Consider the following 67,714-nt stretch of genomic DNA (forward strand, 5'->3'; position numbering starts at 1 on the left):
GCGAAATGTATATGGCGGATGTTTTACAGCGAAAGCTGTTATGAGATCATTTCACCGGCCGTTTTTGGCGCCGTAGTTGTCCGCCGCCGCCGCCGCCGCCGCCGGTGTCCGTAAACAGTATTGCTCGAAATAAGAAAAAAAAACGAAATAAGGAAAAAATTCCAGGTTGTAACGAGGTTCGAACCTGGGCCCTCTGCGTGGGAGCCCAGTATTCAACCTCTGAGCCATTCTGGTGCTTGAAACTGCGTTGCAAAAGTTCCTATACAGGCTTCATGTCGGGAAGGAACCACATTAGCATATGCAATATAGCGTGGTAGAAGAGTAAAATAAGCCCCAAGCGTCGCACAAAGCGAATTCTGTAACCAGGCGTCACACAATGCGAATTGCGCAACGAGTAGGTTTTTGAATGCTTCCAACCCATTACAAAGGGTTCTGCCATAATTCTTCATCGTCATCAGGCACAGCATCAACAAAGTGCGCATAATGCCTTACATGCGTTTAGCAGGTACCAACGCTTTCCGTAGAATGACGAAAAATGGCACAGTGCCATTACAATGATTTATAGCGTAGTGGGCTCCTCGCAAGTGCACTTGTATTGGTTGCCAAGGAAGCCCATAAGCGCATGATCCACTTCCTCGGGGTCTCAGTAAAATTACAATGATTTATAGCGTAGTGGGTTCCTCGCAAGTGCACTTGTATTGGTTTCCAAGGAAACCCATAAGCGCATGATCCATTTCCTCGGGGTGTCAGTAAAATTACAATGATTTATAGCTTAGTGGGTTCCTCGCAAGTGCCAAGATGCCCATAAGCGTATGATCCATTTCCTCGGGGTCTCAGTAAAGTTCTTCGCCCCCCCCCCCCCGTCTCTCTCCCATGCCAACGTATGTTATACAGCATGACGGGAGAGAGATGCAAATTACATAACTGGTGGGCCGTTCAAAGATTGCAACCCATTACAAAGGGCTGAGCCAATATTCTTCATCGTCATCAGTCGTCGCGTCAACAAAGTGCACATAATGCCTTACAGACGTGTAGCTGGTGCCTCGTTTCTCAGCAGAAGGACGAATATTGGCTTAGTAGGTGCTTCCCTACTTCACAAAAACTGTGATTTATGGCGTAGTGGGTACGTTTCTAGTGTACTTGTATTGTAGCCCCAAGAGAGCTTAACGGGCTCTAGAAACGCCGCTGTTCCAGCTTTCGCTGTGACTGTGCTGCGGTTTCAGCGCAGGCCTGGCGTTTTTTTTTCAGGGTCGTGTAAAGTTAGTGAAGAGGTAGTGTCGTTCTTAAGTAAGTGATGTATCTCAAGAGCCAACCGCAAGGTTTTCAAGTTGTGTATGTTTAGTATACCCAGTTCTCTCCAGTGTTCGTTTGTACTGTCTCGATAATTCATATTACAGATGTCACGAATGGCTTTTTTTGTAAAAAAAATAGTGATTGCAATTAAATTAAATTGCGTAGTGCTTCCCCAGACCAATAGGCAGTAATGAAGTGGAGAGGTAATCAACACTGGTACCCAATATGCAGTTCTTGAAAAGGTCGTCAATTAAGGAAAGAAACGGCATGGTGTGCACTTCCCAGTAATGGGTAACCGACGCATGTGCTCATGCATAAACTACCACACTGCGTTTGAGCAACACAAGAGGCAGAGGTTCGTAGCTTGAGCCGCAAAAGCATGCGTTCCGCTGGCCTCTGTCTCGCTCCACCAAGGCACGACATTCGCCCGTCGAAATCGTTTCCTTTCTGCAACGCCTATTGTAGCAGTTTGTTTAGTCGGTGCTCTCGCAATTGAAGCAGTCGGCGGCGGAGAAATCCCGTTGGTTCATGTGGAAGCTGCGCTACTCCGATGAGCCGGCGCACGCTAACACGAAGCGAAAGGCAAAGAACGTAACTGCGTCTAGGGTGCCTCGGCGATGTTCCTCGCTGTTATCGAGACTCTTTAACCATGACCTCTGATATCGCGCGTAACCTCGGAGTAAGCGCTAGTAAGTGTCGACCGTGGCAGATGAGTTCTTTGCACCTCTCACAGACGGCGGCACCGCCCCACTACGACCCGCCTACCTACACCGCCAACAGAGAGCACCATGCGAGAGAGAATGTGTGAAAGATATAAGGCGCGTTCTTGAAATGTCCAGAATCTGCCAAGGTAGCTTACTCGGTTGAACGTCGCGCACTTGCTGTCGCGGCCGCAACGTCGCGGATTCAGTTCCCAGGGGCGGATCTTACACAAAGATAAAAAACCTTGGTTTTTATCTTTCTCACCCGTTCCCATCCATTTTATCAACGTCAAATCCGTAACGGATGTACTTGGTGGACCCCGGCATATAACACTTTCGTGTTAAAAACTGCGCTGCGCTTTTGTGAGACGGCCGTAAACATTCTGACGTATTTGTGTCTTGCCTTGTTTTTATTTATTTACTTTTTGAAGCTGCTGTGGATGCGTTGCTGAATTTGTATTACCATTTAGCATCGTATATCTATTTCTTGTCAATGATTTTCTTTTTGTTGACTTGCGTAATAGCGTACCATTGAAAATAAGTCGCCAGACATCCATTTTTTTTATTGGCATGACATAAGGATGGTGGCGCACAAATAAAGCGCCCTGCTACTCCTTAGCTCTTTGAGGTGTCTAACATTGAACGTAATGGGTCCAACATTTCCGAGCATAACAAATAGCTGTCTTGCGCAGGCCACACCAGAATGTTCCCAGACATTCTGGTGCGGCCTGCGCAAGACAGCGATCACACGTGCAACGGACCGGTTACGCAAACATAGCAAAGAAGCGCGCGTGGCATTTTAAAACATACACCTTCAAGAACACCATGACACTATAACGTCTCAAAATTACAAAGAATGATGTCCCTTTCTATGAAGTTCTGAAGTCATACATCATGTATATGAATTGTCACGCAATGGGATAAGATAGCGGCCAAGAAAACATAGTCGATTATCACACACACACACACACACACACACACACACACACACACACACACACACACACACACACACACACACACACACATATATATATATATATATATATACGATGACGTCAAAATAAAACGTAACATAGACAACATAACATTCACGACATAGTCAACAAGGAAAGATTACTTTTTTTATGGGCTTGTTTTTCTTTGTTAGACACAATATGAATGAGAACTAAAAGACAATAATGCCAAGGAAAGTATGGGGGATGTTATTTGTAGTAATTAGGATATAAATGTGAAGAAAGTGAAGTGGACGAAAAGATAACAGTCACATAAATATGCACTGTGACGTTAAAACCAAACAGAGCTCAAGTGCATTGGTAATGGCCAAGAATGCCAATATATCTTCAAGCCAGGCATCCTTATGCTATCCGTCCCTTTATCAGGCCCCTTTATCCTTTCTTTCGTTCACACCAGGAGACGAGCATTGCTACATGCTCATTTGAAGAGCCTCATGATGACATAGAACACCGTCGTCTACAGTGTAAATATTACGATGCTCCCCACAAGAAACTTTAAGAATAATATATATTTATTGGACAGACGATTACTATCATTATCAAGAATTTTGGGCCCGTGGCCAGCAGAAAGTTTTCAAAACATCGCTGCGCGCGCATCGGCACAGTTTCTGGAGGAATATCGCAAAAGATATCGCAAAAATACTGAATCAGATAAAAAATTATCTGCAAAAGTAATTGCGGCAGAGTGCGGCAATTAATAGACAATTTGCCAGAGCCCAATGTCTCCTGTGTGGAGATTTGGATGTACTCTTCTGTTACATGTGCGTTAACATTTACATCGCAGTTCTGAGATTACGAATGCGAATGTCCATTTATGTGCTTATTTGTCTAGCTTTGTGATTGCTGATAACATTACCGCGGTAACTACTTCATGTAAGACAAGACGAGTAGCCGGAGTCACACATAGGCAGCAATCTCTCGTTTAACAAATTTGTTAAAGTAAAAGTTGGATGTAATGACGTAGGCTAATCATTTCTCAATTGCTCGTGTCTAGCAGAAATACTCAGAACTCACTTGACATTCTGAAACGAAAAGATAATTAAGCGTTACTCGTCAATTTTTAAGTGTATTCCACTTTTCACGGCGTTCACCGTCAAAGGGTTTGACATGTAGCAAATGTTATGCGGGTCGTTGCACCAAGATCCGCATCAAGAAAGCACTGCGTCACGTGCATCACGGGATGTAAAAAAATACGTCAGTTGTGTTGCGTGCAGGGAAGAGTGGTGTAGGGTTCCAAGTTATAACACTGTGACGTCAGAGGGACGTCGTGTGGAGAATATTTCACAACCACCCAGCGTTTCTCCGTGCGAGAAAGCACCATGTGTTACACAAACTGGGTGGATGTCACCAAGTGCTACGCTACAGCTATGCAGGGCACTTTTCTTCGACTTCCTGTGGTACAGCTTGCCCGCATTAACCAACACAAGCAAACAGTCCTACGAATATTACGAGGTGTTCAGGCCCAAGCGCTCCAGATTTGTCTAGGCTTGCCTTTTAGTGCATCGATGGTGGCTTCCCAGCGATCGCCAGAAACCACCCCGTCAAGACACACATTGACGTTGAAACACTTAGGACACATACCCTAGCCTCATTACCAGCGGACAAACCACGCACCTCTTTTCGCCAAAGGATGGCCGCGTATCGCGAGTCTTTACCAACATGCTTCACGCCCGCCGCAAGACCTTCGATTCCTCCGTGGTGCCTGACTCAGCCTAACATCATCCTAACAATACTTGGCATCCGGAAAAAAGCAGATATGTCGTCGCCTGCTCTTCAACGGCTCGCTTTGCTCCTGCTACATGAGAAGTACCAAGGCTTTATGCACGCATACATCGGCGGCTTCGTTGTGCCGAACAGCTCAACCGCAGCTGTCGTGATAGCCATGAAAGCCACAACAATAACATTTAAGGCCTCTCACCTTACGACATCGAGAGCAGCCGAGCTCGCAGCGCTTCGTGTGGCACTATATATTTCATTACAGATGAACGGGCACAAAAATGGACGATATTCAGCGACTCAAAGGCGGCACTGCAATTCTTTCTGTCACCCTTACGCGCGGCCCGCACGAGCGACTGGTTGCAGAAGAGACGCACCATTTATTTGAGAAAGGCATGAAATAACTTTTCAATGGCTTCCAAGTCATTGTGGGATTATCGGCAATGAACGGGCCGGTCAAGCTGCCCGTTCAGCCCACATAGAAAACAGTCAAATATTATTACTGCTCTCTAGGACTGACGCTGCATGAAAGCTCCGCGTGCTTGCTCGCACCCCGTCGCAGTGGAACGAGCCACACTTCAAGCACGCACGACTATATTCCATAGACCGAACTCTCAGCCTTCGCATTCCTCCAGGACTTCGCCGAGGTGACGCTATCCCTTTGGTTATGGTTGGGTGTCGCATTTACGCACGCGTATGCCTTCCGCATAAGAATGGCCGACACCGCATCCTGTTACTACTCTGGCAGTGATGAAACGATTCAACATATTCTGTGGGACTGCCCACAGTGCTGTTCACAGAGGCAGTCGCTCTGCAAGGCGATCGATAAGTTCGGCGATCGAACTCTTTCGGAAGAAAGAATCCTGCGCCATCGACAGGACCTAACGTCACAGAAGAAGGCTGTGCAAGCGCTGCTGCGCTTTCTGCGTTCAACTGGTCTCTCAGAACGGTTCTGATTGGAATGTCCTGCGTGTGTGTGCATGTGTGTGCCTGTTCTTTTTTTATCTGTCTCTTTCTCTGTCCTCTTTCCGACCCCTATTTCCCTACCCCTGCGCACGGTAGTAAACAGGTTACTCGTACCAGGTTAACCTCCCTGCGTTTCCTTTTCATCTATTTCTCTTTCTCTCTTAAATATAGTCTGGTTCATACAAAACGAGGCGTATTTCTCACTGCCACCACGACGTGTCGTGGGCATTCCACGAGTTTCGCTTTTGCTCACTCGACGCACTTGCCATGCGCTCATCTTCGTCTGATTTCAATATCCGCGGTAATCGCTGATGAGGGAATATAGATACCTTGGATTTTAAGTGCGCGACCATTGACGATTACCTCTTTTCGAAAGGTTGTGTATCTGGACGCGACGAGACCCATCGAGCTCTGCTGACCTTTATGGACCGAACGGATGTGGCAGCCGTTTATAGACGTTTTTTTCGTGTTTTTACTTATTTTTGTCCACGTTCTCTTCATTACTTCTTCAGTTTGCTAACTTTCTTTCTTCTGTCTCTTTCTTCCTCCTGAAAGAGCAGGCAGGCGTTGTGCCACTCTAGGTGGCAATTGTCAGCCTGCTCTCTTCCTCTCTCGTCTGCGTCGTTGTGTATGTGTGTATGCATATAGAATAATAATAACTACAACAACTATAATAATAGTAAGAATAATCAATCAATCAAACGTTTATTTAACGTGCCCAGGAACAACCATAAGGTCTTTGTACTGGCGCACGAAAAAAAAACAAACAAACAAAGGCCAACATTCATAATAAAATATCAGGGATAAAAAACGTTATAAAATTGCACATATACAGCTACGCGCAGAAAAAAAAGGTCAACAGTGTACGAGGCTATGTAAGTACAGCGCAAAGCTCGGAGCAGAACAATGACTGGGAGCTGTGAAAAACATCTAGCTCCAAAAAGTAAGCTTTGTAAAGACGTTGTATCCTGCCAATGGTCGAATGTTCACAGAGGCAGGCGTTTACATGAAAAGGTCTATTTTCTCTGGTCAGCTTACGTGGAATTCGGAAATTAAGACAGTTGAGCAGTACAGGGCAGGATATGATACCATGCACAAGCTTGTAAGGAAATAACAGATCAGCGCGATTTCGTCGGCAGCAAAGTGATGGCAATGATAATAATCCAGCAGCGTTAGAACGAGATCCAGAGTCATTTCTAGCGAAACGATGGTTGCAAATGCTTAGGAATTTCTTCTGGATTCGCTCAATGGCGTTGCTGCTGGAATTAGGAATGCCATGCCAGGTCACAGATGCATACTCAAGTTGAGGAAGACATAGCGCGGTGTACAATTTTCGGAAGGGCATAGGAGAACGAAATTCTCTAGACATTGTGCAAACACAGCCTAGGGTGCGAAGACCCCGCAAAGCAACACGCTTAGCGTGAGTAGAAAAGTGTAAGGTGCTATCAAAAAGAACACCTAGATCATTGATTTCACATACCTTACACAACGACACAGAATTGACAGAATATAAAAATGGCACACTAGATGTTTTTCGAGTGAAACTCATTACCTTGGTTTTTGAAATATTTAGGGAGAGGTTATTGCTCCTGCACCATTCAGAAAAAGAAGACAAATCAGATTGCAGCAAGCGACAATCGAGAACTGAATGAATTTCCTTAAATATCTTTATGTCATCGGCATACAAAAGGAAAGAAGAATTCCGAATGACAGAAGGAACATCATTAACATAAATTAAAAAGAGGAGTGGGCCCAGTACCGACCCTTGAGGAACCCCACTAGTAGCTTTGTACAAAGAGGACGTTTGGCCATTAACGGCAACATAACATGATCTATCAAGGAGATAGCTATGGAGGAGATTCACAATTGAAGAACCAACATCAAAGTGTGCAAGTTTATCCACAAGCAGCGAATGGCTGACAACGTCAAAAGCTTTGCTGAGGTCACAGTAAATAGCGTCAACCTGTCCTCTCTGCGAAATAGGCGTGGAGACTTGCATCATGAAACTGGCAAGATTAGTGACAGTTGAACGGCCAGCGAGAAACCCATGCTGATTCACAATCAATGAATTTTTTACATCAAAATACAATATTTTGTGAAGAGCAAGCTCAAAGATTTTGGATGCGGCACAAAGAAGCGAAATAGGGCGGTAGTTCGAGACTTCACTTTTACAGCCAGACTTAAATACTGGGAAAACACGAGCAGTTTTCCACATGCTAGGAAAAGTTGAAGTATGCAGACACTTATTAAATATGGTAGTCAATACTGGTACAAGTATTCTGCCATAGGCTTTTAGTATGGCAGAGGGGATGCCATCTGGGCCAGCTGAAAAGGATGGTTTCAGGCGCTTAATGCGTTCTGAAATGGAATCTTCATCTAGCGACACAGCATCAGCTGTGCCAACTACCTTAACCTGTCGACCGTTACTAGCTACAGAGGCTGGAGACTTATAAACAGATGAGAAATGCATGGCAAAACAGTCAGCAACGGCTTGAACTTCTACTCCATTTGGGTCCAGTATGCTGAAGGACTCGCCACTTGTGCTCGACCGTTTGCGCACATACTTCCAAAACTCAGCCGGCCTGTCAGACGCGCTTTTTTCTAAAAATGAAATATATAGACTGTGATGATGATGATGATGATGATGATGATGATGATGATAATAATAATAATAATAATAATAATAATAATAATAATAATAATAATAATAATAATAATAATAATAATAATAATAATAATAATAATAAATGTATACAAGGGCTGCCGCGTCTGTTTCAGCTTTCTTGATTCTTGTGTTTTTTATAGATATGTTTATAAGGGACAAAAGTAAGCACGAACGTGAAGACGTCATCAACAACAGTCGATCAACAGCTGTCTCTGAGTGAGCCAGTGTTTTGCAAGAAAACGAAGTTGGGGTGAAAATACGTCGATAGTACTGTCCATAACCATCGATAGACGGAAGTCATCATCTGTGTGTACAACAAGAGATGTCAATTGTACTATAGAGTGTACATTCGATAGTACAATGGCTAGTGCATTAGCACTGTAGATGTTGTATAAAAAGAATAAAGTGCCTCAGACGGCCTGGTCGATGTTTGGATAGCTGGGCTTATCTTTGTCAAAGGCGCATCGTGATGTTGGCCGGGTTAACTTTAAAAGGGTTAATCGTTGACGTCAGGTGTGGTGGTGTCGTGACGGATATTAATTTTCGATCACTTCGGAAAATGCCGACCGAATTTAAAGAGTTCTGTAATTTTATATTTTAGTTTTATCGTCGCCTTTAAAACAACAAAAACTTTGGCCTACCCGAAGAACTTTAGGGAAATTTCCTAATGAAAATATTATGTTTATAATATGCTATAGATCAAGTGCTGCGATATCAATTGCATACTTCATTAACCAATGGGTTCTTCAGCTATTTTGATTCGAGTGCCAAACGAAGGCAACATCCTGGTCACAGAGCTGAAAAGCCACTGTGCTGGCGCATAAGACTGTCATGCAAGTGATGGCCATTTTGAAGACACTTACTTCCTCGGCCTCTTCCTCTCAATTTCTGAAACATGCTGTGATATCCACAATAATTATTTCCGAGTGAACCTAACTAACTTTTCTTTCTTAGCATACCTCCAGCACTTGCTAATGTCTTTATGTCGTTCTTTGGTCATGTTCCTAGGGATTGGAGCGATCGAGATATGCCTTCGGACTGGTTCTTGTATTTCTACCAGCCCCTCGTCCATGTTTTGCGAGTGCGGTGGAATGCGCGCCCTTATCAGGATCTCCCTTCCCGACTTCGTCTGGCTGAGACGGTTCCTCTGAGAGATTAATGTAGCTGCAAAAGAAAGGAGAGAGGGGCGCATAAAATGGATCAGAAAATTAGTCAGAGGCAATGAGAACGTGCTATACGTGGACGTTTCCAGATATAATTGGAAGCGCTCAGTAGTCACAATAGTGAGCAGCGACACGAGAAGCCTGGTATCCAGCGCATCCCTGTACACGTCTTCAATCGCCAAGGCCGAGTGTTTCGCCATCGCATTGGCGATTAAAAATCGAGAGCGAAGTGCCGGGCAGGCGTACATCACCATAATCTCGGATTCGCAAGAGGCGTGCCGACTGTTTACGAAAGGCCGTCTCCCATTAAAGATTTGCAACCTCTTGGGAAACGAATTGAAAAACCCTTATAGGTTGGTCTGGTGCCCAGGACATGCAGGCCTAGAGGGTAACGAGAGGGCGGACGCTCTAGCTCGAGCGCTCACGAACCGAGCGGAGCACCAGCCTCCCTCCCAATTACCACCACCCCACACTACACACGATGGCCTTCGCGAGGAGGAAGACAGTGACCCTGCTCGGATGGCTCCGCGAGAGCTTCTTGCTCATCAGCGATGCGCACGGCAGAAATATGGCGTCCCCCACAAATCTCTTCAAGGGGAAGACGCAGTGGACCTCCGTAGAGTTCAAACGGGGGTATAGTCCTCGTGCGCTCAGTTGATGGCGCCACCGCTCTCCCGAATGCGCAGCGCCAATGCGGCCACTTCGCGCATTTTGTCCCTGTTCTCCTCCCGGCGCGTACCTCGAAGTTGTGTGTGGCGAACGTCGATGCGTGAAAATGTGGACGCAAAACAAGCCATGCTTGCTTTTTTGCGGCTACGGACGGATAGCAAACGTTCAGGAACACTTGAAACGAAGTAGTTCGCTTCGGCGTGGCGACTTGTACGCCGCTAATCACGTTTACTGCGTGAGAGAAGAACTCCAAGTGCCGTCGGTCCGTCGAAAATATTCGGAAAATGCGTCGCACAAATAAAAAGCCTGGAGTACGACGAGCGTTTAGAAGCGAGTAAACTTTTTTCTTGGCGTACGATATTTTTTATCGGCAGCCTCGCGCGTCGCTTGTCCTGTGACCGGCGTGCATTAGCAGAAGCGGGGTAGTTGAAATGACATATTAGCAACGATAAAAAGATAGAGACCGCATGAAGTTCCCGTCTTTTAGTTTTCTAGCGTTGTTGGTACGTCAAACACTTTGCTAAATTATATTTTTGAACATGTGCAACTGTGTTTTTTGTCTAGGTCGTGCGATCATGAAGCCGATCCTGAGGCCCCTCAGTCCTACAGTCGTGCACAGCCGACCAATTTGGCACTGCAGAGGAGTGTCTTGCGCCGCAATCGTTGCCACAAATCTCCGTTCGGGCGGACAGTAAATAAGAGGATCAAGGGAACCAACAATGTGTCAATATTACCTGGGGCAGTAGCGCAGCCAGAACTTTTTTTTTTTCGGTGGGGGTTAAATCATACTTTATGTATCTTCGTCCGTGCGCGTTTCAATGTGTGTGTGTATACATATCATAGGTCGGCAAAAAAAAATGGAGCTCACTCAGACTCACTCAAGCAATATATTTTGCTCTGAGGGCTCACTCGGACTCAGACTCACTCAACTTTTTCTCAACCGGGCTCACTCAGACTCAAACTCACCTATACATTACTCAGCCGGACTCACCCATGGCTTCACCTTAGTCTGAGTGAGCCTGAGTGAGTTGACTCATTAGTCCGTTGCCGTAAAATGAGCTTTTTGGATCATAGTGTCAATCTTTTTTAACGCCAATATCTCACATAATCGGTGCTCTACGATACGCCTTTCGATCTAGCACCTTCAAATACGAGTTATCATATATCATCATTATCGTATATCAATCCAGTAAGGACATTTTTATGAAATATGCAACTCACAAGAGATATTTTTATCAAGAGCTTCCCATTAAAGATTTTGCTGGGGGAGGTCACGGCACCCCTTCCTCTAACTCATACCTCTGATCAATAAATATTAAGGTGGCACGTGAATCCTAGTGTGCTGAGATATGTGTGAATAGACTTGAGTATGAACTTAAGCCGATATAAGGCTGATAGTAATGCTGAAGATGAGTACATAGGACCACAAGTCGGCAGCAAAAGGTGGAGCTCACCCGGGCTCACTCAAGAAATATATATTGCGCTTAGGGCTCACTCGAACTCAGACTCACCAATATTTCCCTCAACTGGACTCAGTCGGACTGACTCGCTAAAATTTTCTTCAAACCGGACTCACTCGAACTCAAACTCACCAAAATATTACTCACCCAGACTCAGACTCACGACCCGATCTGAGTCAGTCGACTCATGAGTGAGTTTGCCGACCTATGATACATACACATGCAAAATTAAAAAAAAAATTCGGGAGTAAGGGCGAGGAAGGGTGTCAATAGCCAGTGACTTGTTTAGAAATCGAAAGAAACTGTGCGAAGACATGACCAGTTTGGTTATCGGGCGCGCCGAACGGCTGCGATCCAACGTTTTCGCCGATCAGCCTCGTACGAATTCCATGGAAAATGATAAAATTGCACATTCGGTAGTTTCCCGGCCGTGTTCTTGTAGCTCTTATGACATGCGAACTCGCAAGAGCAGATAGAAGTCGACTTTTTTCGCCGCGTACACACGCTTGCGCTGCTAGGCGTCATTGCCAACCTGCTGCGGCCAAGCGCGGCGGTACGGAAGGAACAGGGACATTTTGCCAGCAGCCGCCGCAGTGGCGCTGCATATCCGATTTGAAACAGCAGCGCACGAGGCCTATATCCAAATTTGTTGCGATTGCACAAAATTTTTCCGATGTTGCATGGGCGCGATTGTCCGTGGTGTCGCGACTCGCCACCAACCCTATACCATATCTCATGGGGTTGCAGTAAAAAGGCCAAATAACCTCAACTGCCTACAGCATAGGTACAACATAGAAAACTCTTTGGAGTAATGAGAGGCACTCCTCGCTAGCTCAGACCCGGAGGGGCAACTAGCGCTTCTGGACCATGTCCGGCTGGCGGCACAAGCCAGTGGAGCCTTGGACATGGGGCCCCACCCATCTAGCTCCTAGACCCCTTCCCTTTCCCTCAATAAAAGTTATTCTTCTTCTTCTTGCTAATGTCTACCTTTTGCTAATGCTTGTTTGTATTGGGTAACGCCGGCTAACTGACTGTCGTCATTAGTGTCTCCTATCGGTGATTAAAAGCAGCAACGCTGTCTAACTCCTCTCAATTTACCTCGTGCTTTCACGCTTGAAAACTCTAAAGGAAATGGTAGGATACATGCACTCGCGCCTCTGCGGCGTTTCGGCAAACAAACCTGCAGGAGTTCTGGAAACGCTGTCGTCATTACCACCTTTCACGTAACGCTGCGCCATTCCACCCGTGTGACATAAGTTTTCATGATGGCAGTCTAGTAGCGGTCAGTGGCGCACATACATTCTACTTATATATCACTATGACTGTCACGACTAAACTGTCGAAGGGAGCCACGTTTTGTTACATTTATAAACATTATTACTGAAATAAATTCACGTTTAGCCATAGGCATGCGCAGGGTTCCCCATTGGGGGGGGGGGGGGGCAAAACTATCATTGCTGCCCCCCCTTCCCCCCCCCCCCCCCCGTTGGTCGCGTGCAGAACGCAGTATACTTCACAATGTATGAAAAAGAAATGGAAATGGAGTGAGTGCGTGCTTCTCGCAATGGCCTGCCTTTGGTCCCTGGCTCTCCGGGAGTAAAGATGGGAAGCAAACAGTTCTTGGATGCAACATCAGGGGCCTTCGGCCGCCATTATCGTGAAAAAACTGCGTGGCCATGACCCTGCTCTTAAAACAATGACGGGACATGTCTGACTGAGGACCCCTCCCCCCCTCCCCATGCGCACCCCTTTGCGTTCAGCCGTCTGCAGTCATACTTCGGGAAAACATTCGCAGTTGTAAGCATACGATGTCTACACCATAAGTGTACTTACATCTAAATTCCATGTGGCATTGTTCCTCCGTAACGGGTGCCAGTTCAGTAGGAAACATTTTACTTAAAAGAGAGAAAAATTTAGGCCAGTTCCAAGCCATGAAAACCGTCGGACAGCGAAGCTCTAAGCGCACGAGTGTATTTGATTGAATAGAGAGATCACGTGCATGATCAACATCATCATAATCATCACCATCACTTCCAGCACCATTGACATATCGATTATCATTAAAACTTAGTTTTATTTTTTTTTATTCACTCCCTGATCTGGTCAATCACGTGACCTGCGTGACGCCACTACTACGACGACGTCAGAGGGTAGACTAAGACGGCTTCACTGTAAGAATTCACTGCCGACGTCAATGTGTTTAGAAAGAGGAGCGAAGCATGTAGGAAAGGGTGATTTAGCTCCGCTAACGTGAAACCTGGGGATGGGGGAAGCATGTAGTGTGCGCCGGTGTATCCCACAGCAAAATCTTTACTCTTTACTGCTTTACTCGCCACCGGTCCACTAACGCACCATAACTTTGCAGATATGTTTCGAGAAGTGGTGTTTCAGATAGATGACTTTGCCGTAGAGATGCACGTTTGTGTCTCTGGTTTTAGATGAGAAACTTGAGCGCCTTGGTGAGTTTTGTCGGGGATTCTGACACCGCTGCTAAGCCAATCATAATGTTTTAGGCAGTAACGACGAACCTCTAACTCACAAAATGCATAGTAATGGACCAGTGGCGAGTAGCAGGATTTATCCAATTTTTGTGGCACGTACCCGTTTATGATGGACCGTGACGACGACATGACACGCCGACAAGGCGAGACCCTAAGGTGCTCCGCCCCTAAAAGATTGAAAAAAGGTATTTATTTAGAATCATTGTGAAGGAGTGCCTACAAGGCTATCTGTGAGACATGTTTAAAAGAAACGACAGCCATGTTTGTTCAGTTTCTTTTTACTAGCGTAACATTTCCTTTACTTCCCCTGATACCATCTATTCATACGTGTAGGAGGAGGTAGACGCGGTCCGTACTGTGTAGGTGCTGTAGACGCCGTAGGGCTGCAGTCGCAACGGCACTCAGTCGTATGGGCTTCTGTAGGCTTCGTTGTCATCATCGTTGTAGTCGTTGTCATTTGTGGTGTTTGGGTCGCGGGTATTGCAGGCACTCTCGATGGCCGATGGGGTTGTTGTGGAGTGTCAGCCTTAATACGTCCGCACACACCTCGGATGCAAACCTGAATCAATCAAAAAGGTTCCGTCCTTAGATCACCTGTGCCGTGGTCCTGTTCTTTTACCTGTCCAGTCGTTCGCGCGGTTTCAATATAATATTCTGTTATCATTGTACGATGCGCCTTAGCAGTACGCAGAACAATATTCTAGCGAGCGTACGTCGGAATTCATGCATACATAAAACAGCAGCATGGATTGTCAGTTATATTCATGATGTTAAAAGTCGCGATTAAAACAACACAAAGAATAGGACTCATGACGATGCGCTGCTGGCAAATGGCATATTTTGTTCAGGAAAACCTTTATTTACAGGGCAGTTAATCTCGATAATTCGAGAGAGTCGACAAAAAAAAAGATAGTCACACAAACGTGCAGCACAATCACTGCACGTGTCGTCCGAGAAAGGCTAGCTCAGCTTCCTGCACATTAAGCGAAGGATGGCTTATACAACTAGACCCTTCCCCGCCGATATATGGAAAGCCTCGACTATCTCGCTCTGTGTAGAACGACACCTGAAGCGATTTTGCTGAGCGTTGGTGTGGTTTCATCTTTTTCTCTCGGCTCATTTGCTTTATCGAGATTAACTCTGCTATAAAGGATGTTTTCCTGCATAACACGTGTGATTTGCTAGTAAAGTGACGTCCTGTGTCCTTCTATTCTGTGCGTCGTTCTAACCGCCCTTTCCCATCATGAATCAAAATCAACTGGCCCAATTTTTTTTTTTTTTGAGCTGGTCAGTTGTACAGTTTCGATTTCGATGTTGCTCTTTCCGCTTTGTAAAATAATTACCCATCCCGCGTGAACCACGCCCTTTCTGCGTCACAAGATTCAGGTATAAATTTAAACCATGTCTGAAGCGTAGTCGAAAATCGCCTGGGTCTTCAGAGGATTGGGAAGTTTACAAAGTCTTGCACATGCAAACTTTTTAAACCTACTCATGCATGTGTCCCCTATTAATATTTCCAAGCTTCGCGCTTACCTCGCCTTTTCCGCAGGTCGTGTAGTCCAGTGCATGTACGATAGAGCTGTGTATCGTGGTGTACGTGTAGCAGGGTGGGTATCGGCATGTCTGGCGGACCTCTGGGTATTGGCATTTCACCATGCATTTTGACACGTCCGGAGAATCCTAAGCCAACAAAAAAATACGGAGGAATTAAAGTACATTGGAAGTCTAAGATTACATGTGTACTTCAGGCGAAACAGAGCATGCAAATTGCGTGACGTGTGGCCAATTTTCCTACAATCACAGAACCTAACATTCCGCACAAATACCAGTTAGAGCATTACAGAGTGGACATTAGCTGATCACACATTCAATGTTTCTAAGCGGTTAACAATTAACGGCCCTTCCACTTCGCGCATTTATGATATCCCGTTGGGCAGGAACCATTCTGGGAACGTTTTCGTATTCTCCAGATTTACACTTGTAATTGCAGTCTATTGCAAGTGCAACTATTACAAGCGAACTATTACAAGTGGGAAATGTTTGCTCGGTATAATCACTATTTTCTTCATAAACCTGTGTGGATTACACTGCAGTCTAAGTGAACTACCGGGGGCTTTTCTTTCCATAGCGAGTATACGCGAAAAAGCGCAAAATGAGCAAGGACTAAGGAAGAGTGGGCGCAACACGAGCTCTGCCGTGTTGAGTTTGCCGTTTTACCATACATTCACCAACTATCGCATAGGCTAAAAAAAAGGTGGGATCTCGTCATGGATTTGATGTGGTTTTTTCAGCCAAGAATAATGTAGGCAATGTCTGCACAGTGGTGCGAAAACGTGTGGAAAAAGGCCCAACGGTTAAAGATTCATGTCCTGCTAAGCATACTAATGTATTGAGTCGTGTGCCATTAATGTCGTGTACAGCATCCCCCTCACGTGTGGAAGGTTGTACATATGTCAATCGGGGCGATGTGTAAACACGCGCCTCAGGGAGCATCCAAATGCCCTGAGTGGGATTGTTTGCTCGACGCACTTGGCAATGCCGGTGCACCGCGGAATTTTCACGGACAAGGATTCTTTTCCGCCCCCACGACCAATTGACGCGTGAAATTTTTGAGGCCTACAGAATACAGAATGCAGGTCGTAACTGCGCTAGTCAGCAGTCGATCGTCCTCCCGGATAAGGAAATTTTCTTTTTAGACTACTGCAATCGTTTACAGCCCAGCGATAAGATCGCTTTCCTTATCTCTAACCAAGAGTGGTCGTCATGGGTTGTTTTTTTGTGTGCCTTGTAAAAGCATGCGCAGATATTAGAATGTTAAGACGTTCTTTAAATAAAAATTTTCAGTTGAAAGCAGTGCTCACACTGTTGTGTCCCCTCATCCATAGTCCTCGTTTATTTTGCGCTGTTTTGGCTTCTACTCGCCACATATCCTTACCAACTTGCCCGGTTCTCATTCCTGTTCAGTGGCATTTCTTTGCTTGTTTGTGCGTGTGTGTGTGAACAAAAGTGGCCGAAACACGCGTGAATGCTTTGGAATCTGTGATGCCATACATACGTAGGGGCAGTTCAGTTCGGCGGGCACTTGAAAAAAATTAAGGCAGCATCGCACTAGTGGTTCCAAGCCTGAAGGAAGTGCAGAGCTGGGCAGCCTTCTTTGTTTCTATTCGGTTTTTCTCTTTCTCTCCTCCTCTATTTCTTTACTTTCCTCCTTTCCAGTTTCTTGCTATCTGTCTTTCTCTCTTTATTTCTGTTTATTTATATTTTTCTTCCTATGTTCCCTTTCTTTCTGTCTCTTTTTATTTCTCGCTAGCTTCCTCTTTTTTCCCTATTTTTATACTTGGTTTTGCCTGCGTTACCATACTGAAAAAAAAAAATATTTCTTTATGGCGTTACGCCAAGCGACGACAGCATTCGACACCATACGACAGCCCGGGCCCCTAAAGTGATCCGCACTTAATATCATCATAAAGGCGCTCGAAGAACAAGAGGAAAAAGACTGCTGCTTGCCGCGAGCGCGCGCTCAATATGCTGCAGATATGCTATACATGGTTTTGCTTGCTTTAAGCCAAGCGATGACAGCATACGACACCTCGGGTCGCTAAAGTGCTCAGCACTTAAATACATATTTCTCCACGAATCGAGATTCTCCTCGTTGTTTAAAATCAACACAAATTGAGTTTTGGAGAGAGTGCCTAAGCGGCACGGACAAAGGTAGGGCTGCTTTTTATTCTGTCTTCAGTAACGAATTCCAAACAGCCCGTATCTGATAGAACTGTATGCATTCGTACAGGTGACCAGACTGAATATTGGAGAGCTCAGTGCCACTTTCCCAGTCCAGAAAATTTGGTAGGCTTAACGTTAGGTAAAGACAGTATTGCTGTTGTAAAAGCGGATACCCAGAATAAGCCGGCATGAGCCAGTACTGTAGCCAACATCAGCCATACAGACGTACTGGTAGAATCAGAGTAAATGCAGTATTTTGAATTTTGGTCGGAAGTAACTGTTGCCGACATCATCGTGATCGTTTTGAACAAAATTGCACGTCAGTGCAATAAGTTTGCTGAGGAAGCCTTAGAAGGCGTTGTCCTCAAAACTATGTCCACTTGCATAAGCCGCTGGCTGGTGAACAGGTAATTAAGGAAAGTGAAATTGAATTTCAAATTTGTATGGAAGGCTCACCATGTCAGCGGAAACGTTATTTTTATCCGGAAAGACGCTCTTGCAGTACTCGTTCGGCCTTACTTCCATGCCGGGGTACCAGCCATGTTTCGTGTACCCAGTGTTACTTACATTCCAGCACATCCAACCCCGCATTCTGTAACGTATGCACAGAGATGCCTTTTGAACTGAGGCTATAAAACAGGCCTCTGACATTTTTTCATCGCGGATAGCAATATATATATATATATATATATATATATATATATATATATATATATATATATATATATATATATATATATATATATATATATATATATATATATATATATATATATATATATATGCAATGAAGTGGTGACGAGATTACTCTGACGAAGGCTGGTCCACCAGCCGAAAAAGTTAACTTAATCTGCTTCCAAGAAAGTTTCGTCGCCGCTTCCTTGCACTCGGGTCCAGCGTGAATGACGTTCAAAGAATTCGGTATATATATATATATATATATATATATATATATATATATATATATATATATATATATATATATATATATATATATATATATATATATATATATATATATATATATATATATATTGTGGTGAATGAGAGACACAGAGGCAGCACCCGTTCCTGGGCCAGCTGTTCTATATTCTGCTTCTTCTTTCTCCACCTCCCGCATGCTGCCCGCACGCCCGAAGCCCAGCGTCGTTCTTGGTCATCACACTCGGCCATGACTGCTGGTGCGGTGGGCTGACGACAATGTCTCTGGTGGGCAGCACTGACTGTTTCGGAGTGGCCGGACTCGGCCACGCTGGAACTTCGTCTGGAAATTTGTTAAATATAATTCCGCTGGCCGAAACTTGCTATGTCTCCGTGGTCGTTCGCTATGTTGTTCTAGACGCTTGGGCTTGGCTTGAACTTTTGCCGATGACGACTCTGGGGGACGACATTGACTGTGTCGTGGTGGTCTACGACCTCGGCCACGCTGCGACTTGGCAGGGAAAGCTGTCTCATTTTCCTCTGGTGGACGGAGTTGGCAGTTTCGCGGCAGTCCTAGTTTTGTGACATGATGCGGCTTGGCGAAGAGTTCTCTCGGCGACAATTCTGGCGGGCGGCTCTGACTGTACAGGCATGGTCGCAGGTGCGTCGCGCAAGGCTGGTCTTTGCGCCACATTTTCGACAACAGGGTAGGAAATGATGGATCTGGTAACGCAACGTGCAGCACCAAGCGCGACCGTCTGCGCATTTTGCAGCGGGTCGAGGGGCGTCTGAGTGTCCTTCTAGACGTCTGCGTCAACGTGGAGTTAGGTTTCTGCGCTGACCTGCGACGTGGCTTGTGCTTTTGCAGCGTTGTCACTTGATGGCGCCCTGACCTTCTCAAGCCAGTAATTCGTGAAGCCGCACTGCGTGCAGCCGGAACATCCTCGTCACAAGCCGTTCCAAAAGCAACAGACTTGTGCTGCGCGGGCAGGCCATCAATGAGGACGATCTCAGACGTGTCAAATGCCTTGGTGTCTCCTGGAGAGACGTCTTTTAGCGAGTTGGTAGCGCTCTCTCGTTCAGCTAGTGAATGCTTCAAAGCGTGCAGATCCGCCTCCGTCTGGTCGTAGAGGATGTTGGTGAAATCCGCCGGCATGTGCGTTTCATTACGTTCTAAAACGTCCAGCACGATGCGGGCCGGTGCCTCCAAGTGCTCAGGCGATGGCGAGCAAGGGGGCAGCTTTTCCGACAGACAGGGATGCGAAATGCTTTCGGCCATTGGCAGGGATGTTATGTCGTCGGATACCGAGGCAGCATCACAGCGTGGCGTCAGTCCAGCGTTTGTACCAGGCCAGGCTGCGTAGCTGTCTGCCGGTGAGATGCAGTTCGCAGTTGCAGCCTCGAGGTGGTACCCCTCCTGAGCTCCGTCCTCGGTGGAAGTCGAGTTGGGCTCACTGGAGCCGCAGGGAACCCGACCGAAAGCGGCAATCAGAGCTGCACACCATCCTGCCCAGGAATGCTGCCTCACGCCTTCGTAACTGTGCCACGCCGCGGCACCGTCCCGAAGGCGCTCTACCGCCACGGCCCATTTCTGCGGTTCCGTCCAGGCCTCGTGAGCCCCGATATCGTTGACGGTCGCCACCCACTTGTCGGCATCGTCCTGCAAGCCATTGAACTCTGGCAGTTGGCAAACTGCCGCTGCCGGTGGTGGCGGGACGGGAGGCGCAAATCCCGAGCGAGCCGATGCCAAGGGGCCCAGTTGGTGTGAGAGCTGTGCGAGGACACAACTGAGCTCTCTGCGGTTCTCGGCTGAGCTAGATTCAATGTCTTGCGACGCGGCCGCAGCCAACAGAGCATTCATGGCGCAGAATGGTGGTACAGCGGCAGGACATAGCTCGGAGCTCCGCGCTATCAAGACGTTGATCTCGAGGCGGAGTCGCGCGATGGTACGCCGCAGATGCGCGGCGCTATCCGATGATCCGCATGCGGTGCCAATGGCAATGTTTGACAAGTCGGAGGTGGTGGTTGTGCTCACTGTGGCGGGATCCGGATCAGAGGGAGCTTGGACAGCATCCCTAAGCAGCTCAGGTGCCGATGGAGTCCTGAGCGAGAGGTCGTCGCCCCGGGAAGCGTGAACAGCGTTCCCGGGCGACAGGAAGCCGCGTTCTGTCTTCGCGGCGCCGGGGTAAGCCTGCCCTTTGGCCACCGAGGAGGCCTGGACGCCGTCCTCGAATGGTGGCACAGGTGCTTCCGGCAGTAGTATGGACACGGGCTCCATGATCGTGGGCGGTGCTTGGATGATAGGTCTGCAGCGCCGATGAGCCACGAGGACGCACTCACGGTTCGTTGTTCGTAGGCTGCGCCATTGTGGTGAATGAGAGACACAGAGGCAGCACCCGTTCCTGGGCCAGCTGTTCTATATTCTGCTTCTTCTTTCTCCACCTCCCGCATGCTGCCCGCACGCCCGAAGCCCAGCGTCGTTCTTGGTCATCACAATATATATATATATATATATATATATATATATATATATATATATATATATATATATTCTTTTTGTACGTGGGTTGCTTGCGCAAGCAAACCAAACGTTAGAAGTTAGCGCTGTGTTTGTGCTCTTCATTGCCTTGCATTCTCTAGTGCACGAAGGCAGAAAGAAGTTCAGAGGATGATGGAAGCTTGAAGAGACGAAAAACTCGTGAACACGGCGTGTTGCTGCTATACAGCCGATGTTTCGACGAGCGGACTTCTCTTCTTCAAGGCTGCAACTATTGCAGTTGCAGCCTTGACGAAAAGTCAGCTTGTCGAAATGTGGGCTTCAGCGACATCCCGAGTTCATGAATTCTTTGTCTCTTAGTGCATGAAAGAAGTTGCAGTAAATACGAATTACTAAAGCCGTCGTCCAATATACAGTGTTATTGTTATTACGCAATACGTATTGTTGAAGTCACAGAGGACGATGTACCATTTGTAAATGAATGAAAACAAGGATCAGCCTACAGGTCTCACTCACATTACGAGATGTCGAATTTGTCTCAGGCTGCATACTGAGAAACGATGGTGGTTTATCCCGCCGTCGACGTAGCTCATGATGTTTCCTCGACTCCAGGGGCAACTCAGCGACCCCGGGTCGCCTGGTATCCACTGATTTGGCTGGCTCTGATCGTGAGCCGCGCCGAGCCTGGAATAAGTTGTTGAAAGATTTGTTATCAGAATCAGAATCAGAATCCACTTTATTTCCAACACACTTGTTGGGGGGTTCCCCCAGGCAAAAAGCTGTGCAAAACAGCTTGACAGGACCTGGGGGCCTACAGAGGGCAGCACATGCAGTGGATTTCACACAGATGTACACTTGTAAGCAAAACAAACAGCGTAATACAAAGAAAATATAAAATTCACTGTATTTACATTGAACATCAGAACACTCTTTCTGTATGACGCACAGAACATGAGTGTTATTTAGTTTTGAGCAAAGAAAAATATTTATGGCTTCATCAAATAATCACGCACATTTGATTTGAACACACGGAATGGGGCACTAAAATTAATATTGGTTTTTAAGGAGTTGTAAAGTGCTGGTATGCAATATTCAAGTCTGGCTCTACCGTAGTTTGTGCGAGTAGGTGGTACTGGTATTTTCCTTTTACGTAAGGTGTAGTCATGACGGGTGTGTTCTTCATCTTTTGGAAGCTTGTTTTTATACATATAAAGAGACATTTTATAGTACTGCAGCTTGGAAGCTTTTAGCATATTATGTTTTATGAAGAGGGGAGCAGTGGGTAGTAGGCTTGGGTGTCCACTGAAATTCTCAAATATTCTTAACACCTTCTTTCGCAGCTGTTCTAGTTTATTACAGTTAGTAGTAGTTGTTCAAACCCAGACTAAGATACAATATGAAAGACGTGAATAAAAATTTGCACAATATATAGCACTTTTTAAACTTAGAGGGAATAATTCTCTAAGTTTGTAGAGTTGTCAACCGTTAGCTTGTTGACATGCGTGTTCAAAGACATTGTATCTTCGAACCAAACACCTAGAAACTTTTCTGGTGAAACACGCTGAAGGACCGTTCCTTGAAAATTAAGGGTGAGTTCAGAGTCACTTTTAGATGCGAAGCAGCTCTTTGACTAGCCTGTGTAACGCTGTCCCTCCGTGCGTCCGTACGAACGCGCCGCAACGTGCTCCCGTCGCCGCAGGTGTTGGAGCGGTGCCAAGTAGGTCACGCCGCAGCGGCGCGTTGACGTCACGCTACCCTCGCAGTGCGCGCTGACGTCACTCTCTCCCTCGCCTGCCGCGCGCTCGCCGCAGCGACCGCAGCTGCCGCCTCGTCCGTTCACCCGCAACACCTGCCGCTACCGCCGCTCGCTCCGCTACCGCGACCGCCGCTCGCTACACAGCCGACTCGTCGGTTCACGCGCAATAAACCTGACGAGCGCCTAACGTACGCGTTGAAACATGTCTGTACGTATCACCTCTCTCTCGCTTCACCCTCTCCACCGCGTTAGCGCCGTTCAACCCGTGACGTCACCCGTGCGCAACGCTGCTGCTTCGCATCCCATCAGGGTTCCCTTTGGGAAGATGGTGTTAATTTTTTGTTGAGTGGTTTAAATAAAATATATTTTGTCTTCTTAACATTTAGAGTTAATCTGTTAGAGTCCAGCCAATGTTCAAGTTTAATTAAGTAATTGTTTATTGTATGCTTCAGTGTGTAACCAATCAGGCACTGCAAAAGAATGTAATAAAACAAAAAAGACAACTGGGGTATGTGCTTGGGGAGGGCACGTTCCCTTTAACACTTTACCTCACTGTGCTCTTTTTACACGCTGTTATTTGCTGATCATGAATAAGGAACTAGCCAGAATCGTCAACCTTGTGTGAGAAGATATTAACATAAGCCCGCGTTGATGCCTCTTACACGTGTGCCCCTTCGTGTGTCAGCGTGTGCATTCCGTCGTAGAGACCACTGTCTTCGCCAAGGGCTACAAACTGCCTGGTGCATAGACCGCCCACGTAGCCGATACCTGTTCAAGACAAGTAAATGAGATTTAGAATCTTGATATTTCAGTTCTTGCGGCACGCACAAAGACGAGGAGAATACGAAAAAAAGGAACAGGGCATGCAATGACTCATAGTGATACGACTAAGCTGTACATGAACGAGCGGCTGCCATATGGTGATTAGTGTAATTCACAAATGGTAGGGAGTGCCTAAACTCGCCATGGCTCAAGATTACACTCTTATGCAGGTCCCGCTTAAAGTGCTAGATATAGCCAGGAAACCAGACATTTTTCGTCTGGTTTCCTGGATATAACCAGCATTTAACCGGGGCCTGATTAAGAGTGTACGGAAAACATGCTAACACATCCATTACCTTCGCGCACGGAGAAAGTGCCTTCCCATATGATATGGAAAACCTAGTTTATTTCAGTTTCTCTCTGTGTTGTAAAAAGGCCATTGCATCCTAACACGTGTGTTGTTTAAACTACAATACACACAAAGAACACAGTGAACGGAGGATACATTTCTGTAAGTTTATTTGTGTTTCATGTTTGTAATATTTCTTAGGTCTACATATGCGAATATTTACAATTAGCCCTATTTTGAACATGCGCCGTTCAATCTTACATGGTTAACTTTGTACTTTTCGCTCCCTCAATAACTGACGTGGTAGTGAGCGTTCTGCCATTCATGCGCTTCCTCCCTACTTACTCAGTTTTACTTACTTACTTACTCAGCCATAGGAGAAAATATTTTACCAAGAGCCTACATGGACATCTGTACACTAGCTACTGGAAATCACATATTCCCACCACTTGGTTCTCAGAGGGACGTGGCAGAAAATCTAGCCGTGAGCTGTAGCCGCCCGAAAAGACAACGAATAAGAAGAAGACATTCATAGACATTCTACATATGTTTCGGGCTTTCATTTACACAACAACGACGCTTATCTAAATATTTGTATAATAATGGACGTTCTTAACAGTATTGTAGTGATGCTTTCAATATTTAGCAAAAGGAAATTGAGAACCACCCATTTGTAGCACGAAGCCACAATAAATCCATAAGGATTTCTCACAAAGGAAGCTTTTTAGTTGTCGAAATACCCTGCGAGATTCTGCAGAACCAATTTGCAATATTCCCTGTCCACGCGCTTCGAGTTGTTGATTAATTCGCCCTCACGTTGCCAATTACTAGCTTCCTGGTTAGGTCAATTAGTAAAGCGATCGCCCCTAAAAGGCGTTTGTCCCTGATTCGATCCCCGGACCAGCACGAATTTTTCGGCAACTAAGAAAGCTTTATTTCTGTGAAATCCGTATGGATTTCCTTGTGGCTTCGTGCTACAAACGGGTGGTTGTCAATTTACCTTTCTTAACCCTTCCGTCAACTTGCGGGATTCCGCAGAACCGGCTTCCAACTTTCAATATTTACTTCACTTGAAGGAGTTAGAGAAGCGCCGATTTTTGTGCGACTGTCAAACGAACATACCCAGAACACTGGTACTCATTTTGTTGTTAGCGTCCCTTGAGAATACGTCAAACCTGCGGGCAAAAACATTTCTCTAAGTACGCGTAGCTTTCATCATCTTCAAACAAGAAGCAGAAAGGCTGACGTACCCGGTCATTAGATACGTCACATCTGGGTTACCGTATTCCTGTCTTTTGCCATAAGCGTACACCTGAAACGCCTGAAGAGTGGAGGAACTTTCCATGTAGATGCTATATCCTTTCCTATAGGTGCTAAACTGAAAACAAAATGGAGAGGGGCCCGTGTAGATATTGAATTCCTTGTTTCTTCTAGCGTTGAGCAATAAATTATCAGCTCTCAGTTATGAGTCATATATTCCTTGGTAATTGTCTGGCCCTTTGAACAACTGTCTATCCACACACACACACATTTATATATATATATATATATATATATATATATATATATATATATATATATATATATATATATATATATATATATATATATATATATATATATATATATATATATATATATATATATATATATATATATATATATATATATATATATTTATTTATTTATTTATTTATTTATATAGCAAAATAAGGTAATTTACCGAGTCCCGTTCAACTCCGACGAGCATGAACCGCACTCTTGGATTGCTGGTGTCCGCATACCTCATGTTGACCTGCAGAATTGCGATCGTGAATCTTCACCGTGGTATTATATAGTTGCTACTTGAATGAAAATCTGGGACGTTAAACCTCAGATATTATTATTATTATTATTATTGAAAATCAATCGATTCAGTCACAAGTCAAGGATCACACAGTAATCGTAAGTGCCCCCGATAGACTAGGCCAGAACATACAATAGGATTAATAGAATCGACTGAGAAGAAAAAAAAAAGATGAACATCGCTTTCGTCTTTGAGCCACAGCAGGACACACCAACGCCGAAGTTCGAGTACCACTACCCGACGCCCGAGTCAAGGACACGCTGTTCAAGAATTAGAGTGGCCTCGAGTTTTCATTTTCTTTTTTTGGATTCCCCATGTTATCGTGTATTGAAACGTAAAATTTATTAATTTTGCACCACCTCATATACCTGATGGTCCCCGAGTGGGCCTGCCAGGTGACGTCGAGTTTACTCGCGTCTATTGTGGACCGAATAAAGTTATTTCAATCACTCACTCACCACCTCATATAACGCTATAAAAGACATATCTTTATGAACATTTGTTGAGGACACGGTCCTAAATTAACCAAAGAAAGCAATTCCGGAAAAAGTAATGCGATGCTCATATCGATACTCACAGAGTTTGTATGTACGCAGAGGTATTCTATTAACATGTGTGTAGTTGTGAAATGCTTATGATGCAGCCGGTCGGAGACTATGAAGAGTTCTATAATAACTAGGGATGGAAGGTCTTGAGCTTCATGCCTCCTTTCCTCAGGAGTCAGAACATCTGCCGAAAAAAAAATGGCAAAGAAATACACCCCAAGTATAGACGAGCTCAGTGAACCCAGAATCGAGAAAATTAGGTGCCTATTCAGCATTTGCAACTTTATCAGACGCACGACCGCCTGTATTGTTCGTAGAAAAGATTAGAGATGGTGCTTCATTGTTTACTTACCCTTGGTATTCAGTGCCATCTCAATGTCAAGCATTTCTTTTCTTTCGATTTGGTATATCACGTGAGGAATCAGGCCATCGTCCGACCTCTCCGTTGTGGGCACTGGCTGAATCCTTTGATCCAGCCCCACAACACCTTCCTATGGGATAAATTATATGTTTAAGGACGTTGCATTATACATCATTATTGTATGCTTGCATTAACTGATTAATATGATTTATTAAATTGCAGAAAGCTGCACTCTGGTGTCAATAATTTCTTACTGAAATCCCACAATGTAGCGCAAGGCAACATGTGATGTTTGGTAAAAAGTTCAGAGTCCTCCAACTAAGCTGGCGGCTGCGACTGTAGGATCTGCGGCAGCGGCTTCACGTCGTGTTCGCGCCCGTTAGCGCTTCTGTGCACATTGCCGTTGCTTCAATTCCTGCTGTTTCTCCTCCGAGCGAACGTCCGTTCCATAGCGAGTGCAAAGGGCAACTGCTAATAACAGCGCTATAGCGTGATCACTACGTCACGAGACAAAAGGACACAGTTTTCGGTGGGAAGTGCCGCCGCAGAGTATCTTGACACTTGTGAAAGAGGCGTCGGCGGTGGCAAGGGGCACCTCTATCAAGAGCGTGAGGGTAGAGGGGGCGAGAAGGAGCGAGGGGAACCTGTGGCGAGGGGAGCCGAAATTTGTTGTTCTACGCGTCTTTTGTATACGGACGAGATCAGCCAGAACATGGCCATTGCAGCCTCGCTGTTAGAAGGCACTTCTGTATTTCTCATAAAATGCTCGCTTCACTTTCAACATTTCTATACCTTCACTACACAGTGCAAGTGGCAAAGCTCTTCGTGATCACAAAACCCATTGAATGTGCCTTATTTCATAAGAACGTCAAATAAACACAATGATGACAGGAACGCGTCAGGTGTAGGAGTTAATCCGTTTTCGCTTCTGATAATCGAAGTCTTTTTTATGATATCGCATGATATTTCCGCATAATTTTGCCGGCTTGAAACATAGCATTTTTTCCAGGAACTTTTTTTCTCAAAGGCAGTCTTATTGACATGTTAAGCATGGTTGTAATTTGGGTTTGTTTGTACGTACTGTCGACGAAAAACAGCGCATGATGAACAGGGACTCGAGAAGAAGATACACAACACAGTGTCTGTGTTGTTTGCCTTCTTGTCGTGTCCCTGTTCGTCGAGGCCCATTTTCCATCGACATATTAAGCGTTGCTAAATCTCAAAGGACGGTGGGTATGTGTGCGCTTGCGCAGTTTACGAAACAACTTTACGCCGAGCAACACGGCCCTGTTCCTCATTCCTTTGAGAGAAGTGTCGTTTTTTTCTTGCCCTACTTGAGTGCCTCAACATTTCGAAGAGAATTAGCTCAACGCTCTCCTATATATATATATATATATATATATATATATATATATATATATTATATATATATATATATATATATATATATATATATATATATATGCCACTATTGCAGTAATATTAAGTCAAAATACATATAACAATGCAACGTGCCCTACTGAACGTGCAATTTTTGACTCTCAGAACTTAATTTATGTCACTGAATTTATATGAAACCAGAGCGCCTTAGCAGTATTGTCATAGCTCCGTTTTGGTTCAGGCAATAGCGTAGATGGGCTGATGAATTGCCATTTTTCGTCACTGAGTAAATTATGGCCTCCAAGGAAATACTACGTAAGAATGTAGTCCTTCACACACAAGCATAAACACACACAAATATATATATATATATATATATATATATATATATATATATATATATAATATATATATATATATATATATATATATATATATGTATATATATATATATATATATATATATATATATATATATATATATATTTGTGTTGTGTGTATGTGAAGAAAAAATAGCTTCACTTACAACTTCTATGCCAGATTCTTTTCTTCTAACGTGAACAGTCGCAAACTGCTTTTCATCTTCATGAAGATTTCTTTCTATGTCTTCTCCGTTGAACTGAAAAATGGGAGCAAGGAGAGCATAGGATAAACTGCGTTTTTTTGTAGACACGGCGCGCTGTCATTTATCTAATATATACGCTCATTTTTTTATTTTATTTTCTTGTGGGCACTACTTTATTTATGTTCTATACAAATATCACTCTGTTACTTTGTCTCGTTAAGTGAAGCGGTGTTTACTGTACAGCAGTACTTCCTGTTTGTCTGGTTATTCATCTTGAATAGTATTAATTAACTTCGCGTCAAGGACACGCACACAGGACGGGCCTCACTTTCAATCTGTGTAATTCTTGCAAACAGTAAGTGTATAAATGCATTTCTCATACCACATGCGTAATATGCATGTGCTTACAGCTCGCTTAACACTACAATAAACAGACCAGATAACGCATATCAGAAGCAAATGAACTCAGTATTGGCGTATCGTTCAGAGCGAGTTCTGCGATGTATTCGATGTATGACAGCCGCGCGTTTTACAACAAACCAACTCCCTACCTCCCTCCCTCTATCTCCAATGTATATATATATATATATATATGAATATATATATATATATATATATATATGTATATATATATATATATATATATATATATATATATATATATGGTTCATTCCGTGCAAAGTGTCCCATACGTGGCGCTCGCACATCGCAGATTTTGCTCATAAAATTTGTGCCAGTTTCCTGCGCCACATGAAGTATTGCGGCAAAACATCTTTGTTCGAAAAAGCTTTTGACGATCCTGGCACCCCCCCCCCCTCGAAATTCGCTTGTATTTGTTAAACTGTGCCGAATAGCAAAATATGTATAAAATCTATTTTTTATGCGTTGAGCTTTGAAAACACGCTTGCGCTATTACAGAGGTTGGGATTAGTTGTCCTATTTATTAATTCTGAAATTTTTGTGTTTCACTACCAGCTACGTACTTTAAAACTACAAAAATCTTCAAAGTTCGTGATTTTTTTCTTGAGCTATCTCAAAGTCCCCCTAACCAATCTTAATAATAATATGATTTTCAGAAAAGTGTATTTTACCACAAAAATGTTTAGCGGTGAAATAGACTTCAAATCTTCCCGAAAAAAATTGTGCAATTAGAGAAAATATGCGATTTGTCGCGTGTTTGACCGTATTTTTCATGCTGATGCGGTCCAAGTAAAAATGCTCGTCATGCGCGTTTGATTGAAGACTTCAACGCTAAGTAATGAAGAAAGTCTAATTAAATCATTTTTTGTTTTAAGGAAGAAAATAATTTTTGAATACGGCCCTCCGAACGCGCCCTGCATTTCTTTTTGTTGCCACTTCGCCGCAAAGCACGTGGTCGCCCTTGCAGTTGACACTCGTCACAGGCGGCGGCAAGGGGCGAAATGTATGCCAGTGGCTCGTGAGTGTTCGAAAGTCTTGTCGCGTTGATGTCAGGGCTACGAGTAATGAATTCGCGTTACAATGTGAGCTTGCTTGGCGGGCCCAATGGAAAGTATGGACGCCCGAGAGCAGCTTATGTTATTGTTGATACATTGTGCTACAGGGCCGTTTAGACAACACGTATACCCAGAAAAATAAAGTGCACACAATGTGCATAATTTCTTTCAGTATGTGTATACTAGTTGTGCCGACGGCGCTGCAGCACAATGTGCTGCAGGGCCGTCTGCAGCACATTGCAGCACATTGTGCAGCAGACGTCTGCAGCACATTGTGCTGCAGCGCCGACTGCTTCGATATCACTCGAAGCAGTCGGCGGCGAAACACCGTTCGTGCACGTTGAAGCAGCACTACTCAGACAGCGAGCCGTCACGCTAACACGAAGCGAAAGGCAAAGAACTGTGTCTAGGGCGACTACCCGATGCTAGCGCGGCCAGTGTCTTTCGCTTGCATCTAGTCACTTTAACCATGGCCTTCGAGATTGCGCTTTTGGAGCCCGATCTCCGAGGCCATGCTTTAACTGCGTCGTCGCTGAATCGTTCTCTATCGGCGCTAGTGTCACGCCGCATTACTTCACTTCTCCGCTCACACACGGCGGCACCACCACGCCCGCCTAGCCCCGCCAACAGATAGCACAATGCGACAATGTGTGAGAGATATAAGGCGCATTTCGAAGTGACGCACTCTTAGAAAAAAAGGTCGGCATATTCACTAACTAAATACTAACCGTTTAATGTCACAAAAACACTAGCCTCTTAGTAAGTGAAGGTAGTAAAATGCAGGTTAGTGAAATTTGATACCTAGTTAGTGAATGAATGGCGCTGACTCGAATGGCTATCCATTACTAAGTTGTAAGTGACTGCGCCAGCAACTTCCGTATTTACTCTAGTGGACTACATTTAGCGAATTAGAGGTTTATGCCTATTTTGTTTATATGTGCACGTGCATTGCCATATCAAGATGATTCTATTACAAAAGTATCTGTATGATAAAAAGACGAAGTGGCATTGTCCTCGTGCATTAACTAATGGTCGCTAATTACTTCATGTAATTACCATGGTAAGTACACATCACAGCAACATACATAGATGCATCAATGGATCACAAAGAAGAACACAGACGCAAACGCATGCATAGAATATCAAGACTACTACGCAGCCGATATCTACTCTAGCAGCAGCTTGAAGACTATTTATGCCCCTACTTTGGAATAGCTCACCGTTTACTGGTTAGCAGTCATAGAATTTAGAATAATAATTTATGTTTTCTACATATTATTGTGCGCCCTTATATTTGCTTATATGTGTGCCAACACGTAGCACGAAACTTTTATTCCAATGTACTCAATAAAATAAAGGTTGTTTAAATTTTTCTAAATACAGTCACGATTACGCAATGTATACTTCGGCATCTACAAAAGATGTGGCAGCGTAGGTGGCTTAGTAGTTACTTAGTTAAAAGCACCAAGAAAACTTCCTTGGTTAGTAACGGCAAAAGTTGCGATCTTTACTAGCTGCTGGCTAGTAAAGGGATGCCGCGAAGGTAGTAAAATACGCTCGAAACTAGTAAATGCATGCGTTTACTATCTGTTTACTAACTTTTTTTAGGGGTGTGCGAATATCACATTTTTCGAATACGAATCGAATACGAATATCCAACTTCGAATATGGAATCGAATATCGAATATCAAACGAAAAATGCCTCCAGAGTAACAATATTTTATTTAACGTGTAGCTATTTGGAAAAAAAAAAACATTAACAGCCTGACTGGCAGCACAACATACACTGCTATCTCCAGAACACAATGTCCAGGCTAGCACAATGCACATCACAACACAAGCAAATATCACGGCACAATGAAAGTAATGAATACATTTGATCATGAAGAAATATGAGTTGCTTCACATGATCAGACAGCAGGCGCTCCCTTGTAACAGAGACAACCCCCCCCCCCTGCCACTGAAAAGGAACGCTCGCTTGGAACATAAGTGGCTGGTATAGGGAGTTACATGGGGCAAAGCTTTGCCAGACTGGGGTATCTGAAGGTGCCTACAGTCCGCCACCTGTCACGTGGGTCACTGTCTTTCTTCAGAAGTGGTCCCGCATAGTGAACGAGTGGTAGTGCGGCACGTTACTGCCGCATAATATTGAAAATGTATGGTTACATGATCGCCAACAGCACTGCACGTCGGAGATGCACCAGCAATAAATCATACGTATTGGGGCGCTCGTCGCAGGCAGATATCGTGCCTCCGTGTGCTTACGATGTTTATCGCTCCTCTCGGCAACGTTTTTAGCGATACGAACGCAGCAGAAATGTGGAAGACGAGTTATTTTATGCATGATAATCGAATCGCATATTCGAATTTTTCGAATATTCGAAGTTATCGAATATTCGAAACGTTTCGAATACACGATTTTCGAATCGAATACGAATATTTCGAATGTAATATTCGACGAATATTCGAAACTTTCGAATATTCGCACACCCCTACTTTTTTTCTAAAAGTGCGTCCATCTGCCTCGGTAGCTCTCTCGGTAGAGCGCCGGGCATGTATAGCGGTGGCCAAGAAGTCGTAGGTTCGGTTCCCGGTGGTGGAATTTTTTCTTACAGTTTTTCTTTCTCACCCGTTAGGGTCCATTTTATCAACGTCATATCCGTGACGGAAATACGTCACTTAAGTCTTGGTGGACCCCGGAAAAAACACCTTCGTGTTAAAAGAGATTATACACTACATAGATAATATCCGCATTGTGTACACACAGGTATGACCGCAAAAAAAAAAAAACAGAATTTACAAGTTAACGTACGTTGCACTAGGCTTGTCTATTTTCCCTTTCCTTGCTTATTTAGTACGCTACTTTTCAAAAACAGATCCACATTCGGTGAGCTGCACTCAACGTGATACAGCGCACTTTAGACCTTCTATCGAGTGTCTAGACTAATTTTAAGGCCAAAACCTTAGATGCCTCTTCAAACGCTCAAATTGGCCTTCGGAATCGGCGTCCCACGTCGGCGGCGTCAATGCGATCGATGCAAAAAAGTATCATCACCTGAGGACGTCATCATGACGTCACAGAATGCCAACATTTGTGGCGCTATTGTGACGTCACTGCGACGTCATCACATGGTATCGTGAAAGGTGGGCAGATCACGGATGCAATGTAAATCCAGGTGAGGTGCAGAAAGCTTCCACTGCCTCCGATCCTGGAGGCAGTGCAAAATTACGCAAGGTGCACAAATCTTTCGGAAGGGAGAACGTTTGGGCGTGTTGGTTGTTCATCGTTCTTCAGAAACCATAGCGCAATAAAGAACACGGGACAAGAAAGACACAAAAACAAGCGCTCCTCCAAGGACAAGGACAAGGGAGCACTTGTCCTTGTCTCTTTCTTGTACCGTGTACTTTATTGCGCTATGGTTTGGGAAGGGCACGAAGGAGGATCAGTACGTGGACTAAAAGAAAAAGAAGAAGAAGCTAGCTTTCGTCTTCGAATCGTCTTAGGCGAATGCATAAGGGATCCCGGGAGTTTTTTGTAACTACTGTAATTTGATTTACGGTAATAAACTATTTTTTGTAAATTCACCATCATTGCCGTTTTCTTGTTCTCGTTTTTATTTACATTTTTAGTGCCCTCAGCTCATGTAATGTTCTGTTGGGATCTTTTAGGTACAAATAAATAAATAAATAAATTTATTGTAATTGTATGAGCGGAAAACAGCAGGAATGGAAGGAAAGAACTTGACAGGACAGACGCTCAACTTACAACTGCAATCTCACTTACAAAATGAGTTACTTCGTGTCCGTCTTCGTGTTCCAGGACTCGGAAGTTTCGAGCCGCCACCGACGCCTTTCTCAAATTAAGCGTCAGATTATCGTACAAATGCATCACCATTCTTCCATCGGATGAACGCTCTTCCAAGAGACGCGGATAGACCAGCCTAGGCTGCTGTGTTCCTGTAAAGATGCATTGCGAACAGTACTGTAGGGAGCGCCCGGTTTTTCACGGCTTTTAGCGACAGAATGGTTACCAAGGGATGGGAAACTTAACCGATGTAGGCAGTGAGTTAGATGGAGTGACGAAGCTAAGAAGTTCGCTCGGATACAATTAAATCAGAGCGCACAGTGTAGGGTAAAGTTGAGACTATTGAGAGAGGCGTTCGTTGTGCTGTGGACTTTAATAGGTTGAAAATGATAACAGGCTTTCTAACAGCACAGCTGTTTAGGCTCGGAGAAGCCCCGTCAGTCGCGAACAAAAACTATCATCATGAACCGACGCGCGCACTCTTTGTCCTCTTCTTCATGTTCTGCTTCGCTCTCAGAACACGTGCGCCGATTTGTCCTGCGTGGGATGCAATATTTCTTTCGGGCTAGAGAACGAATACAGAAAGAGAGAGAGAGAAAGAAATAGATAGCAAGAAAGAGAAATAGATATTCTTGGCGAAGCGGGATTCGAACCCTCCTACCCTCGATCGGAAGGCGAGCTTCGTAACCGCTTGGCTATCCAGGCACGCGAGCAGAGCTAGCATAGCCTTGTATAGTATAGTACAGCAAGGTGGTGGGAAAGAGAAGTGGGTGTGAGGAGGAGAGATGTGAGGGTGAGGAAGAGGGAAAGGAGGACGGGAGAAAAGTAAAGCATAGCACAGAAAAAAGATAAAGAGAGAAGTTGAGAGAAAGAAAGAGAAGGAAGACAGAGAAAGAAGGAGAGAGAATCAAAGAAAGATAGACCAAGAAATAGACAGAAAGCAATTAAGAACGGGAAGAAAGAGAAACAAATATAGAAAGAGAAGAAAAAGAAAGAGATAGAGAGAGAAAGAAATAGAATAAGCAGGGAGACAAGAAAAACAGAGAAAATAACAGAGAGAGAGAGAAAGAAAGAAAGAGACGAAGAAAGAGAGAGAAAAACAAATAGAAACAAAGAAGCCGCCCAGCTCCGGCACTTCCCTCAGCTTTGACATGAATAGTTCGAAGATGCCTTAATTTTTGCTATCAATTCCTGTGCAGGAGCTTACATATTAATATGAAGTTCTCAGATTTCACATGCAAAACTACGATATGATATCAGGCGCGCCATGGTAGAGGACAATGAATCAATTTTAAGCACCAGAGCTTCACTGACGTGTACACAAATGTAAGTATATGGATGTTCTTTCATTCCTTCCTCAATGAAAGTGCGGACACCATGGTCAGAGATCGAACCCGCGAGCCTCGTGCTTAGCAGAGGAGAACTAGCCTAGCTGCAGTTTACGCATTCCAATGAGGTACTTTGCACGAGACATCCTCCTGTTAGCCCTTACGAATGAATTTCGTAGGTTTGTGCTTTGAAGGCAGGGTTTGCCAGAGGAATGGTCACCAGAATATGTATTATATTCGTACTTTGCATAAATTTTGCATGTCATGAGACAGACAGGGAAAGAGCAAAAAGAGGAAATGTACGGTGGCCAAATACACGACCGTCCTAGCTACTTCCTTACGCGGGGGGGGGGGGGGGGGGGGTAAGATAATGGGGACTAAAAAGAGGAAGAAGTGGAAACCTGAGCACAGAACGCACCAAGGCAGTAATAACAAAGTCTGAATCATCATCATCACCATTCACAGGCCTAGCTTTATGTGCACTGCAGAACGAAGGCCTCTCTCGATGATGTCCAAATTACCCTATAGTGCGCGAGCCAATTCCAGTTTATCTCTGCGAGCTTCCTAATTCCTAACGGTGGGGAAACAGTCGCTGAAGTGATAATGAGACTTAACCAACAATTCCTACCTTTGGTTGAAATAACGGAGGCAGCGATTGTCACGATAAGGCGAATCATACCGATGGTTTAGCACCGCAGCTGGAGGCTGCTTCTGGTTGTGCATGCCACACTTGGGAAGTATCAAGTGGCAAGTGAGTAGTATTTCCCAGCATACTGAACTCTCTTGTTTGCTTGTTTGTTTGTTGTACGAATGGAGCACATCGAGGCTATGGACAAACAGCTTTTGATATGTCCCTGACATACTGGTCGATGACGTTCTATGACTTTCAATGACATTCACTAGGGCACTCTTGCAGATAACCAAGAAATGAACTGCGTAAAATTCTTTATTATTCTTGCCGACCTATTGTGTTTTTTAATGTTCGATTCTGAAATTTTCTCGCTGTCCTTTGTCCTTTTTCCAAGGAACAAAAGTGACACGATCATACTGAGACATTTGTGTGTTCATGTCGCGGATGGAAGTACAAGGTACCAACAAAATGCTGCCGTAATGTCTACATCATTTAGCAATGTGCATGTTAGGACCTCAGTTATTTAGTTTTGTTAGAACCTTCAAGCAAGCCTGCGAAATATACAAGTGCAGATAACTTTTTGTGGCTACCTTCTTTTCCGCCATGGTGCACCTTTTTGCCGAAGTTGAATTCATAGCGCAAATGCTCGTTCAGGGACGAAGAACACAGGACGCGAACAAGCGCACACTCGCAACCATATTTTATTCTTCCGATAGCTCTGCTTCGCAACCCTCAAGCATGCGCACAAGACAAAAGAAAGTAAAATAACATAATCTCAAGAAACACCAATCAAATCCTATCAACCAGAAAGTTATACTCATTCTGATAAAGAGTCACGGAAGGTACACCGATACAATGATCACCAAATTTATGTGTGTACTACATAGCCTCAGCCACTTCCCGAGCCACCTTGTCTTTACTCTTCCGCAAAATGCATGCGTCGCCCAGCAATGGTTCACACGTGCATTCCTTACAGTGATACGGCAAATGAGATCCTGTCCCATTTCTGATAGACAAGGCGTGCTCTGCCAAGCGGTCATTAATACACCGGTCAGTTTGGCCGATGTATGCCTTGCCGCAGCTAAGCGGAATTTTGTACACAACACCAGCTGAACATTTCATGGAACGCGTTTCCTTCGCGTGTTCTTTTTCGCAATCAGGCCTTTGGCAGACGACAGTTGAGGTAGAGTAAAGACAAGGTGGATCGGCAACTGGCTGATACTATGTACAGACGGGTCCACTGTTAAAGGGAACACTTGCGTCCAGGGTACGTCCGGATTTCGCCTTCTGGGAAAAGCACAGTGGTTTTGATTTGCATAAAACTACTGGTCGTTGATAGTTCTGACTCCTTTTAACAGACTAGTGCCGTGCGCGAACAATGTTTCCGCAACCACTTGCTGTTAAGAGGTATGAAATATGAGGGGTGATCATTCGAGTGTTCCATTTAACAGTGGACCGTACTGTACATACAGAAATTTGGTGATCATTGTGTCACTGCTCCTTCCGTGACTATTCTTCAGAATGAGTATAGCTTTCTGGTTGATAGGATTTGATTAAGTGGGGTTTCTAGAGATTATGTTATTTTACTGTCTTTGGTCTTGTGCGCATGCTTGAGGGGTGTGAAGCAGAGATCTTGGAAGAATAAAACTCCATCAATTCAACTTCAGCCACGCACCAACTAGCCCGACAGCAAACGCTACTAAGTACACCTTTTTAGTTGTTAGTCGGAGTTTGTGTGTTCCTGACGTGTCCGTGCTTGCACGCCTACCGTGTTCTATCATGTTATCGCATTTTCGTCCGATGTACTGCACTGAAAAAGGGGAAAGGAGACTGAGAGATTGTTATGGTGGTGACGGGAATTATGATGACTATGATGGCCGTGAGGTGGGTAAGAGTTCACACACTGCGTGTTTCACCTTTTCTCCTCTTCATGCATTTACCTTAACACGCATAAAAGTGCGAATGCTGACGTCAGGGAGGCCAGACCCGTCGCACAGCGCTTTGTTGTGGATCCGGTTTCCTGACGATGTCGGACACATGTCCTGGGTCACCGGAAAGCTGAAGTTCATTTGCGACACCGTCGTGTATGTCGCTGAATTCTCCAAACTTCTTTGCTTGTCACATCTGCAGCTCTGTATAAAAGGTTACTTACAGCTACCGCCTTTAGCGTTACAGCAATATTTATTGAGGACGGCAAGCTGTAGACTGCTAAAGTGCCGTTTTAAGGTGAAAGCATTAAAAGTCTCATCGAGTGAAGAAATGTCGAGACATCGCGAGACGGTTACATCCACACGAATGACGTGAAAACAAAAACCAGGTAATAAAAGCTAGTCAGAAGTCATGTGATCCTCAAATGCATGTATGTGGGCCGACGGCGTACCTGAAGCCCCATGACTTCAAGTAACACGCCGTCATCAATTGCGTCACTCTGCGATGGCATCATGACTTCAGAGGTCCCCAAATCGTGTGACGTCATCATCACGTCGTCATAACATGACGTGACTTGATGACGTCATGACACGAAATAGCCGCTTAGTCAAAGGTGGGCCAATCACGGAGGCAGTGGAAAATTATGTGAGGGGCAGAAAGCTACCTTAGTGAAGATTGCGTACATTTGTAAAATGACGCGGTTCTTTGAAGTGCGTCCTATGAGCAGTCTTGCCTCTCATTTTCTACATCTACATCTAGATCAACCAAGCGGCTGGCAGAGTGCACGGCCATTTCTATAAAATGTACTGGTATGAAAGATATTATGATGTGGAAAGTTACATTTACTACGGTGGAGATGCACTGGACTACATTCCTTGAGGAGACGACCACGTAAATTAAAGCACTAAGCACAAAACATTCAGCACAAAACGACAGACTGGTGGTCTACTTTGTATACCATTCCAGTGTAGCACGTATGAAGTACTCAATGGGACTGGAAGAATTCTTCACGGCTTCGTGCTGTCTTTTTGTTCACAGGGTGTTTCCAGAGATGTGTCCTAAATTTGTCGAATTAATTAAGGGAACTGTGATATTTGCTCGCTACCTTCGGCCTTACTTTTTCTGGGGCGGCAGACATCTTAAGATGATTACAGAAATTAATTACGGCAGTTGTTACAGAAATTAAGTTCACTAAATTTTGAATTACCAGGAGACAGACGATTATACCAAGTCCCGCGCTTTGCGCTGTTTTGACAGTCAAGGCCGATGACCCAGCGTCCGTATCAGTCAAGGAGCTCAGGTCAGGGTTTTGTATGTTGTCTTGGTATTAGGTGCAGATCACTTTAGTTACCCGGGTTGTCGCCTCATGTGGTCTCTTGGCGTCACGCTGAAAGTTCCAAAATAGGTTAAAAGAGGCTGCTACATTTCAAGTAATCGAGCCTGGTGGCACACTTGTCACCGCCCCGTTATAAGAGGACGCTCATAGCGTCCATTCATCCATTCATACCAAAATAGGTTAAGAGAGGGCGCCACAGCATCACAAAATAATAATTTCTTTTCCCGCCTGTGGAATGCCGAGCGGGCTGCCCGTTTGGAACGCCGGCGTCACCGAAGGGCTCATTCGTCTTTACGAGCCAGCGAAGCGACAGCAAAGCGCCACCGTCCGGCATCAGAAACAGATCTGCGGAAGACAGGAGCGGTGGTGAAACGCCAGGAAATGCGAGGTAACCCTCAGCTCCTGAAGACTCAGACGCAAGCCAAAAGCCGGCCTGTATATATGTATTTATAATCTTCTTGTTTCTTAATTTTTTATCCTGACAATCAAGTGGGAAGGGGTAGCCGTCGATAAGAAATGGCGACAACGAGTACTTCATTTATTTTTTATTTAATAAAAAAATGACTTGCGAGCCCGCAGCTTCAACTCAGAGAAACATGCCAAGCGTCAGCAGAGGCAGGCGAACCCTGAGCTCTGCTTCTGAATTTCTCTAGTCTTCATGGTAAAAATATAAAACAGCGCTTTTTTTTCAAACACAACACGAATGAAAGAAGAGACACACACGGGCCAACATGCCGATGCATTAATGTGAGGCTTCTTGAGCACAACAATTCATTACAAAAGAAGTCAACTAACTTGTCCAAGCACTGTTTTGAGTGTCAGTGTGTGCCGTTTTTTGTTGACAGAAAAACATTGTTTGTACATAATGACAGCTACACAGGAGAAGTGGCTGAGGCATTCCACATATCAAGGAAAGCAAGTGATTGCGTTAGTCAACCTTCCCTGGCGTTGTCATCGAAGGAAATGGGCATGTTAAACAGGGGAGACTAGTGAGCTCACACGAGGCGTTACCTTACGGTTTGACAAGTGAATCATCTTTGACAAGGAGCAAGCGCGCTCACCTTGAAAAGTACGTGTCGTTTCTTCATTAAACCAGTTGCAAGATCACCGCCGTGTGTGTCTGTCCTTTACTTCGTCTTGTGTTTGAAAAAAGCAATGTTTTATATTTTACTATGGAACCTCACCAACTCGCCCAATTTGCGTGTCTTTTCTAGTCTTCACGCTGTGGAAATGGTGCTATTTTGTTGTAGCTCGCGTGATGTTGGAACGCAATTTGCCGGGAAGATGGCCAAATGAATCGAGGTTTCGCTGTTCCACATTTTGAACAGAAGAGAACAGCAACTTCATTTCAAAAAAGTCCTGCGAGTTATTCGGGAATTTGGGCTAATATCTCCGCCTAAGCGTCGGCCACAAGCCCTTGAGCTCTGGCGGCTTCCTTGGCCTGCTGCACCGCCCAGAGTTGGTCCTCGAGGGCGAAGCTGAGCAGTGCAGTCTCCCAGTGCGTTCGGTTCGAGGCTGCGTCCCCGTCTGGCACTCAACCTCTGTCACACTCTTATAACATCTGTTCCAGGGTTGCCCTGGCCTCGCAAAATTTGCAACTTGACGAATAAAGCTCTGGGTAACAGAGATTCAAGATCACTGGGTTCGGAAATATTCTTGTCTGCAGATATCGCCACGTGACTTAATCAGTTTTTGGTGCGGTGGCGCAAATGAACACCAGGTCAGTCTGTAAAGCTGTGTGCTTTTTCTGAAACTCGTGAGGCGATCCTCCCACTCCCACTCCTCGGCCGACGCCGTGGCCGAGGCGGCGGCGATATTGACGGTGGCGGCTCGGTCCGTAAGCCCATTAAAGAAAACTTCCATCCCCTCTTCCCCTCGAATCGCCCGAAGGAAACTGCCGTAATTTTAATAAAGTTTATTCATTCATTTCGCCTTTCCTAACGTCATTCTGCAACAGCACGAAGTCGGACTCCCGACAGAAATTATGGGCCGATGTAGAAGCCAGTGTAGTCTGACACAGCATATCACCGAGTAACGTCGTCATCACTAGAGGCCGGATTTTTAGGCACTAAAAATATCGTTTTAGGCGCCAGAAATAGGCAGGCAAAACAATATTTTAGGCTCACAACATCGTAAATATAGGCACAATCAATTTTCACATAAATGCAAATGATTTTAAACGAAGATGTGCGCGACCACTATCTCCGACAGGAAAACAAATATTATTGCTTAAGATGGCACAAAGGCGCCAACATTTCAACATAGCGTGCTTTGTCCCGCACGGTTCGCACTCCCGTGTTCTGCAGAGTGAGTCAAGTGTCCACTGTCGAATCAACACACTCCTGAGTGTCTTTCCGGCACGACTGAGAAGTGCAGAGCAGGAGCAGAGAGCCAGATTGCCAAAAGACCAGAAGGGAGGGATTCCTCCTATTGGCCGGGTCGAATTGCGTAGAGCGAATTTCTCGCCTGGCAGTGAACCACTTGCGTAGCCAGCGGGGGGGAGGGGGGGTTCAACCTTCTCCCTCCCCCGAAGCTTTTCAGTTTAGCGAGTGTGTATATACACGCATACATACGAATGCATGCACGAACATATATAAAAAATGGTTGTCCCCCGTCCCATCCCCAACCTGAAAAAGATTTCTGGCTACGCTACTAGAGTGAACACCTTAAAAAGTAAATTACAAACAAAACATAAGCTGCGTGCACATTACATTTTTCTTTCTCTTTTTGCTCTTCACTCTACTTTCCGCTGACGGCTCTCCGCGGTTTCGCATTCGCCAACCGCTCGGACCATGTCAGCGCGGAGGCGAAAGCTCGCCAGCCTGTCCCGCTTCACTGCTGCTAGCGGTTGTTTGTTGGTTGAACTAGAGGACTAGGTTGAACCCCATAGTGCCCAACAGTCAATCTTACGCAGTAACATGAATAACGGTCTCAAACAGCACTCGGGAGGGAAACTTGAAGCTAAATAGCTTTCATATAAGCGCCACATTTGAAAATATGCATTTATAGGCATTTGTAAGCATTTAGGCACGAATGCCAAAAATAGGCATTTATAGGCACTATAAAAACACTATAAAAGGCCTTCTTAACCTCTAATCTGTGCTCATATATTAAAATGGCGCGATAGGAGCGCCAGAAACAAAATAGGCATTTGCCTAAGATCCGGTCTCTAGTCATCACCGTCAGCCCGCCTGCGTCAGCCCGACTGCGTCAGCCCGACAGCAAAGGCCTCTCCCATGTTTCGCCTATCACCCTAGTCCTGTGATTGCTACGGCCACGTCATCACCGCAGACTTCATCTTATCTGACCACCTAATTTTCTGCCTTCCCCTCACGCGTTTGTCTTCTCTTAGAATGCAGTCAGTTACTCTTAATGACCAGCGGTTATGTTGCCTTTCCGCTACACGTCTTGCCCATTTCTTCTTCTTGATTTCGACTAAGATGTCCTTGACAACCGTTTCTTCCTTGACTCACCCTGTTCTCCTGTCCCTTAAGGTTACACATATCATTTTCCTTTCCATGGCTCGCTGCCTCGTCCTCAATTTAAGTAGGAGCCTCTTCGTAAGCCTCGAGGTTTCTGCTCCGTAGGTGAGTACCGGTAAGACGCAGCTGTCATATACCTTCCCCTTGGGCGATAGTGGTAAACTACTATTCATGGTTTGAGAATGCTTGCCCAATGTGCTCCATCCCATCCTTATTCTTTTAGTTACTTCACTGTCATGGTTCGGCTCCGTGGTGACTACCGGTCCTATGTAGACGTATTCCTTTACCACTTCCAGTGCCTCGCTACCTATCACCAAGTCATGTAACTGCAACTGCCGTATTTGCATACAACCAGCGCTAGTTAGAGCTAGCTGGTGTTGGCTATCGTTGGATAACGTTGGATAGTGCTAGCCAATCTTGTCTAAGGATGGCTATCTGCTATTATAACACCATCATTGTTTTACTAAATTGTTTGCGACACTGCAACCGCTTTTCGAGATTTTTTCCAACCACTTCAGTTAACGCATAAATCGCCTGAACTTGGCTTCCTCGACCTGAAGCTTTCTCTGTCACAAGGGCATGTTGGTTTGATGCACCAACCAAGCAAGCCCCTTTTTACGTGCATCTCCATCCATTCAAAATTAGTAAAAGGAGCATCTCTAACCTATGCCTCGTCGACCCCCCGGGGGAACCCGGCCCTCATGAAATGCGACGTTGTTTCAAGCAACAGGCCCGTCGCTTTGTGAACTCTAGTTAACCATTCCTACTACTTTCAGTGGTGACGGAGAGCTCGCTAAAAACATGAAATCATGAGACAGACCTGAGAAGCGTGAGAGCTTTAAAGATAGTCGTGGAATTGTTTTGCACCATGTGTGTCACCTTTGCACTACTAAAAAAGATCGGCCAGCGCGCTAAAGTGCGAGCGGTTTTGACAGCCCCGAACAAGCTTCAGAAGTTGTGCAAGTATGTTCCCCCCAAATTCACTCTTTGATTGGAGATGTGAACATGTGTATGGGCCGAGTTGCAGGAACCGAGCGAAAGAGGATGCGAAGGAAAATGGATGGAAGAACTTTATTGTTTGTCCGGCAGATTAACGGCCCGGGCTCAGGTCTCCCATGTCGGGACGTCAAGGCCTTGCCTCTCCGCCGCTTCACGGGCCTGCTGGACTGCCCAGAGTTGGTCGGCGAGCTTGGAGCTGCGCAGAGCGGCTTCCCACCTCGCCGAGAGAGTATCGGGATTAATACGTTGGGTAACAATAATAATGAAATGACCCCACCTCGGAGCATTCGGAGTGCGGGCTGGCCAGCTCGTAGCTCGAGACTCAGGAACGCCTATCTCCCGGGCTAGCGCAGCAGCGTTCGCTGGCAGCTTTCTGAACTAAAAAAAGGCCACTCACGCTTATTTTTTTTATCGGCTCAAATGCATGTTTCAACGACAACACGTCCGGCGATAGTCCACTAGGGTATTTGACAATCACTAAGTCATTAAAAGTGCTTAGGTGTCCTAGTAAGTTTTAAGTGCTGCAATAAAGGTCGTAAGGAGTGCAAGGTGCAAAAAGAAGCCTTATTGTGGTTTTATTCATCGAAATTTGGCAAATAAATGTCATGGGCTAAATGGGAGTTTCGCCATTTAGTTTTGAAAACCTGAAGTGTAAGTGACGGCTGCTTCAACGATTACTTCTAAAAAAAGAAAAAAAAAAGTGGGATGGAACAATTGCCTCCTACCTAACCATGTATGGAATTCATGTATTCTTATTTCATTGTTCAGTGTGTATTTTATTTATTTGCCACATTTACTGTATCCCCCCCCCCCCCCCTATGTAATGCCTTCTGGGCCTTTAAGGTATCTGACTGAACAAATGCGTTGCGCTTCACAAACATGAGCTGCCCGAAAGAGATGCTTGAAAGTTGATTTCGTTTCATTGTCATTATCGGAGATGCGGTAGAAAACACGCGTTCCACGTCAGCTGACGTCGCATTCACAGAGAAAACTGTGGTAAAAAAAAGTGTGCGAAAAATAAAACCATATGGAAAAGGTGGCTATAGGTAATGTTCATAATGGATATGATGTCAGAGCATAAGTTTAGTTGAAAATAGTTTCAAATATAGCCTATTAGGTGTCAAGAATAATTAGAAAAAATCAGGTTATACGTAGATCTATCGAGGAATGTTAAGGCGAAAGCTTATTTTTACCGCCTGTTGATCTAGTGCTTAAGTTTATGCTGAAGTGCTGAACTTTATCATGAACGCTCTGCTGATGTGATGTTAAAGTTTGTGTTCAAGCTAGTGCTGGTGTCCTGTCGAACTTTGTAGCGGTATTTCTGTCACACTTTATATCGAAAGTTGGTTAAACTTTGTTAGACTTTCGAAGCATTTTCCCTTAAGATCAGATACATTCGGCTGACTTTTTTGGGGATGCATTGACGTTTGTAGGACATTCAAGTATAGTGTACTTTATGTTCTACCAGAGTCGTGTGGAACAGATGGTGAATTACGACCACGTACATTACAGTGTGTATGTAAGCTCTCAAACCACTTTCTCTTTAATAAGCCGCAATGAGGTCAGAGCACGCCAGCTATACTATTTACTTGCATCTGCCAAAGCACTTTATCTTAATGAAGTTGCAATGAACTGAGACAACGCCAACTGCACCGTTTAATTGCATCGTTTATTCGCACTCTACGACATCCAGTTCTCCCAGACCACACTCCAATCGCAACGGCACATATCGTCAACATCCAGTTCCAACGACATACCATTGTCAACTTGATTTATAGCCCCAGTGCACACACCACGCCTAGTAACTCTAAGCGGGCGCTCGGTATCCACACAGCATTGCCTTACTATCTTCCAAGTAGCATGAAGCATACTGCGTCGCTTTTACACGTTCCCGGTTCTGCAATGCCAAATCGATACACGTACTTGTATTAGTGGTTGCCGTTAACCATACAATTCTGCACATCAGCGGAACGTTCACCAGCTCATCAACAGAAGGTCCGAGTAGGCTTTCGCCCTCACATTCTTATAAATGCCCCCACAGCGCTCGTATTGTGTCCTTCCTCCCTTGTGTTCCGTCTTGTTTGCGCTGAATTTTTTACAATATGCATGAAATATAAAAGTGTACTTACGCGTGGCCCCTTTGCCGAGGAGCATGCACCCAGAGCACCAAGAGGGGAGACGTATGACTGCAATTGCAAGAGACCTGCTTTCCCAACAGCGTTTTACCCGACAAGTATACGCCCCTCCTAAGAAACATCTAACCGGAGATGAGGTCTTCAGTTGGAGAAAAATTCAAACCAGGGTTTATTCTAACCACAATATTCAAACCTCAAAGCGGCCTGACTGTCCCGTCGTAGGAGCGGCCCGTCGTAGAAGCGACCCGCCGTGCGCTAGGGAACAGGACTCCGTACATTTATTCATGGTGAATTCCATTGGCAGATTCGAAGCACTTACGGTAGCAGTTTTTCTGCTCCATTCAGAGCAAGCCTGTTCCATTGGCAGATTGAGAGTGCTTCCTGTGCGTTTCATTGGCAGATCTGGAGCAGCTCCTCCGCCAGATTCACTCTGCGAAGCAGCCCTCTCTACACCGCGAAAAGCGGCGGATTCGAACCGGAAAACGGGCTGTAAAAGAATGAAAGAGAAGGGGAAGAGCCTGTGATGACATTAGGCCACAAAAGGCAATGCAAAACCACGTTAGGTGCAGAAAGCTTTCGAGAGGGAGGGCTGCAAGGATCGATACATCGACTGAAAAGAAAAAGTTGAAGTTAGTCAGGATTTTACCAACAGAGTGCGAGTGCCACTCTCAGACCCCTAACTCTCGCATTTGGGTCGTTTTACTGTTTTCGTTTGTGAACGGAGCACAGAAGTGTTATGCCGTATGGTATAACACCCCCTGCTCACGTCCCATTTTAAAGCCTTCATAAAGACCGTTTCACACATCTTTATTTTCATTGTGAACAGGGCTCCCGTAAGGGGGGCCGAAACGTCTTTTTCGTATTCTATTTCGTGGTCGGTGTCTCTTTGCTTTTCACGCTGTTACTTCCCGACCAGACGGGCTTCTGGCAAAACCTCGACATCACTTCGGCGCAGGGGCGTAGCCGGGGGGGGGGGGGGGGGGGGGGGGGGGGCGTTGGAAGATGCAACTCCCCCCCCCCCCCGCCCGAAAATATTCAATTTTGCATTACACGCACACATACAAACGCACTCACGAACATACATAAGTGTGGTTGAACCCCCCCCCCCCCCCCCGAAAAAATTTCTGGCTACACCCCTGCTTCGGTGATTTTCCGCGAGATTAGAGTTAATGACGGCGCTGGTTAAAAGTGGTGTGACTAATCTCATTCTTCTCTTTCATCTTGCATGCAGGGTGCATGCGAAGCGTCTGTAAGGAGCAGCCACAAGAAACTACCTCTTGACAACGTTATGATTAGGGCTCCGTGTTTTCGGTCTTTATATTTCTTGAAAATCGGTGGTTGCTTATCGGAGTTTATATTTTTGATGGAAATTCGGCGTTTATCGGAGTTTATTTCTAGTAAGTCTCCAATTCTACGAAATTCGGAGTTTTCCATTATTCTCAAAACCCTAAAATCTTACATCAATTCATATCTGGATATAACACATCAAAACACACGAAACACAATTTATTTTTTCTAGAAGGTTTGATTGCACAAGAACATATACACACAAGCGAAATACTTGTACACAAAACACCTGTATTTGTGCGTATAACAACCTTATGCTTAAAGCTTATTGTAAAACATGCAAGCACACCTTGCGAGGTTGCTGTCAGTGATCAAAGCGCGCTCCTTTCGACTGACGACTCTCAGCTTTACATTAGCGCTAGAAACAGGAAGCGTCAGAAGACGCAGCGCGCAGCGAGAAAGCACTCTGGACATTGTGAAGTCTCCAAAACGACAGGGGTTTAAGAATGTTACATATTTCATAGCATTAATAGTTCGTCCTGATTTCATCCATTAACGAGTTCGTCCTGATTCCATCCTCCAGAGCGTTGTTGAGTGGGTGGCACGGATCTTTGAAGTGAAGCGCCGTGAATTCGGGGTTGGAGAGTTGCAAATCCTTGTGAAGCTTCTGCATGTAGGAGGCGGAGTCGGAGCACAATACAGCTACGTCGCCTAATACAGCTACGCGCGGTAAACCTTAAATCCGTCAAGCCAGAAGATGTATCAATGAGCGCTTGGAACTTGCCCTTTCGATAAAGAACGAAATCAGGTCATATTGGCCCTTGAAATCGGAGTTTATCGGATAAATACGAATTGTCAAAAATTTTACTGGCGAATGTTTATCGGATTTTTTCGGATGAAACCGAAAACACGGCGCCCTAGTTATGATCAACTGAAGGCTCCCCTCATGAACTGAATTGATTACAGGTTTGTTTATACGCTGTTCACCAGAGCAGAAGTATACATTTTTTTTTTTTGGTACGATGGAAATAACGCAACAGTAAGCCTGGATGATGAAATCAATGTGACATTCTACAAAGCACGAAACAACTAAATATGCTGGAGATTTTTAAAGAACTAATAAAACATCCTTAACTTCTAAATGGCATGTCTTTTATTCAGCTAATTTGCAAAATACTGCCTATACGGCGAACACTGTCAAACATTTAGTGAGTATTTTTACTGTTCCTGATCCTGAAGAGTCATCAATGTTAAGCAGTTGCGCACCGATTGAGAGAAGAGGGTTCGGATGTCATAACCCCCTTCCCTCGCCACTCCATTCGCCACACACACAGGCATGAAAGTCCAACGCATATGCTCAAGGGTTCTGTTGACGTTGTCATTGACATTCCGGAAATGGTTTGAGGTAAAATTTCCCTGGTTGGCTCTAGAAATGCGTCTTATTCACTCCTAAATGGGAGGAGCGCAAACCGCATGCTTAGTTGCTTTGCGTTCAATTCCACTGAAAATTTTTTAACAGCATCGCGCGACCGTCTACGGGCCTGTATATATGTCAGGAGCCTCATCACTACATGAAGTGGCAAAATTGACCAACAAAGGCACATGCCGAACAACTTCGCTGGGAACTACTTTACGCGCTGGTTTATTCAATGTGCCGTTTATTTTCTACGTGCAATGCTTTGCAGAGCGGCTTCTTGGCCCCGCCAAGCTCTGTCACGAACTTTCGGTAAAACGCTGAAGAAATAAACGTCATCATCATCGTCATCACTCAGGCACCAGCTGGGTCGAGCAACCCGAAAATTGCTATAGAGTGACAAAGAGCGTCGCTGGTAGTGGTGCAGACCTCGCACCTCGATGGGGTGTGCACGAGATGAAACCCCTAGCCAAGTTCACATTAAAGCATTCTATTGCCAAGAATTAATCTGAATTAGCCCTCCATTGCCTGCTTCATAATCAGATCGTAATTTAGGCATGTAAAACTCCGAATCGCAATCTTATTAAGGCGAAAGCCTTAGATTCCTCATCAAACGCCGAAATTGACCGTCGGTGTCGGCGTCAGCACGAGCGATGAAAACAACGATCACGTGATGATGTCACAATATGACGTCATCATGACGTCACAGAGCGCCAAACTTCTGTCGTCACCATGATGTCAGTATGACGCCTCCTAACGTGACGTCACATGACATCAACACATGACATCACCGCTTCGTCAAACGTGTGAGATCACGGAGGCAGTGGAAAACCTCTTTAGGTGGAGAAAGCTTTCAGAGGGGGGTGGGGCAGGGAGGATCAATACATCGACTGAGTAGTACTTCGAGCAGTAAACGAATGCATAAGAGACCTTCCCTCTGTCCCACTGTAGGGTAGCAAACCGGGTGCAACCTGGTTAACCTCCCTGTCTTTCCTTTGCCTTTACCTTCCTCTCTCCCTCTTGTGAGAGGCCCTTTAATACCTCTTAGGAAATCAAAATTGTGCGGCACGCAGTAACGATGACACGTGCCGAGTTTGTCGATTCACACTTTCTGTGTATAATTAAGCAGGGGCTTTGGGAAACACTTTTCAATTTCCTCTCTGAAAAAATCTACGAGAATGCTGAACCTCCATCGAGCTCGCCTACTTTGTATTCCACTCCCCCTCTTTCCGCCCCCCAGAAGTTGGCTTCATGACAAACAATGCTCATATATTTTGTGTGCATGTTCTTTCCGTGGAACATTTTTCTTTGCGTTACCGCCAGCACGAATCAACGCATTTATTCGTAGATTACAGTTTGAATGTGTATATGTATGCGCTTACTTTCGTGCGCTAGTCAAACTTTTTCTTTCGTTGACCACTCCTCATGGCATATATTTATTTATAATGCTACCGTAGCGCACATTTGAATAACTTATGCACCACTTTTGTTCGCCAGATATCACGGAATGCTCTTAGAACGATCCACGCCATTCGAAGAAGTCAGCAGCCAGATATCATAAGAAAAATTGGTAAACAAGTATTTCCTGGCTTGTATTAACGAAGAACTGGGAAAACAACGTGGAAGCGGTGCAAAGTGTCTAGCTGTTTTTGTTAGGGTGACCGGCAAAGGTTTGGGCGAGATTTTACTTCAACAAGGCCGATAATGCAGAAGAAATCACCACGTGCGGTCTTTCCAAAGCATTTTTCAAGAGGTACGCTACTATCAGAAATGTGCGTGAAGCCTATCGCATGAATCATTTCTTCCTTTTGCGTCTCCGTGCGCTGCTTCGCACTTTAAGACGGGCTATACCTACATATCGCTGCTATTATTCCTTCTATGGTGGTTACGCGTGTTGCGTATTCCAGTCAGCATGTACCAACTAGCCCAGCAATAAATATTACCAACCGTCTCTTCTACCGCGCGCATTTGAGAAAAATGTGTTCGTCAATGAGCATAAATTTTAAACTTATACTTTCAGATTCACGTAAGGTCACACCGGAAAGCAGCCACCGCACCGAAGCAACCAGATGGCTCGGCAGACCAGAAACGGTTACGAGGAGCAGCATAGTGGTTCAGCACTTCTCTCCGTACGCGAAGGCCCTACGTTTTTTCGGCTGTTTTTTTCATTCTCAACTTCGGTGGCCAATCGCTGGCCAAAGCCAGGGCTGCGTGGCGAAACCCGCATACGCTCTACGCAATCTCCTGGATTGCTCTCATATTAGTCGCGCACGTCTGGTTAAAAACGGAGGATACGGACCCTCGGTATGCAGACAATATGTTTACTAACTCTCTCCTGGCTTCCGTTCAGTGGTGCCGGATCATCACGAGCGCCGTAAACCTCTTGAGCGTGGTGTTCGGATCGACCAGGCTTCTAACACTGTTCCGTAAGGCTGCTTTATTAGAGTCTTCGAGCGGTATTGATCGTGTTCGGAAAAGTGTAGCAACAGGGATGCGGTTGCGAATTTTCCGAAAGGCGGGCGTTGCGATATCAGCGGGGATAACGTTAGGTTCCTGCCTGTTTCTGATCATCGAGGACGGCCTGAAGAATAGAGAGAAGATATGGAGTTCAGCTCTTCCTAAAATGCTTCTTCGTTTCTTAGGTCAAGTCGTGTTCACTTTCTACGAGGATCTCATGTATATCACAGTGAGCAACGTTTGCGAGGTTTCCGTTTTCTACATCAAGGCCCAGGAAGTGGCCCTCCTTAAATCTCACTGCCTTGTACGGAAGGGGCGAATAGATGTATCTTCACCCAGTCTCATGACCGAAGCTGTTCGTAAGAACATGTCTGTGGTAAGGATGCTGAAAGGCCGCTTCAACGACATATGGGCGCCAGCGATTGTGGCGTCTACGGTGTGCTTCATCTGGGTCCACTGCATCACCTGGTACTGCCTCTTCACAAACGAGGCACAGAACAAGTATCTTTGGCTCGGATTGGCTTACAGTGGATACAACACACTCAGGTTTCTGGACCTGGCGGCTATCACTCAACACTTGAGCGGCGAAGTAAGTGAATGAACCTTATCAATTCCTGTAAAGCAGCCATTCGAAAAAGGCGTAGGCTTAACGGCAGTCTTTAGCCAGCACACACACTCGCACATGCGCAGAAGTACCATGCACATATTTTCTGGAGTAGCAGCATTGCTTCGCATTTAAGGCCGGGTACCTGTTTGGTTCAGTTCAAGTTCCTTTTGCTCGGTGTTAGTGACAAATTATAACTACCCTTATCATTATCCAAGATGTGTTAGGCAGCTGAAGTTGAATATCTTGATTAGAAATAGTGCTTTTTCGAGAGTTTACGCTTGGTGCATTATGTTGAACATGGTAGATTCGCCGTTGCTTGCCTTTTTTTTTTCAGTCACTCATCTCTTGTTAGCAGATCTGTTTGAAACCATTAAGCTCATTTCATTTAAATAAACAACTGGAACATCCCAGTTCTGCCATGGATTTGTTAGGAGCTTAGAGGGACACGTAAGAGAAAAACGATTTTTCTCGCATTAGTAGAGAGAGAGAGACAGAAAGAAAGGTTTAGTGAAAGGCAAGGAGGTTAACCAGAACAAAATTTTTCGGTTTGCCCTGCACTGGATAATGGGTAAGGCGGACAGAAAAGTTCCAAAAAATGAAGAAAACACACACGCACACACACACACACACACACACAAACACACACACGCACGCACACACACACACACACACACACACACACACACACACACACACACACGCACGCACGCAGGCACACACACACACACACACACACACACACACACACACACACACACACACACACACACACACACACACACACACACACACACACACACACACACACACACACACACACACACACACACACACACGCTCAAGCACGGGAGTGTCATAGTCGTTTAGCGAGGCCGGTTTACTGCGGAAACTTCAGCAGCGCCTCCGTCGCTTTCTGGTTGGAAGCTCGAACGTTTCGTCACTCCAAAAGTGATTGCTCGGAAAGCGGCTGGTCATTGAGGCGTGCTAACGTTGCTCAGAGTTGTTGTCTCTGGGAGCTTTAGTGAGGAAGATGACAAGGGACGTGTGCATTGGTTTCCTCTCTGCCACAATTATTACAGGCAGCGCTGTCTCCCATTCCGATTCGATAAGCAAAGCTGTTCGTGAATGACACTCCAAGCCACAGGCGGCAGAGGACTGTCGTTTCGGATCGGGATAGTCCGGATGGAATTTGAAGTTAAGTGACGGATCCAGACGGTTAAGGCGGGTACGCACCAAACCGGACGTATTCCACACTGAATGTGTTACATTCAATGTGAAGCCAAAGATTTAACATGCCAAGTTTGAGGAAATTTCGTTGAGTCAATGCGGCCAAAATACGAAAAAAAGCACTTTGAAATCCGTGACGTCGCCGCTGAAGATTTCGGTGGGTAAATTAAAAATGCAACATTTGACATCGATTTTCTCATCTATTATTAAACCTATGGTGGTCGAACTAACGACACCAAAGCTTTCAAATCATAATTTATCTGTCTAAACTACTTTATTGTTTTACTTCAGTGTCCCTTTAAGTAGCGACATACAGACGCGTATTCTCTCAACAGGCTTAACGCATTCAAATGATTTTCTTATGGTCCCTATCTGTTAAAGCGCTTTTGTAATGGACTACGTGACTCGCGTACTGTCTTCATAGTGGAATTTTGTCGTATTTTATAACATTGCCTGTAAACTTATAAGGTTTGATTTGTGTTGTTTAAGGCTTTTGTTATATTATACACTAAGCGCCTTCCAGTTTTTATACTGAGCGCAATACTGTTTTAGATATCGTACAACGCTTGTTAATATTTCTTTTCAGGCTCGAAACATTCAAAATGCGGCTATAAAGGCAACTTTTGGTCAAGCGGCAGACAGCTACGTGCAGCAGGTTGGTCGTTTTCGTGACCATTTAGATAAAGGTGCCCCAGCAAAAAGAGGTTCTGGTAACCAAAAAATTGTGTGATGTTAAAGTAGCAATCGCGGGCATGGGATTAACAATGTTCCTCGCTTAGATCAATGTTTACAGGGAATCTTTCACCAGCCATTATTTATATATTTTTTCGATTTCTGTGTTCTTTTCTTACACGTAAGCGTAGTAAGACCGGTTACGTGTCTTCTATCGGAGACTCGGGGTTATATCGTGTTTGTTATTGTCAGCATAGACTGAAAACACCTTGAGAATGCCAAATATATTTATCCAATAGAACAAAGTAACCGTAGTGATGACGAGCGATTCCGATACTGGCTTTTTCGGGACTTTGTGGCGATAACCTTAGCTCAGGGTCGTGACAGTGCGTTGGGACCCCTGAGGATGCGTAGGAACATTTAAACCGGAAGTATGGTCTTTCATTTGGAACCAAAAAAGAATATTTAAGAATTTACACCCCAAAGGCACGATATGATTATGAGAGACGCCGTAGTGGAGGGCTCCGGAAATTTATACCACCTGGGGATCTTTAACGCGCACCTAAATCTAAGCACACTGACTTCTAGCATTTTTACGCCACCGAAATGTGAGCGACGTGGCCGAGATTCGATCCCGCAACCTTTGGGCGAGCAGTCTAACACCATAACCACTGTACAGCCACGGCGGGTATGGAACCTAAACGTGCAACATCCGAGAGTTTACAAAAATATCCAGGAGGAACATTTGTAACGCCTTACCAATTGACCTTATACGCTACGTTCCTAAAATCAATCCTTATTTTAACCTTAATGAAAACCAACATATAAAGAAGCTAATGAAGGTATAGGGGGTGTTAATTGTACTGTTTTATGTGTATTGTAGTAATTATGTTATACACGTGAAGAAAGTAAAGTGGGTGAAAAGACAACTTGCCGCCGGCAGGGACGGAACCTGCCACCTATCCGAAGGTGGCAGGTTCTGTCCCTGCCGGGAACAAACAGCGTCAGACACGGGGCGGTGAAAGAACGACAGATAGAGCGCTGAACTAACAACCACTTGTTTATTGCCCATCCCAGTATTAAACCAGTGGTTGCTAGTTCAACGCCCTGCCTGCCGTCCGTTCACCGTCCCGTGTCTAGCGCCGTCTTAACCATATACCAACCAGCCCAGTTAGGTGCACTCCGTAAGAAAAGGTTTAAGAGGAGGGGGGGAGGGGACGCCCCTCCTTCTGCCCCGCCTGTATGCACGCCCATGTGTACGTGCGTAAGTTTGGCGTAGCTCGAGTTTTGAAGAGAGATACCCATCATTACCCACACGCAGATGCAATTTCTGCACGACAGTATCGACCCTCAAGCCATGCGTCTAAGCGGGGCCGAGTTCTTCTAGCTGGACAAGAGCCTTCTTATTTCGGTAAGTAGCTGCTTGTATGAGAAGTCGAGAGGACGTCGCGACTTTGATGATATCTGTTTGTTACAGAACACTATATATAGCCTGTGAAGCTTTATTCAGTTGGAAGAGAAAAAAAGAAATTAAGACAGCTTCGCAGTAGTGGCGCCAAGCCTGAAGGAAGATACTGAATCAGAGGCTGGGTCCGAACTAGTTGGTACATTGACATTATGAAACCGTTAAGCGCACAAAGACGGGAACACGAGGACGACACACAGAGCGTTCTGTGTGTCGTCTTCTTGTTCCCGTCCTTGTGCGCTTAACGGTTTCATAATACTGAAGGAAGAGCGGAGCTGGACACCCTGCCTTCTTTCTCTTTATTTTTCCCTTTCTTTCTTCCGCACTTACTTTCTATTTCTCTCTGCGTCTTCTATCTCTTCTTTATCTGTGTTCTTTTTCCATGCCTTTTTCTATCGATTGCGATATTGAGCGCGAAAGAGAATTTCGCGCTCTTTTTACCTTTCTTGCTCTCTCTCTTTCTTTGATTCTCTCTTTTTCTCCCTTTCTTTCTATTTTTGCCTTGCTTTCTCTTTTTTTCTATATATCTTTTGTGTCTGTTTCTTTCTGTTCATTTATCTCTATGTCTTTCTATCTTTTCATGACTTTCTTCCCTTTCTTTCTCTTTCTTTCTTTGTAGCCGTTCGCTCAGCCATCAGAGTTATTGCATCCCACGCCGGACAAATCGGCGCACGTGTTCTGGGAGCGAGGCAGACGAGGTCGGAGAGGACGAAGAAAGCGCGTGCCGGTTCATTAGGATGACAATTTTCTGTTCGCTCTGCACAGACTAACGGTCGGCTTGAACAGCGCCTGATTCTAAAAGATTTTAAAATGTTTTCATCTGCTGTTAAAAATATTCCAAGAATGTTCGCTAATTTTGCTCAGGCTTGTCGCATTTAAAATGCGAACGTGCAAAGGAACCGAGAGAAATGGGATCAGTGATTTGTGCCGTGCATGTTTCCTAAAAAAGTGTATGAAAACTACGGCATTTCAATAAAACTTATGTATGCAGTTTACACCTGCCTAACTGAGCAATAAAAAAAGGCAACAGAATTACTACGGGAAGTGCACGAAATTATATATTAACTTCCAGCGTCGAAATAATTTGTTTTGTTGGCTTGCAATGTTGGTCGGTGCTAGCTGGCCGTTGTGGCCTTAAATCTCTTTTAATATAATTAAGTCACGTTGTTGGGATTCTGAAATTAGTGGAATAAGCAGTAGAAGTGGAATAAGTTCGGACACCGGAGCTTTAGTGAAGTATTATTTCAGAATTATTTACTGCTGTTTGCTTTGCGGCGACCAAAATCGTGAGAATTCGAGCATTATCTTGTCCACCTGTGTTTAATCATACACAGCTACCATACAGAAAGTATCTTCTTGCTTTGAGTACCACACGAGAATAAATGAAGGAGTATAAGCTTATGAGTGGATAAGCAGCGCTCGTGTGCTTCATGGCTACTCGCAAAAAACGGCAGGAAGGGGAAGTTGGAAGCTTGCGATGAAAAAATCCGTAAACAGCTGGGGGTGGGTGCTCGAGCCGACGTTTCGACAAGGCTGGAGCCAGTTCCAGCCTTGAAGACAAGTCCACTTGTCGAAACATCGGCTCGAGCACCCACCCCGTGTTTGCGGATTCTTTCATGGCTATTCGCAGGAACATGTGGAACAGCACAGTATGAAACAACGCATAGGCTATATCATGCATGCTCTTGTGCTTAGTTTCAAAGGTGAACATTCGACAGACTCATATCTGGTTGGGAAATGACTCGAAAGTGAACGGCATGGTCTTGCATATTCGGCATATAAATGTGTGCTGAACCAATACGAGTAATGCTTGCCTGTCTTTCCCCTCCTGCAGAAGTCGGCTCAGTCATTACGTACACTGTCATTCTGGTGCAGACCAATGACGACATCTCTTCTGGGACTGGCGGTAGCATGGTGAACACAAGGACGTGAACGACCACTCGTAACTCGTCGCTATGCAGGAACTCAACATACCGGTTATACTTCAAATATAGAACAATATATAACCACTCCTTGGAACCTAGACTAGCGCTGCAAGCAAAGAATAAAATTAAATTCAAAAATGCATCGTTCTGAGAACAATCGACAAAATGGTGCAGTCTCAGGATGTTACCACTGTTTGGACATTGTGGTGTCCTTAGCGCCTTTACTTCATGTAACTTTTGCATCTTCATGCAAGTTTTGCATATACGTTTGGCACCAAAACCTGTGTTGTAGGCATCAATGGTCCTTTCTCTAGTTGCGCTTTCTTTCTTTCAAGGTAAGCTTAAAAAAAAAGAAAGGGCTGTTGGAGAGAGAATCATTTATACCTACAGTCCGCCGACCTCTACTGCAGCCATAAATTTTTTACGAAGTCGCATGCTGCGACTTTCTTCACACTTCCCAACTGAGAACTGAAAAATTCCCATTCTCTTTGGTTTAATTTCCTTTCGAAACACACGAGAAGCACCGAGTAGTCATTATCGGCTTTCCTGCTGTTCTTGCGATTGCTTTCGTTCATTCACATACAAGTTGGCACGCTCTCGAGGAGTGGCTCTTTGCGTGGCCAATAAGTTTCAATGTCGCTTTCGCATGCACTTGTATGTACTGTTTCTCGGTGTTAAACATTAGCGGGCTGTTTCACAATACCCACAGATGTTTGTTTCTCACTCATTTCCGCAGCATTGTTGCTAAGGTGAAATCGATATCGAAAAATGTCTATCGCGTCTTGACCTACGCAACGGAAAATAAAATGTGACGGCTCGTATACGGGAAGAAGTCGTCAATCCGAAAAGACTCACTTAGGCATACCCTTGCGAATGCAAAACATAACCCTAGAAAACGTAAGTAACAACCTCTTCGTGCATAAAACTGTATGTGTCCTTTTCGTTGATCCTGTGTCCTGCGTTTCATACCTAGAGACGTGGCCTATGTAGAGACTGGTAAGGATTCAGACCTCTTTCTTTCAAAAACAATGCCTTATTTATGAAGTAAACAACCAAAGAAGTATGATTGACAGTTGGACTCTTTGGTATTTTATGATTCATAAACTTGAATGCTGGTTTAACGAGACACAATCGCCGAGGGTATCCGTAATGTGCAGGCAGTCCGTTTTGCACCATCATCAGACTACGCGAAAAATTTGGGAAGCGTATTGCATCGCTAGTAATATTTACCAACGTGTAAGTAAGCCAATTATCCTTGTCGCTTATTACAAAGCATCCAACTACATGGAGAAGAAAACTGGCGGCCCACAACGAAAATGCGTTCAACGAATGTCTTGTTTGTCGATTTAGAATATACCACACACTTGGCAGACAGCTCTCTCTGTTTACTAGTCGTATGAATTGGAAATCTATAGTAAATGTGGCGACAGGGAGAACGCATCGGTGATCGCCAAACAAATAAGCGTGAAGGGTTTATTACTCAAATATGCCAAGCAGTTATGAAATTTTACGTGCCTGGAGTGCAAAAGGAACGAGAAAGATAGGCCAGGGGGAAGACTACTACAGCAGTACCCTTTGAAGCGGGGCACCTGGCTGAGCGATGGCAAGCCGCCCTAATCCTTAGCAAGGCCGCCGAAGACCAGAAGTAGGCTGTCCAGTGGGCTAGGGCCATCGCCGGGTACCTCGGAACATGTTCCTCGAATGGTGGACCCATCGCAGCCTAGCCCCGGGCACAAGTAAAAACCGCTGGGCAAATAAAGCTTATTCAACTCAACGCGCCGAATTCGTGATGTGATCATGTAGCACGGTGTTGTGGGGAACTACGGATTACTTCTGACTAACCTGGAATTCATGAAATGTGCATAGGTCTAAGTATAAGCCTGGTTTGGCATTTGGCCACAATCGAAACGCCACTGCAGAGGTTAAGCCCATTACCGCGAGCTCAGCACTGCAATTCCACAGCCATCGGGCTATACCGCAGCGAGACACATGTACCTTTACTGATGCAGACGGCGCCCGATATAAGGACCCGCAGGTATTTCACCCTTCTCCAAGCTTATTCATCATTATTAGGTGAAACTTGCTTAGTATATGATCAGTCTACACAATTATGTGTACTGCACCGGGAACGAAGAACTCGCAGTAGTTTAGGAAAGTGAAGAACTCTTTCCCTTGTTTAGTAAACTCCTTGTTATATTTTCCTATTTTTGGGTGAAATTAACGATTCAAGATGTAGAAAGCCTAAAATCAAGCTTTTTGTTGCTTTCTGCAGTTACTAGAAATGAAAAATACTATGGTGAACAGGCATATATATTTACTTTATTTCAGATTCTGTCATGTCAGAGATTGATTTCCGCGCCAGTCGAACCAAGAAGCTCGGAGGCTTGGTGAAATCCACGAAAGGCTGTTTCATAATTCAGCGCTTTGCGCCGTACGCAAGAACCTGCACCATGTTTGGCTGCTTCTTCATACGCAATCTCGACGACAGCTCATTGGACAAAGCGACTGCAACATGGCGAAGCCCTTACACGCTCTACGCACTAGCCTGGCTTGCGCTGGTCATAACCGTTGAAACCTCCATCATCTTTAACAAAATCACTTACACGAACTTCAAGATCTTTTTCACTGACGTGCTCATGACGACAGTGCATATCTCCTCTTTTTTCACGAGCATCGTTAACATCTTATGCATGATACTCGGTTCAAGGAAGATGCTAGAGTTCTTCCACAGAGCTGCCTCGTTTGAAACGTCAAGCGGTATCAATTGTATACTTCGGCAGCGTAGGACGAGAGGTAGATGCCTTCGGCCTTACGAAAAGTGGGTGTCGCTGCGTCAGGTGCGATTGTAACGGGCCTGTGTGTCGCCATAATAATAGCAAATCACTTCAATGTTGGTGAAAGGGCATTAAGCCTCACGCTTCCTGCTCTGCTCATTCGTTTGCTATCCCAGCTCGTGTTCGTTTTCTGGGACTGTCTCATGTACATCGTCATGAGCAGCGTCTCTGAAGTTCTGGTTGACTATTTGAGGTCGCAGAAATGCCGTTTGCGGGAATTCCAGCGCTGCGTTGAGGAGCAGCGATCGGACAATGAGACAGATGTTTTGGCAGTTGAGACCATTCGTAAGAACCTGTCCACGATACGGACGCTTAAAACGCGTCTAATGCATCTGGGAGCCAGCCGTAGGTGGCATCTTCTTCGCTCTGTTTCTATGGGGTTCATTTCACCTCCTGGTACTCCTTCTTTTCAAAACGACGCTTACAACTCGAGAATATGGCTTGGGATATGTGCTTACAGCTTGCTACACAGCGGCTCGTCTGGCTTCTGGACTGGCTGGCATCAGTCATGAATTGCGTAGCGAGGGAAGTGGGGGTTGATTCTAGTCAGCTACTGTAAGTCACGTAGTGCTGATACAAGCACAGTGGTATGTAGCGTAACTACTACCTCGAGAAACTTGCGTGGATTAGTTGCTTGCCGACTCCGATGTGTATAGCGGCGGGTTACATAACTAGCACAATGGACGTTCTGGAGCCATATCCCGCCGATGAGGGGTTGTGGTGTTATTATGCATTTCGCTCCTAGTCTGTGCCTCGCCGCGTGTAGTAGTGAACCAAACGGCGTTTTTTACCTGCTTTTTGACAACTGAAGCTATGACGTTCGAAGCAGCTGCTTTTTGTAGATAAAATGTCATACCATTCAATAATTAGAAAGGAGTGAAAAACAGAGGGCTAACAAAAGCTACATATTATAGCACCTTCCCACTAGTGATGCCAAGCATGAAGGACTACTTTTCCTTGTTTCTCTTTATTTTTATAAGCGAGGCAGCTTTTGATGCTCGTCTTTAGAGCATGTGCGGTACAAACACCTTAGCGCGTGTCCTGTCCCCGCGCAGGACAGAGTGTACAGCGACTCATTGCGCCATACCATAGTCAGCTATCATCATAGCTCTCTCTTTCCCTTTTCCCCCGTGAGGAGTAGCAGGCTAGAAACCCGCTTTCCAGGCCGAGCTCTCCCCCTTCTTGTCATTTAAACTTCTTCTCTTTCTTCTCTTGCTTTCTCTTTCACTCTGTTTCTTGTATCTCTTTTTTGTATCTCTTTCTTTGTATTTGTTTCTTTCTTTGCCTATCCATTTCTTTCTCTTTCTTGCTGTTTATATTTTTCTTTCTTTCTTTCTTTCTTTCTTTTCTCTCTATTGTCTATTTCTCTTTCCCCCTCTCTCTCTTTCACGTGTTTCACGTGCTCCACTTCACTGAGCAGCGTCTTGAGGTAACGCTCGCACCTGCTGTACTCGGTAGTGGGGCTTCCCCTATTTCTGTGGCGCATACCCACCGAGGCGGTTTTCTGCCGGACATCAATCTTTTAACGGTCGGCTTAAACAGCTTAGCTGCTAAAATAAAAATTCCGTGTGCAGTAAGCAGAAAAAAGGAAGTTAAAAGATCATCGAGTAAACAAATATGCAGGGAAACAAGGGGCGCAAACCCAATTATCTGGATTTATCTGCGCCTGCCAGTAGCAGTCGTTCTAGACTTGTTGAAACGTACGTACAAGCGTACGATTCCAGCATAGAAGTTGTAGTTCTAGTTTTGAAAGCTGGAATTATACACGGTGATTCTTTTAGAACTGTCCCATTATCCTACTTTGATGCGGTTTGTGGCAAAGGCTTCAGGAAGGAATACAATTTAATGGCCCGTACCGTTTTTTGGTGTGCAACGTTGAAAAAAAGAAAAGAATAAGTAAGAAACACCGAAAACCTCGACATTCCGCGAGATTCCATACAAGAGAGACTACATGCTGTTGGTCATTTTGAACACCTGCTCTAGGGTAACAGATTATAAACATTTATAACCTTCACAAACTTTCACTAGTTACGTATGGTATGCTGCATGGCAGTAGGGGTTTTTAACAATGTTTTATAGGCGCAAGCCGTACCTCCTTGCATAGCAGTTCGAGGTTTTCGTTATGTCTTACTTATTCTTTTTTTTTTCAGCGTCGCACATCAAAGAGGGTACGGAACATTAAATTTTATTCCTTCGTACTGTTTTGCTGCAAACCGCATTAGAATTGGTTACTTTGTAAAAAAAAAAGGAACTACGGGCCAATGAAATAGCTCACTTCTAAAAGAATTACCCTGTACCTCTGACATATACGAGTGACGATGAGGACTTGATTACCGCTGAAATGTGACACCCAATTTTTTTCTTCACGTGGTTGCTGATTCTCTTGGACATTTTTCTTCTGATCGTAATACTATGAATGCTGCAGGCTCGAGGCATTCAGGAAGTGACAAGAGGTGCGACTCTGGCGCACGTGACGGACACATACTTGAGACAGGTAACGCCTGCATGCAGTCTGAACACAAGCAGCAATGTGTCTTGGTTGCGTTAAGCGCCTCACGAGTTATTTGCAAGAAATTGCGCTGCGCGTTTATTATAACACAGCCTTTCTTTCTTTTCTTTTTTTTTGCGATGAACCCAGTATGAGCATTCTAACCAGTTAACCTACTTCTGATCTTTGTGATTGCCTCAGCTCTTCGCCCCTTGCAAAATTATGGTATCAAACAGCGTTTCACCGTGATTTGATCAAGTTTGAGCTGATTCATTGCTACTGTTAAGGAACGCCTGAAAGCGTAGCCCGCTAGCAAATGAAGCCTTATTTTCAGGTACCAAAGCTTATGAACCTAATGTAAGAGACATATCGGGATTAAATAATAAAACAATCGTAATTGTAGAGTACTCGCATGTTAGGTACAGTAGGCTAGAATACTTATTCAAATTTTTCTAAAAAATTAAGGCACCTTCGGCATAGTGGAGCCAAGCCTCAAGGAGGTGCGTAGCTGGGTAGCCTTCGTTTTTTCTCTTTATCTTTCCCTTTCTTTCTTCCTCTCTTTCCCTCTGTTTTTTTCTGCCTCTTTTTATCTCTGCTTATTTTCGTTACTTTTTTTTTCCACACACGCGCTCGGGAGTGGAACGCTCCCGTGTGCGCGTGTGGTTGTGATTGTTTTTCCCCTTATTATTTTTTCTTTCTCTTTCAACTCCCTATTGCCCAACCCCAGTGCAGTGTAGCATACCGGATACTACCTTCTGGTTAACCTCCCTGCCTTCCTCTGCTCTTTATCTCTCTCTCTCTCTATGGTTAAGTTTTGTTACGCCTAGTGATTTAACGATTACGTCGTGGGTGGGAACGTTCTGACCGGTTCATAAAAGTAATTAACTATGCAATTATGCAAATCTGATGTTCTATTATTGTGTACGAATGTACGAATGGTCAACTCCTGTAAGGCTAGGTGACGTTACATGTATTACCATCAGCTTTATTTCGTCGTGCACTGCTGCACACGCGTGCCTATTGTTTCCATGTATGCGCGAAAAGTGAGATAGAAAAGAAAAAAAGGTGTCTGCATTTGAGTGGTCCGCGTTAAATGAATTCCTGTTGTCTGCTGTCTGTCGGCTCTGCCCTTCAAGCCCAATGAGGCTTTAGCAGGCCAATTTTGTATCGCATTGTTACTGTGTCAAGTGTTAATAAAGTATTATTATTATTATTATTATTATTATTATTATTATTATTATTATTATTATTATTATTATTATTATTATTATTATTATTATTATTATTATTATTATTATTATTATTATTATTACTTTCAGATCCACTTCTTGCACGACAGCGTCGACCCTGAAGGTATGCGTCTCAAGGGAGGCCAGTTCTTCTACATCGACATGAGACTTCTTGTTTCGGTATGTATTCGTCGCAGAAACTTAGCTGTTCACCTCGACTCGATTTTGACAAACGTGAAAGTTAATGCAAATGTTTTGCGAAATTATACTGCTAGGATACATTTGTCTACATCTTAGCACTGTGCATGTTCAGGCTAGTTGGTAATCCATGATTTCTTCTTTAGCGCAGAAAACTTCCGAAACAAAGATGAAAAGAATGCGAAACACACAAAAGGTAACTTCCAACTGAATGTTTATTTTTTGGACACATATTTACATTCATGCCGACCAAAAAAAGACAGATAAATTATAGAAGTGGAAGAAATGGCCAAGGTAGATCACCAATTTATCAGTGTGTCGTCTATTGCCCTGTCTATGAAAGAATTGTACTATCTAGGTGTCGCATCTGATAGCGACAGGTGAACTATTCTGCACGAGTTTTTAGTTCCGAACGTATCTGATGCTCCTATCTTCTTATCTGACTTATGACTTTGGGGTGTCATGATTTGTGGAAGCGGAGTGGCACACCGTTACTATTACAAATATGTGTCTCAACGGTAAAAATTCAGTTGGAAGTTAGCGCTTGTGTGTGTCGCATTCTTTTAGTCCTTGTTCCGTAAGTTTTTGCGCTAAATAACAAATCTTGTCTGCATCGTTGTTCGTTTCATTTTTTTTAAATAAACTTACTTTGGCAAGAGATAGCACTGACGTTGTATTAGGTGGCGTAATACATTGGTTTACCCTTTAGCCGATGTATAAATGCCAATGCCATACAATCTACTTGCGAGACTGCGTACGTCCAAACCGTGAACACGCTGTGTTTACTGTATAACGAGGCAACCGTGCAACACCCGGACGCAAGATGAAAGGGCAAGACAGCACGTCCTTGCGTTCGCGTTTTTTTTTTCTTTTTTTGCGTCCATGTCATGAACGTCTGTTCATACCAGTAACAGCTACCAACCTTAAACTTTCTGAGTGAGGCAGTGCTCGTCTCTAGAACATATGTACGTAAAGACACCTGTGTGTAGTGTATCTACAGTGCACATGCGCGCATTAGACAACATGTCTGCAGCAGCGTAAAACGCGAGACAGAAGGTACAATTTTCCATGCAATGCGACGGCCGACGCGGCGGTGCGGCAGCCGGAATGGTGGCTGTCCGATGCTATGAAAGGTCACCATTCCGGTTTCCCCACCACCGTGTCGGACGTCGCATCGCATGGAAAATTGTACCGTCTGTCTCGGCCTTAACTCGCTGCATTACAACCTAGTCACCTGTCATCCACCTTTCGGTGTTCCTGTGCATTCTTTTTACATCTACCCTGGTAAGAAATAGCAGGCTAGAGACTCGCTCTGTAAGCCATACCCTCCTCTTTTAAAGGCCAAGCATTTCTTAGCGAACTTCTGCGACTTTGAGCGTATCTATCTATCTATCTAGCCGCCTACGACTTTGTGCTCTCCTGGCCGTTCCGTTAATCGGATGTATACCAAAATTGGTGTGTCATAACATGGCCTTATTACGAACATAAATGACAGGTCATATCATCAAAATCATGACACGCATGTCATGAACAGCACGATTTACATTCCACGGCCTTTGGGCTCCCTGGCCGTTCCGTTAATCGGATGTATACCAAAATTGGTGTGTCATAACATGGCCATCACGAACATAAATGACAGGTCATATCATGAAAATCATTACACGCATGTCATGAACAGCATGATTTACATTCCACGGCCTTTGGGCTGTTGCGGCCGTTCCGTTAATTCATATATGCCAAAATTGGTACGGCGTGACAAGAGTTCATGACGAACATAATGACAGGTCCTAACATGCAAATCATGACGCGCATGTCATGTGCAGCATGATTTACATGACGTGGTCTCGGGGCGTCGCGGCCGTTTAAATGAAGGAATACATACGAAAACTAGTATGACGAGACATTTCTGTTTGGCGAACATAACTGACACGTGGTAACATGAAAATCATGATATGCATGTCATGTACGACATGATTTACATGCCACGCTCACGGCGCACTCGCGGCCGTTTCGCTAGATTGATATACACCAAAATTGGTATTGTGCGATGTGACTTTATGAAGAACATGAATAACAGGTGGCAGCACAAAAACCACGACATCCATGACTTGTATGTCATGATTTACATGCCACGCTCATGGTGCATTCGCATCCGTTTCGCTTGCGTGATATACACCAAAATTGGTGTTACGCGACACGACTGCATGACGAACGTAAGTGAGCCGTGGTAACTTGAAAATCATGACATGCAAGTCATGTACGGCCTGATTACATGCCACGCTCATGATGCGCTAGCGGCAGTTTCAATAGATTGATATACACCAAAATTGGTATTGCGCGATGTGACTGTATGAAGAACATGAATGACAGTTGGTAAGATGAAAACCATGACATGCATGTCATGTACGTCATGATTACATGCCACGCTCATGGTGCATTCGTGTCTGTTTCGCTTGCGTGATATACACCAAAATTGGTGTTACGCGACACGACTGTATGACGAACGTAAGTGGGACGTGGTAACTTGAAAATCATGACATGCAAGTCATGTACGGCCTGATTTACATGCCACGCTCATGATGCGCTAGCGGCAGTTCAATAGATTGATATACACCAAAATTGGTATTGCGCGATGTGACTGTATGAAGAACATGAATGACAGTTGGTAAGATGAAAACCATGACATGCATGTCATCTATGTCATGATTAATTGCCACGCTCATGATGCATTCGCGGCCGCTTCGCTAGCTCGAGGAGGAGGAGGAGAAGGAGAGAAAGGAAAGGCAGGGATGTTAACCAGTCTAGAAGGACGGTATGCTACCTGCATGGGGAAGGGATGGCTCGATGTACACCAAAATTGCTATTGCGCGAAGCGACTGTACGACGACGGTAAATGAGACGTGGTAACATGAAAATCATGACATGCATGACATGCATGACATGATTTACATGTCATGCTCATAACGCACTCGTGCCGTTTCGCTTGCTTGACATACACCAAAATTGGTATTGCGCGACGCCACTGTATGACGAACGTAAATGAAAGGTGGTAACATGATAATCATGACATGCATGAAATGTACGACATGATATACATGCCATGCTCATGGCGCAGTCGTGGCCGTTTCGCTAGATTGATATGCATCAAAATTGGTATTGCGCGATGTGGCTGTATGAAGAACATGAATGACAGGTGGTAACATGAAAACTATGACATGTATACAATGTATGTCATGACTTACATGCCACGCTCATGGTGCATTCGCAGCCGTTCGATAGCTTGATATACACCAAACTGGTATTGCGCGACGTGACTATGTGAACATTATAGTGACAGGTGGAACATGAAAAACCATAATATTCATGTCATGTATGGCATGATTTACATGCTCTACTCATGGTGCACTCGCGGCCCTTTCACTCCTTTGATATACACCAAAATTGGTATTGCGCGATGTGACTGTATGACGAACATAAATGAGAGGTCTTAACATGCGAATCATGTTATCCATGTCATGTACGGTATGATTTACAAGCCACTGTCATGGTGCGCTTCCGCCGTTTTGTTAACGTGATATATACCAAAATTGGTATGGCATGACACGAGTGCGTGATGAACATAAACGACGGTATTGCGCGATGTGACTGTATGACGAACATAAATGAGAGGTCTTAACATGCGAATCATGTTATCCATGTCATGTACGGTATGATTTACATGCCACTGTCATGGTGCGCTTCCGGCCGTTTGTTACGTGATATATACCAAAATTGGTATTGCATGACACGAGTGCGTGATGAACATAAACGACAGGTCATGCATTTATATACCAGAATATGCGTTTCCTTGGCATGGTGTACACTAGATTGTGCATGCATGCGTGCATGGCAAACATGCGATACATGGTGGACTAGATGCCATGGCATGAATGATTT

General features: G+C 44.8%; 1 protein-coding gene across 1 annotated transcript; it reads right to left on the reverse strand.

The window, feature by feature from the left end:
- Window positions 1-8,657: 8,657 nt before the first annotated feature.
- LOC125759654 (disintegrin and metalloproteinase domain-containing protein 10-like) lies at window positions 8,658-35,609 on the reverse strand. The gene is made up of 15 exons (XM_049418681.1): window positions 35,564-35,609; window positions 34,115-34,287; window positions 28,817-28,909; window positions 26,902-27,040; window positions 26,582-26,733; window positions 25,882-25,953; window positions 25,409-25,536; window positions 25,281-25,333; window positions 23,710-23,815; window positions 21,808-21,975; window positions 18,330-18,465; window positions 15,684-15,830; window positions 14,478-14,709; window positions 9,317-9,521; window positions 8,658-8,661 (listed from the first exon to the last, which is right to left on the reverse strand). The coding sequence occupies exons 1-15, from the start codon at window positions 35,607-35,609 to the stop codon at window positions 8,658-8,660; spliced, it is 1,854 nt and encodes a 617-aa protein (XP_049274638.1).
- Window positions 35,610-67,714: the final 32,105 nt, after the last annotated feature.

Source organism: Rhipicephalus sanguineus, chromosome 8 (assembly GCF_013339695.2).
Source record: "Rhipicephalus sanguineus isolate Rsan-2018 chromosome 8, BIME_Rsan_1.4, whole genome shotgun sequence".
Taxonomy (NCBI): domain Eukaryota; kingdom Metazoa; phylum Arthropoda; class Arachnida; order Ixodida; family Ixodidae; genus Rhipicephalus; species Rhipicephalus sanguineus.

Coding starts and splice junctions, on each gene's coding strand:
- LOC125759654 (XM_049418681.1), bottom strand. CDS start 35,609: ATGTCTCGTGCAAAGTACCTCATTGGAATGCGTAAACTGCAGCTAG. Junction 21,976..23,709: donor ACACACGAAGGGGCACACGT/GTAAGAGGCATC, acceptor AACTTATTCCAG/GCTCGGCGCGGCTCACGATC. Junction 14,710..15,683: donor CGACCTGCGGAAAAGGCGAG/GTAAGCGCGAAG, acceptor TGATTGATTCAG/GTTTGCATCCGAGGTGTGTG.